The sequence below is a fragment of the Alnus glutinosa genome, chromosome 13, assembly GCF_958979055.1.
Source record: "Alnus glutinosa chromosome 13, dhAlnGlut1.1, whole genome shotgun sequence".
In the NCBI taxonomy this organism is placed as follows: Eukaryota; Viridiplantae; Streptophyta; class Magnoliopsida; order Fagales; family Betulaceae; genus Alnus; species Alnus glutinosa.
In genome coordinates, this window is record NC_084898.1 from 4,389,119 (window position 1) to 4,440,325 (window position 51,207).

General features: G+C 35.2%; 5 protein-coding genes across 5 annotated transcripts; 4 read left to right on the plus strand and 1 right to left on the minus strand.

Moving 5' to 3' along the window:
- Nucleotides 1–4,412: 4,412 nt before the first annotated feature.
- Nucleotides 4,413–9,190, plus strand: LOC133854155 (uncharacterized). The gene is made up of 6 exons (XM_062290215.1): nt 4,413–4,691; nt 4,798–5,357; nt 7,134–7,326; nt 7,554–7,618; nt 7,720–7,930; nt 8,653–9,190. The coding sequence occupies exons 1-6, from the start codon at nt 4,578–4,580 to the stop codon at nt 9,022–9,024; spliced, it is 1,515 nt and encodes a 504-aa protein (XP_062146199.1). The 5' UTR covers nt 4,413–4,577; the 3' UTR covers nt 9,025–9,190.
- A 2,398-nt stretch (nt 9,191–11,588) lies between these two features.
- LOC133854623 (F-box/kelch-repeat protein At3g06240-like) lies at nt 11,589–12,742 on the plus strand. The gene is made up of 2 exons (XM_062290861.1): nt 11,589–12,369; nt 12,597–12,742. Exons 1-2 carry the CDS (start codon nt 11,589–11,591, stop codon nt 12,740–12,742), a joined length of 927 nt encoding a protein of 308 aa, XP_062146845.1.
- Nucleotides 12,743–14,623: 1,881 nt separating this feature from the next.
- On the plus strand, nt 14,624–21,749 carry LOC133854154 (probable dolichyl pyrophosphate Glc1Man9GlcNAc2 alpha-1,3-glucosyltransferase). The gene is made up of 4 exons (XM_062290214.1): nt 14,624–15,514; nt 19,312–19,518; nt 19,930–20,167; nt 21,252–21,749. The coding sequence occupies exons 1-4, from the start codon at nt 14,774–14,776 to the stop codon at nt 21,650–21,652; spliced, it is 1,587 nt and encodes a 528-aa protein (XP_062146198.1). The 5' UTR covers nt 14,624–14,773; the 3' UTR covers nt 21,653–21,749.
- Nucleotides 21,750–36,283: 14,534 nt separating this feature from the next.
- Nucleotides 36,284–42,095, plus strand: LOC133854427 (probable LRR receptor-like serine/threonine-protein kinase At1g63430). Its single transcript, XM_062290631.1, has 13 exons — nt 36,284–36,858; nt 37,316–37,454; nt 37,598–37,669; nt 37,750–37,893; nt 37,985–38,134; nt 39,015–39,131; nt 39,207–39,271; nt 39,645–39,896; nt 39,998–40,203; nt 40,331–40,463; nt 40,576–40,733; nt 40,972–41,187; nt 41,622–42,095. The coding sequence occupies exons 1-13, from the start codon at nt 36,774–36,776 to the stop codon at nt 41,865–41,867; spliced, it is 1,983 nt and encodes a 660-aa protein (XP_062146615.1). The 5' UTR covers nt 36,284–36,773; the 3' UTR covers nt 41,868–42,095.
- A 1,319-nt stretch (nt 42,096–43,414) lies between these two features.
- LOC133854387 (RNA-binding NOB1-like protein) lies at nt 43,415–48,552 on the minus strand. Its single transcript, XM_062290571.1, has 5 exons — nt 48,153–48,552; nt 46,822–47,875; nt 46,370–46,538; nt 43,853–43,972; nt 43,415–43,761 (listed from the first exon to the last, which is right to left on the minus strand). Exons 1-5 carry the CDS (start codon nt 48,475–48,477, stop codon nt 43,612–43,614), a joined length of 1,818 nt encoding a protein of 605 aa, XP_062146555.1. The 5' UTR covers nt 48,478–48,552; the 3' UTR covers nt 43,415–43,611.
- Nucleotides 48,553–51,207: the final 2,655 nt, after the last annotated feature.

A 51,207-nucleotide genomic window follows, 5' to 3' on the forward strand; every position in this document is an offset into this window, starting at 1 on the left:
ACCTATTATAAATATGTATTTTTAGGCTTAGAGGTAGCAGCAAACCTGGCTAGTTGACCTAATATCTTTTAAGGCTTTAACTATGGGCTGATCATAGGCCTGGTGGCCCACAACCTTTCTGAGTTGATAATTTCCTTAACACTATCTATTATTTTTTATATCTGGCCCTAATGAAAGCTTAATACTATGTTTAATATACAAAGTTTTATTTAAAATTGAGTTTTAAGAAAAAAAAATTAATTTAGTATATTAAATTAGCATGTGTTTCTAGAGCATGTAATTCTCACATATATACCTTATTAAAAATGCATGTGAAAATTATATACTCTAAAGCCCATATCGATTTCATAGGCTAAATTAGATGAATTTTTCTACAAATTCAATTTAGAATAAAACTTTATTGTGATTTGGTGGTGGACTGGGGCATGATTTGGAGATTACCGGTTTGGTAAAGAGTTTTATTGTACGCGGGTTTTTAGTTTGAATTGTAATAAAAGGTTATTGATGTAATATAAATGTGGAAGAATGATTTTTTTTTTCTTTTTATTTTTAAGAAAGTTGTTTGGTAATAGAAAAAAGAAAAAAAAAATGACTTCTCTTTAAAAAATAAAAAAATAATAATAATAAATAAATAAATTAGGGGAGTGTATTGCCAAACACACCCAACATCAAACAGTATAATTTTTTATTATTATTTTTAAGTACAATGAGAGAACAAAACTCAAGGAACAAAGAACGAACAGGTGAAATCTTTTCATCACATGGAGGAAAAGAACTAGATAAGGGAGAATGAATGAGAATGCAATCAGAAAACATTCTGGTTGTGGTACAAATTGCAATATAATAGACACAAAAATTTACACTTTAATTAACTTTACTAGCTGTGCAGCTAGTAGTTGATGAAATGATAGAGTAAATAGCGAAAATGATGGTCGCATGCAATTCTCAAGTCTTGAGTAATGACGGGTAATTGAAAAGCTGTAATAACTATAAGTGAATCACCTTTCAAAATAAAAGTGGATAAACCCAAAGAGATAGCCAGCCGAATTAGCAAGAGAGCAACGAGAGCTCCAGCCACCGTACGTAAATGAGAGACAAAGTCTATTTAGGTTCTTTCCCAAGAGACAGAAAACGAGAGCACAAAGAAAGAGCGGACCACAGTTTCGTTTCTTATTATATGTTCAGTTAAAGTAAAATTAATGGAGTCAAACAGTGTGATTAGTATCTATTATATTTAATTAACCTTGGCTGGTTAGTGGCTGCTGTTAATGGATCGTCTAGAAGTGGATTAAGATATTGAGAAAAGAAAAAGAGACTGGTGAATTATTAATTCTACTAAGTTGGTGGCCGGGGCCAATGGTAGTGCTAAATTTCAGGGTCATTAAACTATTATTAATGAGGTTATCCAAAAGCTGCTTTACTTTGTAATATAGACATTACAAATGTTAATGGTGTGAACTGAATTCATTCCTGCTTAATTAGTCGTATAGTGCTGGCCAAAAAGAAAAAAAAAATCATCTACTAATAATAACAATTCATGGGATACATTTTGAGAAATATTTGTGATACTACACCCTTTTCCTCCACTGCCGGCAGCCTGTTTTGGGGGGTCTCTGCTTCAGTGTAGTATGTTTTTTTCTTTTCTTGGGTCACAGTTTGCTTGTGTTGGGTTCAATTTTTACGGGAATATTTGGTGGCTAATTGCTAGATCTAGGGGTGTGCATGGGGCGGGGTGGGGTGGGTTTTCGTCTTTTTTGGCCCCGCCCCGCACCTTTGCGGGTTGGAAATTTTCAACCCGCAAACCGCACTTGATAGAGACTAACCGTGCGGGGCGGATCACTGCGGGGTGGGTTCGCGCGGGGCGGGGATTGCGGGGCGGGGCGGGTATTTTGAGTGGTATTTACGTAATTTTGATTTTATTTTGTAAAAAAATAAAAATTCAAAAAAATACTGGTTTTGTAAATAAAAAATTAAATTCATATTTCCATTCAAGAACATTTTCTATGGAATTAGTCTTTTAAACTAAAAGCCCTATTAATTATAAGATAAAATTCTAAGAAACATGATTTCTATTTTCTCTCATTAACAAAGCATAATTGAATAAATGTAAAGAATAAAAAGTTATAATATTTCATTATTCCATTTATTCAATTTTCTTGTCTTTTTCAGAAGTAATGAAAAGATTATTTCAAATAACAATACAATAAAAAAGTGTACACTTTAACATCCCATGAAATTGAACCATAAAAATTGTATTTCTCACACAATGAAATGAGCTAGTGGACTCCTTTTTTATTTATTTTTTCTTTTTTTCTCCTTTGTGCGGTGTGGGGCGGGGCGGGGCGGGGACCCGCATTTTTTAAAAGGCTAAACCCGCAACCCGCCCCGCAAAAATTTCTCAAATTAAGACCCTAACCCGCCAAAAAACTTGAAAACCCGGTCATCTGCGGGGCGGGGTGGGGCGGGTACTGCGGGGCGGGGCGGGAATTGCGGGTTTTGCACACCCCTAGCTAGATCTAGTCTCTTTTATTTAGAAAGTGAGCGTTAATGTAAAAGAGGCTCAAATGACTTTCTTGTAAAAGTTATGTTTCTGCTTAGGCAGCTGTTTTTTAAGCCAGATCTTTCTGGTTTAGAGAATGGGGGATTTGTCCCTTATTTTCAAGTTGTAAGCCTTGGGCTATTCATCAATGATAGATTCCGTTTCTATTCAAAAAAAAAAAAATTAAACCAATGTGATTTATTAAGGTGTAATGCTAGTCTGTCATGAGTTCAATCGAACCGGCCTGACTCCATCAATTTACTCTTTATTTAATTAAAATATTTTACGTGTTAGGTCTCACTAATTAAAAAGAAATTTAAGCTCACACATGAGGAGAGTATTAAAGTATTGACATTTTCCTATTAACTTAAGCTTTTGAAACAAATCGTAATTTAACATTTTTATCATATAATTATTTCAACAATGTTGACGTGCCAATCTAAATTACTCATTTAATTTTTTTTATTAAATAGAAATTAATTGTTAGTTGAAAGTACCACATCAATTTTATTGGATGAACATTATATAAAATTATAATGTCCAGTATTTCTCTTTAATAAATTATCAAATCACGTGTATTACCCTCATCTAATTTGGCATGCTCCAACTGATATGATTTTACTAAATTAATTGTGCTTTAAGTCATGTAATGCAGACATCTCACAATTGTATGTTTGGAAAATAAAGAAACACATACATTTTATACACAAAATTGTTTCCATTTCTGGGATTTGAACCTGGATTCTTGTCAATAGAATTGCCATAGTGCTACAGAGGATGTGGTGATATTTCTTCCCCTATGTATTTACTTATATAATTGTATCCTGATAAAAAATTAAAAAATTAAAAAACAAAAAATTAGAAAATTAGAAAATTAAATTTTTGCATGAGTAGAATTGCCATATTGCTACAATGGATTTTGTGTTATTAATTCCTTGTTTTTTAATTATAAATTTGTAGCTTGATAAGAAAAGTTTTTTTTTTTTTTTTTGTAGATAGAAAAGAAATATTTAGATTACAAATTTTTTATGTTGCCCAGATCCGAAGATTCTTTAAAGAATCCTGATTTTGAGGATTTGGAAACTCTAAATTTAGAGTTTCCAAATCCTCAAAATCAGGAATGGAATTGAATTAGATTTTTTTTATTTTTTTTATGAGGAGGAGCCAAAACATAAATAAAAGGGTTAATTTTAATTTTAACAAGGGCCAAGCTTTCTTTTTAAGTCAAAAACATATATATTCAAAATCCTGGCTATGGGAGGCAGCTGCTCCTCTAGTTTAGTCCCTGCTTAAAATCTCCCAACTTATAGTCATATTTATAGCAATCTTAGATCTAATTAAATCAAAGATGGAATCAAGATTTTTCATCTGAAAAGGCCGCCAAAATATAATAACCAAGTCATCCAAATCGGTTAGAATTAGCCCATACGTTTTTAAAATATATATTCTTTTATTTTAATTAGTATTCACAGTATTTTCTATTTTTTTTAAATATATTTTTTATTGTGAAAATTGAAGGAGAAAGGAGACAAAAGAAAAAAAAAATAAAATAAAAAAGACGAAAAAGACATGCTAGATATGCTCTTAAAAAACATTTTTAGTACATAAAAAGTTATTGAAAGTAAAAATGAGTCTGTTTCATAAAAATCAAAAAATTAAAAATATAAACTTAAAAATACCACTTCATTGACTTTAATACTCAAAAAATAATAAAATAGAAAAAAAATATTCTTTTTGGATAAGCTTAAAAATGAAGTTTTTTTACTTTCAAACTTTATTTTGAATGACGAAAGCTATGTTTGCCAATGAGTGAACGTCATGTGGAGAACCTGGATCCTTCTCCCTCACTAAACTCCACTAGTGTAGGTGCTCCACTACTCCGTGCTTTTCAACCAGATTTCAATACCTCACCTCAGCTAAATATTTTACTTCCCCCTATACGAAACGAATTCCAAAGCTGATTTACTTTGGCTTCCTCCCATTCACAAACTTCTTCTAAACAACTCCGGCATCCCAAATATTCCGGCAGTTATTGATCATGCTGCAGGCCCGGTTGAAGAAGGGACCGGCAGCCAAAACTACCACCATCCTCTTCTTTGTTATTGTCATCACCCTGGTCACCTTTATTTCTTCTGTTCGCTTTAACAGTACTGTAAGTGCATATATACTTGTGTTCCTGCTTTACTCCTGTACTTGTTTCAGAAAATTTGTACACCCAGTTTGACTTTTTTTTTTTTTTTTTTTTTCCGATCTTGTAGTCCAAGTTTTCCGGTGATAATTCAAGAAGCTTAGCTATAATAGTCTCTGCAAAGCCTCGAACACCCACCAAGAAAGCTAAAGCTCATGAGTTCCCGCTGAACTGTTCCATTAATCAAAACCAAACAGAAACATGCCCGACGAATTACCCGACAACCTTCGACCCCTTCAACCTGGACCCGGCGCCTGTATGTCCAGACTATTTCCGGTGGATCCAGGAGGATCTACGGCCGTGGAGAGCGGCAGGAATCAGCAGGGAGATGGTGGAGAAAGCGAATAGGACAGCACATTTTCGGCTTGTGATAGTTAAGGGCAAGGCTTATATTGAGAAGTACAAGAAGTCTATACAAACGAGGGACGTGTTTACCATATGGGGGATTTTGCAGCTTCTGAGAAGGTACCCCGGTAGGGTTCCGGACTTGGAGCTGATGTTTGACTGCGACGACTTGCCGGTCATCCGATCTCGCGGCCGGAACACGACTGCTCCTCCGCCGTTGTTTCGGTACTGTGGTGATAGGTCGACGATGGATATTGTTTTCCCTGATTGGTCCTTCTGGGGTTGGTAAGTTAATGTTAACTTGTTTTTATTTTATTTTTATTTTATTTTATTTTTTTTATTTTTATAGATAGTTAATGTTAACTTGTTAATGACTTATCTTTTGTGTTAGAGAATATTAACTTTGCTTAACTCCGTGTCATCACATTTTTAATTATTTTCTTAAACTTTTAAAAAATTTAATTTAATATATTTATCTTTTATTTTTATTTTTATTTTTTTAATTTTACTTGTGTCTTAGGATTGTTTTTTATTAAGAGAAATGATCCCTACACTCATTTCTCACAACAGCCCCACAACAAGCTGATGTGGCTGATAATATTTTATTATTTTTTTACAAAAAGAAATGAAAAGAAAACAAAAAAATAATAAAATATTACAAGCCACATCAGCTTGTTGTGGGGCTGTTGTGAGAAATGAGTGTAGGGATCATCTCTCTTTTATTAAATCTTAACGGATGTGTGTCATAATTTTTAAAATATTTAATTTTTTAAAAAAAAAATATATATATAAATTTAAGCATTGATCGGGATTTAATAAAATTTGTAAGAATACGCACAACTGAATGTTTGAATTTTTATATATATAATAAAAATATGGATATTTTTAAAATTTTAATAAAATTTAACGAAAAATCTTAATGAATTGATGAAATTAAAAGATAAATACACTAAATTAAGAGCTTTTAAAATTTAAGGAGATAATTATAAAAAGGGCTATAATTAAAAAAAAAAAAAAAAAAAAAAAATTAAGTGAGGTTTATTTTGTGTTATTTTTCATGGTTTTGATGTAGGGATGGTAGGTATAGTAAATACTAAGTAGTAAGTAAGGTCCATGCATGCTAGAATGCACTGCTATGTACCTGGAATTAGCCTAATGCTTGTCGGTTTTACTCTAGGGTTGGTCCCATGTTACAGCTAGGTCTAAAACGTGGGGGCATGTACCATTGATGTTGGTGTCCTAATGTCACAATCGATTGATTAGCTGGTCTCTCTTGTTTCTTCTTTACACGTGACCTATACCGCCGCCTACAGGGGAGACAAAGGTGGCCCCTTAAGGTCGAATTTCCAACAATTTACTGTTTAATAATTTGGCATATACTGTAAAATAACTTTTATAAAATTTATTTATTCAAATAAATTTTAAACTGATCGATTTTTTATTTTGATAATTGAGTTTTATATAAACTCTTTTACGTATTCAGCCTAAATTGCTAACAATAAAGTTGTGGATATATCTACGGTATAAAGTATGTGAATCATTTGTTTAGGATAAGTTGGCCCTCGACCACTCTTGTTAAAGGATATCCTTGTTTAGGATCAGGATCTTCTCCAGTTAAGAGGAATTAGAGAAGAGTCGGTTCCTTATGTTGAGGGGCAGTTTTATCATGTGAAATTATAAAACTGCTTCTCAACATAAGGGACCAATTCCTCTCCGATTGAAATCTAACTGGAGAGGAATCTGATGCATCATTGAAAAGGCAAGGATTTTGATTCCTTGAAATTTGGGAAGGGAAGAAGAGAGGAAATGTTGGGCTTGGGTGTTTGGAAAAGTGGACTTCATACCCCAAGCTGCTAGAGACCTGTACAAATACTTCGAGCCCCGAACACCCTCACTTATTCTTTGCCCAAATTTGAGAAATGGAATTCGTTTTTTAAACTTAAGAAAATGGATGCTAGTCAAAAGGCTTAGATCATTCAATTACAGTGATAAATTACATTTGCTTCTTCAATAATGGAAATAAAAAGACTATTTCACAAGTGCTATATGTTGTTTATATAGGGCTGAGATAAATATAAAGCCATGGGAAGGTTTGCTGAAGGAACTTAAACAAGGCAACAACAGGAGCAAATGGATCAAAAGGGAACCATATGCCTACTGGAAGGGAAACCCTTTTGTAGCTGAAACCAGGAGAGACCTCCTTAAATGCAATCTCTCCGATACACACGATTGGAATGCTCGCTTATATATTCAGGTAATTTCAAACAAGCTAGGATCCTCTACAATTATAGCGTCTAAATTTCACACAATTCGAATACTCCAGAGAGAGAGGAGGGCTGAGGAGCTTACTGCTCTGAACAAGTAAACCCCACAAGCCCCCTCTTTATGGAATGTCCGAATTGCGTGCAACCCTAATTATAGACAATTTCAATCTTGATTTCAAAAATATATATACATTAACAAAATGGGTATAATTTTCAGGACTGGATACTTGAATCTCAAAAAGGATTTAAGAGATCAGGTCTGGCAAGCCAATGCACACACAGGTATATATATATATATATATATAGAGGCTGTAATATTCACTTGTTTTTAATTATTAAATATAATCTTATATTTTTATTATATTATTTCATGACCCATATAGATACAAGATCTACATTGAAGGATATGCATGGTCTGTGAGCCAGAAATACATTCTAGCCTGTGATTCTGTCACACTGCTTGTAAAACCAAAGCATTATGATTTCTTCACAAGAAGTCTACAGCCTTTGCATCACTACTGGCCAGTAAGGGAGGACGACAAGTGCAAATCCATCAAATTTGCTGTAGATTGGGGAAACAATCACAAACAAAAAGTGAGCCTCTCTACCCAACACAATTTTTTATTTGGAAACAACTACACTTAGCCCTTTCAATCTACCATAAATTTTGTAAGAAGAGTACTACTACATATACGACCCCGAGTGCTCACTTTCTGCAGTGAAAATCACAATTGAATTAAATAATAAGTGCAAATACATGTAACTTCAAACGATGATTAATTTTCACTGTTATGTCTGGAAGTAAGCACTTGAAAGTTTATGTGTAGCATTTCTCAGTTTTTAATGCCCTTCCAATCTTTCAATTTGGTTAATATATCCTACTTATCTACTGTTTAGGGTTACAATGTTCTCGTTCTACTCCCAAAATAATAAAAATACCTTGCATGATTTAAAAAAAATAAAAAAATAAAAAGACAAAAGGACAAAAAATTCAGCACTATACTCATTCAAAATAGAAGGGAATGAACCCTTTTTTTGTTGTTGAATTTTTTGTCGGTTTTTTTTAAAAAAACTAAAAAATAATTAAATATCTTATGTAGGGCTATTTTGCCATTTTGGGTCGTAGAAGGGGGACATTGTAACCCTAATATAATGATGAATTACATTAACCAAATTAAAATTTTGAGAAAACATTACAAACTGCATGGTAGAGATTGAAAAGAGTAATTGTAGTTTGCCCTTTTTTGCTCTTCTGCATTTCTTAGCCAATAGATCTATAAATCTCAATGACTATATATATATATATATATATGTAGGCACAATCTATTGGAAAAGCAGCGAGTGACTTCATTCAACAAGAGCTAAAGATGGATTATGTGTATGACTATATGTTCCATATGTTAAATGAATACGCTAGCCTCTTGAATTTTGAACCACAAGTTCCCCAAGGAGCAGCGGAGCTGTGCTCTGAGACCATGGCATGTTCTGCAAATGGGGCAGAGAAGAAGTTCATGATGGAGTCCTTAGTGAAGAGACCTTCTGTGACAAGCCCATGCACCATGCCTCCTCCTTATGAACCCCGTGTTCTTGCCAATTTCTATAGGAGGAATATCAATATAATAAGGCAAGTGGAGAAGTGGGAAAATAAGTATTGGGAAAGTACACAAGTTCCTCATAATAGTTCTTAGTCTTTTTTCAGTAATTCATCTGAGAATTTTTTTTTTTTTTCCCTCCAGTGGGAATTGGTGATATGAATTGAAGTATAATCCTGACTGTCAAAATATGATGTAAAGGTTCGCTTGAGTTTTTGAGACAAATAATTATTTAATATAGCATTGCTATGTTGATTCAGCATCCTTCATTCCGAATCGAAAGTGTGTTTAACTTTGTGATTTTGTAGGCCAAACATGTTTTTTAAAATGTGAAAAAAAAAATAAAAATAAAAACTTTATTAGCATGCAAAGGAATTTGTCTTTAAAAATACAGAATTTTAAATGGACGTTTTACAGATTTTACCAAATGTTACACCGTAATTTTTTTTTTTTTTTTAAAAAAAAAAAAAAAAAAAAAAAGAGAGAGAGAGAAAGAAAGAAGGGGATTAAAATTTTTTTGTTAAATCTTGCCAAAATTCTCAAAATACTCCTCATTTTTTTAGGAAAAAAAAATTATAGGATTCAAGTGTTGGTTAGAATTTAACGGAATTTGTAAAAATACTCATACCTGAATCTTTAAAAAAAATTTGATAGGATCGGATTTAACGGAAAATTCTAAAAACGGAGAACTGAAATTGAAACTTTTTGAAAAATAAATATCCTAAATTGAAACATTTTAAATTTTAAGTACTTTCTTTTAAAAATGATGAAAGTTTAAAACTTATAAGAAATTCTCAAAAAAAAAAAAAAAAATTGTAGTTACATCATAGCAGTTTGCAATTCACAATCAACCCTAACGGTCCATAACAAGTAGCAGCCCATGGACTCAGATGTATGAGTCTCCGAGCCCAAGTGGTCGTAAGACTCACCCAAGTCACCGACTTAACCTCTCTTCCCACACAGTCGGTGTCCGGATGTATTAAGTCCTCCTTCTTGGCCTATTGATTCCCTCAACCTAATATCCTGCGAAACCCACAAGGAATTTGCTGAGGAGATCGAAGATGTCGATACGTACCGCAAGATCTAATCGATCCCCGAAATACTTTCCCACCTATCCCGACTACCCGTCAAGTCTCTGGTACGTTTACAGTGCGTTTCCAATTCATGGTTTGCCCTAATCAACGAGCCACGTTTCATCAAGATGCATCTCCAGACCAACAGCGAACGCACTCTCCTTGTTCAGACATGGGACTGTAAGGCTGATCGGCCGCTAAACTACTACTTGGTCAACCTTTCCGACGAGAGTCGGCCCGTGAAGATATTCCCGCCATTCTACAATCCAGACAGATTCTCCAAGATCGTAGGCTGGTTGCAATGGCTTGGTTTGCATACGCACCTATGATGATGAAACTGTGATTTGGAACCCATCAATCAGAAAGTACAAGAAATTGCCCTCTCTACCAACGGTAAGCGCTGGTCTCCGGCCCAATTTTGAATGCACGTACAGATTCAATTTTGCATTCGGGTATGACCCGGTCAACGACGATTACAAGGTTTTGAGGATTGTGGAACGCTTTGAAAGCAGGAAAGAACAGCTTGCATGGGCCTTTGAAGTTAAGGTCTACAGTCTGAAAGCGCATTGTTGGACAAGTAGCAGCAGTTGATGTCAATATGTCTTGCTTGCATCTTTTCGTTATTTTTACTGGAATATCTCAACAAGACTATATTATAGATTTCTGTTTTGGTATGTCTCATTGTTTTTGCTTCTGATTTATTGTTATTAGATTACTTAATAAAAATAGAATGTTTTTACTGAAATAGAAGCATAGGAAAATTACTAACACACCCAAAGTTTCTGTTTTTTTTTTTTTTTTTTTTTTTTTGGTATAAATTTGAACTTCTGTTAAAAGTTATGGAGTTATACAATTTGATTTAAAATGTCAAATTTTGGTAATAGAGTTGGGCAGGGGTGGAGCAACCAGCTCTATCGAAGATCTATCACTTTTTGGCCTTTTTCAGGCACAAAATCAAACCTGTTTACATGACTTCACATTGTGGAAGCCATAAAAATTCTATTGGAATCATTATTTATTTTGGGCTTTGCTTATTCCTATGCTTTTCTTTTTAAAAGCATAACATTATGATAAAAATTAGTTCCATAATAAACTTCATCTACAATTAAGTAACTGTGACTAAGTGATAGACTTTAATTGTAGCTATGTCATAGTCTTTAACTGTGACTAGGTAATAGTCTTCAATTGTAATTAGATCACAGCCTTCTACTGTAGCTAGGTGATAGTCTTCAACTATATCTTGAATTTTTAATCACCTAATATACTCTAACAATTTTAAGGGCTGCATTGACATTTTCTGAAGGGCTATTTTTCTTCTTTTTTTTGACAATTATTTTTCCATTTAACCTTAAAAAAAAACAGTAGATTTATTGAAATTAGGATTCTAATTTCTAACTATTGGTGCTAATTAGCACGTGGGTATCGGTTGATTCAGCCTTCTTTTCAATATAAATAATAAATATATATATATATATATATATACACGTTCGTCTCCATTTAAACCTACGGGGCCGACAGCAAAACCCATCGACTGAATTCAAAACTCTGGAGAAAGAGACGAAGAAGGAATTTACTCAGCGCCGAAAGATGTGGATGTGGATACTTCCGGAGGAGCTAATCGCCGGAATACTTTCCCGACTGCCGGTCAAGTCTCTGTTACGTTTCCGGTGCATTTCCAAAGCATGGTTCGCTCTAATCAAAGACCCAACTTTCATCAACATGCATCTCCACAGCAACACAGAACGCACTCTCATTATGCAGACAACGATGACAAGGAACCTTGAGGATGATCGGCGGCTAAATTTATATTACTTCTTGGTAAACTTATCGGACGAGGATCAGCCCGTGGAGGTCTTCCCGCCGTTCTATGATCGACATATATCCTCCTTCCCTGAAATCATCGGCTGTTGCAATGGCTTGGTTTGCATCCGCAGTTATGAACATAAAAGGACTGTGATTTGGAACCCATCAATCAGAAAATACAAGAAATTACCCTCTGAGCCGACCTTGCTCGCTCCTCGTTGCCGTTCCTATTTTGCATTCCGCGGGAAAGATTTTGCATTTGGGTATGATCCAGTCAACAACGATTACAAGGTTTTAAAGATTGCGCAATACTTTGAAAGTCATGAAAGCAACGAATTTGAAGTTAACGTATATAGTTTGAAAGCACATTCGTGGAGAAGAGTAGAAGACGAATGGCCTTACAAGCACTTGGATGTAATTTCTTCGGGGCCGGTTTATTTGAACGGTGCTTTCCGATGGTTGGTTAAGACTCAGGCTGAGGAATCCGCCTTGTCGCATTCAATATCACCGCCGAGAAATTCCAAGAGCAAACGCTTCCGGTTGAAGTCGAACCAAATTAAAATCGGTTAGAACTTTGGAGGTTTTGAGAGGATCACTCTGTGTTTCTGCATATGGACCGGGGGAACGAGCCATTGAGCTTTGGATGATGAAGGAGAGTAGTTGTTGGAGTCGGCTTTGTGCTTTGCCTTTGACTTTCCGGCAAGTAGTGCTCTCAACGGACGGCCAAAAGGTTCTGATGAAGATGGATCATGGTTTCTTTTATTGGTATAATATAAAAAATAATACACGCAGTCATGCCTTCATGGTTATTGGGCCTCATCCTCATGGCTGCAACAAGGTCTGGACAGGGACTTGTGTGGAAAGCCTCTTCCTCCTTGATGGTGATAATGTCGATCTTGGAATTGCTTAAGAAGGGCTTAATCAGTGAAGAATCGTAGACGTTTTCAATTGAGTCATAGCTTGACACAGTCCGTAATCAGATCGAAGGTACTACAAATTGAGTGTTACTTTGAGAGAGTATGTGTATTTTTTCGAGTATTCTAACAACAAATATATGGTTATGTCTTTAGTAATATAAATTATGAAAATTGGGTTTTGTTTGGAAAATGTAATTTGCCTTGTGCTTAATTTATTCATTGCTTGATTGTGGCAAAGATTCTACTGACATGGTTCTCTGTTATATTAATTTCAGTGAGGGTTAATGGCTTGAATTACTTATTTATTCTACATAATAGTTAATTTTGAAATGAACTTTTTGTTAAGGATATCTCTGCAATATCCTCTGCTGCTCATACAGAGAAGATCACCCAATGCAGCAAACCAGTTCAGCAATCTAGTCAGCATCCTCTACATCAGTTGATGACTTGATTCAGTAATCCAGCCATTAAGTGACTCTTTGTAGGGATATACATTTGCTTTCTGTAACTATCATGAGTGTAACCGGAAATATACAGTTTATGTTATGGGAATGATTTATCTAACGCGGAACGGAATAGATTTTAGGTTTTGATGGAATTTAGATCTTAAATTCTAAGAGAACCTAGATCTTTATATTCTGAGAAAACCTATACCTTTTCAAACACAATATTTGAAGCTAATTTTTGATACATTTTATTAATGAGCTTATCTCTTTAAATAGATGAACATAACCTACATAAGGTTAAGTCTACATCTTGGAACAATTCCTATCAAAACTCTACCGAGTGAAAGCTTTAACATAGATATGAAAATAACTCTTAAATAAAAATAGACTTCCACATTGATAACCCATGCACCATAGTGCAAGACTCCCAATTAAATACAATTAATTACTAGTAGATAAGCTAATGCAAGTCATGCCAACGTCTTCTATTTCTTATAAAATTCTACTTTGATAACAATTTATAAATAGAAACTATGGTCAGAAGTGAAAATACTCTGCCATCTCCAAACTCAGTATGCTTTCTTACACTTCTTAGGCTAAGTCCTACCAATTAGTCATTTTTTTCATTTTCCCTTTTCAACCTATGGAGGAGGAAAGAAAATAAAAGAGGATGCTATGGCGGGGTACTGAGGGACCCCAAATTTTAATTAAAAATCCAACAAAATAGTCCAATTTTAAGAAATTTTTTTAATCCAGTTTATTAATTTAGCATTTATTTTTAGAATATGTAATTCCTATATGTATTTTTACAAAAATGTCTATTGCACAACAGTTGTTGTGTAAGAGACAAGAGACATGGAATGAGTCTCACGTAGTGGGTCCTACTAATTACACAACTGTTGTGTAAGAATCATGTCTCATATTTTTAACATGATTAATTGAACATGTAATTGACATTTTGTCCTTGTACTTGTAATAGGTAGTTTTCACATACAATTTTCAAAATATATGTAAAAATTATATGATTTAAAGACAAATATTAATTTATAATTGTTTTGTTGTACAAATAGAATTGTAACATTTTTGTTAGGGATAATTGCACTACTAGTCCTTAGAGTTAGCCCAAAATTACAAATCACTCCATGTGGTATAAAAAGTTCATAGAGGGTTATTCTGATAAACTATAATTACAAATCACTCCCTAAACCCTTTTTTCGTCCACCAAGTTTACCGAGTCCGTTAGTCAATTATGATACAAATAATATTTAGAGGTTGTCTCATTATTTATATGACGTGACAAACTAACGAATTCTATTAATTTAGTAGATGAAAAATTAGTTTTCAAAGTGACTCATAATTATAATTTACCATAAAAACTCACTGTAAATTCTTTTACCACATAAAGTGTGACTCATAATTTACGCCAAGACTATCCAATTTTTTTTTTCATGCTCGTTCTATTTTGACATAATTCCTGAGACAACTTTCTTTCGGAAAAAACCATCTTCAAATGCTCTATTTGCAGAGGACCTAGAATTTGAGCAAGAAATGGTTGCAACTTTTACACACGCTCTCAAGGTGTTTGATGGATGGGATGCTTGAATGAATGAAACTTGGCTACTTGGGTTTTCGCAAACCTGCATCCATGTCAGAGATTTTATGGTTCTTCGGGGTAGCCGCCTGCGTGAAGCTCCTCCTCATCCCCTCCTACCATAGCACTGACTTCGAGGTCCACCGCCACTGGCTTGCTCTCACCCACTCCCTCCCACTCGCCCAATGGTACTCCGACGAGACCAGCCCCTGGACCCTCGACTACCCTCCCTTCTTCGCCTACTTCGAGCGAGCTCTCTCCATTTTCGCCAACCTAGTCGACACCCAAATCGTTCACCTCCAAGAGGGACTCAGCTATAGCTCCGACACTGTGGTTTTGTTCCAAAGAATCACTGTGATCTTGTCTGATTTGTGCCTGTTATATGGGGTTTATAGATTGACTAAGGATTTGGATTCAAGGAGGCGAATTTCGATCTGGGTATTGATCATTTGGTCGCCAATGCTTGTGATTGTGGACCATATGCATTTCCAGTACAATGGGTTTTTGTTGGGGTTCTTGTTGATATCGCTTTCGTATTTGGAGGAAGGGAGAGACTTGATGGGCGGGTTTGTTTTTGCGGTTCTGTTGTGCTTCAAGCACTTGTTTGCGGTGGCGGCGCCTGTTTATTTTGTGTACTTGTTGCGGCATTACTGTTGGGGCGGATTTGTGAGGGGCTTCAGGCGGCTATCGGTTTTGGGTGCGGTGGTTGTGGCTGTTTTTGCAGCGGCGTATGCACCGTTTGTCTATCATGGGCAGGTGAATAAACTCCCATTTTTTATGCTGTTTTGTTTTAGGTGGTAATGTTGCTCTTATGTGTTACTCTCTTATCCTTTGCCATTGTAGCAAAAACTTATATCATTGCAGCCCTTGCTTGTTGTGGCTAATTATTCAATCCTTGGACTTGAGTTTATATTTGTGAAGCCTCTGCAAAATGATGTCTTGGTGTGTCGTTTTGTTTAATGTGCTGTGTTAATCTGTTAATTTTGTCTTTCTTAGAGGAAAAACAAGTTCTTTTTTCCTTCTGTTAATGTGAATCCAAGGAGTTGGCTTGGAAGTTCTCAGTTAAGAAAATATCTTAAGGAAAGAGTTGAAGTCATGATTATTGAACAAAAACATTGCCCATAAGGTGACTGTAGGTCTAAATGCAGCGTGGTTATGTAAGCTCAAGTAACAGTTTATATCTTTTTTGATAAGTAAGACAGTTTATATCTTAACTACATTTTGAAGTGAACCCGAAGGTGCAAGTAGAATTAGTTCAAGATTCATTAATTAATGCGTTTATGGAGAATTTTTGGAACAAAATGTTCCATCTCTTTCATGGTTTTTTAATATTTTAAAGTATTTTGTTCAAAATAGTCAACATTGATCTTGAACCTCTATGATAGAAATACAGGTTTCTTGTCTTATATTTGTTTATTTATTATGTTCTTAATTTTAGATTGAAGTTAACTGAAGCTTCTCTTTATTATTGTTCAAGTAAAGTTTTTCTTTTCTTTTTTTTTCCTTTTTTTTTATAGGCAAGCAAAAGAAAAAACACTTGTTAGTAGTGTTAAAGTGTATATGAAGTTTTGAGTTTTTGACCAATCATTGTTTGCGCTAATAATTACACATGGATATATGTTTTATACAAGTCTAACATGTTTGATTGGATTTGGGAAGGCTTATTCCACAACATAAGAAACCTAACTGATGCAGTTGGAAAACTATTTAGAATGAATGTCTCTATTTTAATGGGTTTCTTTTTTTTCACTTTCAAGGATCTTTATGCGTACTAATCACATCTAGTTTAAAGTAGTATCGGGTAGTGGGTACTTGTGATAGGAACCGATCCCTTAGGGTTTGGTAGATTATGTTTATCTTTATCTTTCTAGGCTATGTTTATATTTCAATAATGATTAGAGGGGTGAGAGACCTGTTAGGAGTAGTAGACGTAGCTGGTTTAGAGGTGGAGTTGGAATGGAATTCCAACTCATTAGGATTAGAGTTTATTTGAATTTGAATATTAGAATTTAGGTATTATCACTTTCGGCTTTATCTTATGGTATTTCTATTTAAAGACCATTGGGTCATTAATGAAAAAGGGAGAAAAGAAAAGAATTGATATAGACTTTTATCTTGTGGTTTGATTCCAGCCTTAATTGGATTCACTTGGGGTCTGTCTTCAGCCATTAATTGGAGTTCACTATCATCTTTCCATTTCATTTCTACATTCATCCCTATTTTTCATACATCCAATCAGAAATCACGCATCAATTGGTATCAGAGCCAGGTTGACTCAAAAGGACCGAATCGAAAAGCTGGAAACTGACGTTCAGAAACTTGTGGAAGAAAATACCAAAAGGTTTGCAGATGTGGACAAAGCATTGGAGAGTATTGCAAGTTCAATTAAGGAGTTATCAATTGGTTTTTCGGGGGGCCTAAACAAGAATATTGGGGAAAATTCCCAGAATTCCAGCAAGGAATCCAGGGATACTCACCATTCTTCAGGGCATGGTCATCATCGGGATCGTAAGGGAGATGGGTCCTACGTCCGCCCATTGAAGATGGATTTTCCTCGATTTTTTGGGGAAGAACCCCTTATTTGGCTGGATCGTGTGGCTCAATACTTTGAGCTTCAACAAACGTCGGAGGAGCAGAAAGTTACATTGGCGGCCTTTTATCTTGAAGGTGAGGCAAACCAGTGGTGGCAATGGCTGAAAAAGATTTATGCTCAAGACGCCAAACCTCTCGTTTGGGAGACCTTTGAGCAAGATTTGTTAGCACACTTTGGACCTACGGATTATGAGGACTTTGATGAAGCTCTATCACACATTGAACAAAAAGGAACGGTGCGAGAATATCAGCGGGAGTTTGAATGTCTTGCAAACCGCGTGGTGGACTGGCCAGAAAAGGCTTTGGTGGGCACTTTTTTGGGTGGATTGCAACTTGACATAGCTAATCCCGTCAAGATGTTCAAGCCTCGGACTCTACGAGAAACTATCCAGTTTGCTCGGATGCAAGAGGATCAAATGAAGCGGGCCAAACCATTCTTATTAGAGCAAACAAAGGAAGCACCAAGGGACGACAGCGTGCAACCCACTTCAATTCAAAGGTCTAATGTATCCCTACCTCCAACGAAGAAGCTATCATGGGAAGCAATGCAAAAGCGGAGGGAGAAGGGTCTTTGTTTCAATTGCGATGAACGATTCACACCAGGCCATCGATGTGATGTGAAACATCTGGTCATTATTGAAGCAGAATCTGGAGAAGGACAAAGGGCGAATTGGGGAGAATTTTGAAAACGAGCAGCTCGACGAAATTTAAAAAAAAAAAAAAAATCTCGACCTTGAGGACAAGGATCGTGCTCAAGGAGGGGCGATTGATAGGAACCGATCCCTTAGGGTTTGGTAGATTATGTTTATCTTTATCTTTCTAGGCTATGTTTATATTTCAATAATGATTAGAGGGGTGAGAGACCTGTTAGGAGTAGTAGACGTAGCTGGTTTAGAGGTGGAGTTGGAATGGAATTCCAACTAATTAGGATTAGAGTTTATTTGAATTTGAATATTAGAATTTAGGTATTATCACTTTCGGCTTTATCTTATTGTATTTCTATTTAAAGACCATTGGGTCATTAATGAAAAAGGGAGAAAAGAAAAGAATTGATATAGACTTTTGTCTTGTGGTTTGATTCCATCCTTAATTGGATTCACTTGGGGTCTGTCTCCAGCCATTAATTGGAGTTCACTATCATCTTTCCATTTCATTTCTACATTCATCCCTATTTTTCATACATCCAATCAGAAATCACGCATCAACTTGCCACGTCATATATATTTTATGAGCCAATCTTATTCTTAACTATGCACGTCCTATTTTTGACACATTATATGTGTACTTACCACATGAAATGGTTTTCTATAGGTTCTTGAATTACCCTTGATTTATGTGAATATGAATTGGATTTGAACAATCATTAGTATTGAATGCCTCTTTTCTTCAAAACTTTGTATCTATAAACAACTACGTATGTGTCTTCTTTAACGACTAGTTATAGTGATTTTCTTGTTCTTTTTGCTAATTCTAGTTAAGTGTTTATTTCTGTATACTTCTTCTGTACTTAAGGGTGTCTTACGCTTTCAAATATTTGTCAATTATTTATTAAAAAAATAATAATAAATAAAGGTGGACTATGAAAGGAAATGCACTAGCTCACAAAATTTAGGGCAGTCTGCACTGAAGGATAGCTTGATGCACTTCTAAGTTCCTGTTGAACATTGCATCAGTTTCTCATGTTTACCCACATCTTAATCATACAATGCGGAACTCATCAAGCCTATGACATGACATCTGTAGTCGAGTTATGAGAAACAAATGAAGTTTGTTGAAAGAGTTACTATGGGATCTATGTAACGCAAGTATGCTGCCTTTTGGACAATTAATGATAATGGCATTTGGAACAATTTTCTTAAAGCTTATGTTTTAGCAGATTAGCCTAACAACTAACAGCTGAAATCCATCACTCCTTGTATTATTCTTAAATATGCATTGATAATTTAATTCTTTCCTTGCAGATACAACAAGTCCTTCGCCGTATGTTTCCTTTCGGCAGAGGACTTTGCCACGCATACTGGGCTCCAAATTTTTGGGTATTCTATATTATTTTAGATAAAGGACTTGCTTTTTTCCTTAGAAAGCTTGGGTTTGCCATTCAGACACCAGCAGCTTCATTCACTGGTGGGCTAGTGGGGGATTCCTCGCCTTTTGCTATACTTCCTCAGGTAATTCTATAAGGCAAGCTTGACTAAGATACACATAATTGGGCGGTAATCAGACTGAACCTGATGATGTAAACCTACCAAATTGATCAAAGATTGTTCAATTCATTGACACTGGTTATTTGGTGTTTAGAAAAATTTGCCTCTGTTCTACTGCTAGGTGTTACTCATTCTAGTTTATTGACAAAATAAGCTAAGCCATAGGAGGGAAGCCCATTAATTCATTCTTAACCATCTCCATTTAATGAACCGGTTGCTTTGTAAGAGATTATTGATTGATGATTTGACGTTTTGTTCTTTCCACATGGAGGGTTGGATTATTCGGTTGATGAAATTTGGTTTTGCTTTTTACCTAAATTCATTTCTAAATGTCAGCGAGACTTCATTTCTATATCTGAATGAATGAAATGGCAGATCACCCCCTTGACAACCTTTACAATGGTCCTGCTTGCCTTATCTCCTTGTCTTGTTAAGGCTTGGAGAGATCCCCGGCCAGGGATGATTACTAGATGGGTAGCCTATGCTTACACATGTGGTTTCTTATTTGGATGGCATGTTCATGAGAAGGCATCTCTCCACTTTGTGATTCCCCTTGCCACTGTTGCGGTGCAAAATTTGGACGATGCAAGGCATTATTTTTTGCTATCAATAGGTAAGCTTCTTCCTGCTTGTGCCATCTCTTTACAAGCTACTAGGGGTTACTTGTGGGTCCTTTTGTTTCTGTTTAGGTTATTATGCTTTAAAATGCATATGCTATGACCTGGGATTTTGCTAGATGCTGCAGTTTATTTCGGTGTTTGCTTTCTGGTGTCCCTTTTCTCTTTCTGATTTTAGAAATCTTCTTTAGTTTGAAATTTGGTTGTGCACCGCTCTTGGGATTTACGTAATTCTCTGAACAAGCATAATCTCTTAGCATGATTCTTGTGTGTATCAAAAAAGGTAGAACTAGCATCATATATGAGTTCTGTTTTTGGGCTTTTGTCTCCTTAACCCCAGACTACCTTCATAGGCACATTAAGTTATGTTTAGCTCTCAGCATGTGGCCTTGTCCGTAAACTCCATTTCTGTTTGCTGTTATGGATAAATTTCCCACTGCATAGTTTCTCATCACTTGTTATTCATATTACCCTACTTGATAGTTTTTCCCCTCGTGATTATTATGTGAAGCCATTTTATTTGTTATAGCTTATCCTAAGTTAAAAGTAGGTACTTGCATTGTTTTTGCAGCCATCGCAAAACCTTATTTAAACATCAATTCTGAAAAGTTCAGTCATGTATTGAGGTCTTGAAAAATTAAGACACTAAATTGAGTGGGAATCATGAACAAGTAATGGTGTTGTTCTTTTCTCAGGCTTTGTTGAGTTGAGCTTAATTACCAAATAGATTTGGCAAGAAAACGACAGTATTTTGAATCCTATATTAGGCCAAAGCAAACTCCTGAAAATTCCTCCCTTTTTTTTGTGGTTATTGTATAAGTTTTATAAATGGAAGTGTCTAAATAATACAAATGTTGAAGCGATGAAGCTTTTCTGAATGACTTAATTAGAACCTTGGAAACAATTAAATAGATGCACTATTCATAATTTAGGACATTGTATGGCATGGGTTAATATACTTGTCCTCCCTAAATAGCTTTTCCTGCATTCACTTTTTCCATTCCTTCAGCATTTGTTTGTGGGGGGCGGGGTTTCAAACTTGTGCACTAATTTGTGTAATGTGTTTATGCTTTTTTGCAGTATCCTGCTACTCCTTGTTCCCTCTCCTGTTTGAAGCCCAAGAATACCCAATAAAAGTCCTCTTGCTGCTGCTACACTCCATTATAATGTGGCTTGCATTTTCTGCACAATTCACTGAGGAAGAAACTGCGCCTATAAAGAAAAAAGATGATCAATTGGACTTAAAGAGAAGTTCCAATGTGACTGCCAAGAGAGGAGAGTTTGTTATTGGAAGGGTTGAGAAGAGTTATTTGGTAGGTCTTTTGGCGGTTGAGATATGGGGCCAGCTTTTGCATCCTTTTCTTTTTCGTGATAAGCTTTCTTTTGTACCCCTTATGTTGATCTCTATATATTCTGGATTAGGGATAATGTACTCTTGGATTTGGCAATTAAGATGGATCATAAGATCCCCCAATATATAATTTCTTATGTTTGGATTGCATGTAATATGACATTCAAAAAGGTGCATTTTCCATGTTGAATGGATTGATGGTGATACTTAAAAGTCACATTTGATAAGGTGTGTATTCTGTTCATCTTTCTTTTGTCAACTAATGATTGACAACATGCAGTTACATTATTTAATGGATTTTTCTGCAGGAGCCATTGATATCTTTGGTTGCATTTTTTCACCACATTGAAGTATCCTTGTGTTGGCACATGGTTCTTATGTTTTAATGGGTGGTTGTTGTCATTAATTTTTTAATATATTTTTTTCATGTGGTTGGTGTTTCTTTCTCCTGCTAATTTCTCCATTCATACTTCTATAGCAGGTTGGATACCACTTTGGTTCTGAGTATTCTACTTGAGGAATGTGAATGGCAGTCAATTAGTGGTCGAAAGTATGTCATGTATCTAGAATGGTCGATACTTCTACAGTCTTTGTCAGGATGGTGAGGACTGAGAGAGTGGTTTTCAGTATGTAGCTGTTATGGTAAAGAAAAGGATTTGATTTAGGCTGGAAAAGAATTTGACATTGTGGGAGTGGAAGCGAGCTGACGTTGCTGATTGTTTTGCTGTTGATGTGTAGTCTAGTTTGCTGCTTGAGGATAGGGACTTATTTTAAATACTTTTTGTCTCTAATTATATTGAGGGATAGAGGAAACAGAGGAGTTATTGTGGTTTAGAATTGTCTGCTGTTAGTTCTTTCAGCAGGATGGTGGTTTCTGCAGAAGTTGAAAGCTGCTGCTGTTTTTGGTTATTGAGTTTTGTTTGTGGTTTCTGTAGGAGGAGGGGTAGGCATATAGGGTTCTTTGGTTGCTAGTTTTTTGTATGTAGGAGTTTGCTGATTTGTAGTTTGTTTCTGTAGTATCATTGTGTTTCAGCTTATTTGTTCGGAATCGGTTTTTCTGAACAGTGCTTTCCATTGGTTGGTTAAGATTGCGACGAGAGGGATCCGCCATCTCGCATTCCATCTTACCACCGAGAAATTCCAGGAGCAAGTGCTTCCAGTTGATCCGCAATCGGTTAAAACTTTGGAGATTTTGGGAGGATTACTGAGTATTTCCGCATATCAACCGGAGGCACGTGGCATTGAATTTTGGGTGATGAAGGAGGAGACTAGTTGGAGTCGGCTTTGTACTGTGCCGACGAGTTTCCAGCTAGTAGTGTTCTCAACGGACGGCCAAAAGGATAGTTATGTAATTGTGTTATTTAAATTTAACTATTCTGCAACAGTTGTGGGCATGGTTTGCTGGTTGCAGGATAGTAATGAATTTACTCTTCCTAGTTTCTTAAGCTTTGTTTGGATAAATGCTTTCATATCATAGTTTTTTTTGTTTTTGTTTTTTTCAGCATTAATTAAAAGCGGTGCAGTTTGGTTAAAAGATCATTGTTTTCACGGCAGATGTGCTGTTGTGTTTTCTTTACTGCATTTAAACCAAATCCATTAATATATGGCATTATCCCATTAGGCAGCATGACCATTGTATGATCGTTGTAATAGAAGAAACTTAAAATATCAATATAAATTTTCATGTCTCATGGCCAATAATAATGACGTTAAAAAATAAATATATATTTAAGGTTGTGTAATTCAGCCTTAAAAATAAAGGAGATAAAACTTAATTTGTAGCCCCTCATCTTTCATCACTTTTAAAATAAGGTACTCAAATTTTAAAGTGTTAATTTGGGGTATTCATCTTTTAATTTCAACCATATGTTAAAATTTTTCATTAAATCCTATTAAAATTCTTAAAATACTCGTGTTTTGTTTTTTTTTTAAAAAAAAAAAAATTAGAAATTTTTTTTCAAACATTTAGGCATGAATATTTTTGTAAATTCTGTTAAATTTTGACCAACACTTCAGAAAAAAAAAATAAAAAAAAAAAAAAAAAGAAGATGGATATTCTAAATTTACAATTTTTAAAGTTTGAGTACCTTATTTCAAAAGTGAAGAAAGATCAGGAGTTATAAATCAAGTTCTTCCAATAAAGAATGAAGTTTTAGGAAAAAAAATTCAATTTTTCAATTCAATCTATACAATATTTTAGGTACATTTCAATTTAATAGAATAGATTGGATAAAACTCTTTCAATTCAGTCTATTAACCTAACATGTATTGTTATATGCATTTTCATATAATTTACTTTTATTTATGGATAAACTAACGTTGTAAGTCTATAAAAAAAAAACAAGTGGATTAGAACCTAATTAAGCAGATTTAATTTCTCTTGCCTGGCAATTTGGGAAGATTATGATGTGGGTGGTTCATCACTTCATTGGTTCAAAAGTAATCACATTTCTTGAAATGTCAAAAAAAGGATTTTAGGGTGCGTTTGAGGTTGTGATTTCGTAGAAAAAAAATGTAATTTTAAACTAAATCGCAAAAAATGAACCGTTTGGGAACTACATTTTTAAAAAATTTTGATATGAGGCAATGTGATGATTTTTTGAAAACGCAGAATTTTAAAAGGTCAAACTGTGATTTTGTCAAATGCTTAACTGCGTTTTTAAAAATCAATTTTTTAGACCATTTAATGTAATATAAAGATTAAAAAAAAAATCCAAAATACAGTAGGTTTATTTAAATTAGGATTCTATTTATCGACAAATTTTTATCATTTACCTTTTATTTTAGTCCCAAAATACAGTAGGTTTATTTAAATTAGGATTCTTAACTATTGGTGCTTAGCATGCGGGTATCTGTTGAATGATTCAACCCTTAGCTTTAAAAAATAATAATAACAATAAATAAAAAAAAAATTATTTAAAATAAAATAAAAAAATAGGGTGGGCAAGAGTTAATTAATTAAATAGGTTCACCATGCCAATACGTACGATGAAATTATGATAACCCTGCATGCCGGGCGGTCAGAAAAATTAAGAGGATTTGAGAGTTAATGCTTGAGTGGTTGGAGCCCTTTATGTTGTTGGCAAATAATAAATTGATGGGATTCTAGGTTGTGTCACAACATTAATTTATGGCACCCCTTTGAGACCATAATTCTTGCAATTACTCGCCGAAATTGTAATTACGCAAATTGGACAGGCAATTGCGAGAGAGTTTTGATAAGCTATTTCGTGCCTAAACAAGTTAGGGGGTTGTCGAAACACGTGTTGCCGATGTCGGGTAGGTAAGCTTTATCAAAACTCTCTCTTATACGGATTAGGATTCATCACGAAATTGTACGTTCTAAAATTATATGAATTAATTATAAGGTTGTTTCTTGCATCGAATGACTTATAGAATATTGCTACGTATTGAAATGTGGCATGTTTCCGATGTAGTCTGTAAATAATATGAAAGAGAAGAGAGAGAGAGAGCGGAAGGAAAGAGACGTATGGGCTACGATCTACATCTTGCCTGACTTGTATTATTTTTCACTACATTAAAGTGGACAGAAATTTCTAACAAACCGCTAAGGGACATATGTCAATCTTATATGTGGGTTATAAGATTGACATGTGTCCCTTAGCATGTGAGAAGCACATATTATTTAAATAACATGTGCTTCTTACATATTTTTTTAATAACATTAATAAAAAAACATATACTTCTCACATGTTTAAAGGACACATGTCCTTTTTATATGTGGATTGTAGGAAATTTCTATCCGATTGAAGTGTTTTATAATGCTCTCAATTTATAAAGAGACTATGAGTAATGAACAAGTAAACCTAAAATAATTAAACAAGTGAATAAACCCTACAAGAAAATAAAATAATTGAAAATATAAAGTAATAATCGAATCTAGATGAGAAATATTCTTATAAGAAAATAAATCAACGTAATATGTACATAATATAACCAACCTAATATGAAATATATTTTAACATAGTAAAAAAAATCATTCAATTTTTTTTTTTTTTTTTTTCACTTTTGAAGAGATGCTTTTTCTTCGGTAAACTAAAAAAAAAAAAAAACAATTTTTGTCTTAAATTTTTTTTACAACATAAAGCACAAGAACCTGATAAAAATATTGTTACGAGAATATAATTTTATGCGGAGCAAATATTAATATTAGAATATATGATATAGTAGCATTTTCTATTTAAGTGTGAGAGAATAATAAAAAGATATGCAGAAAATTAATCTTAAATGTTGTGTTTGAAATGATTTAGGTTCTCTTTAACGAATTTAAAGGGTTTAGGTTATCTCAAAACTTAACAAATTACCTCGTTACACGTTTGTGAAATCATGCACGTAACAAATATACTCAGTTCTTATTGGTAACGTGTCACATTTTTTATAGGCAATATTTTGTTATCATGCTTGGTGTAAGAAACGGCCTAAATTTACATAATTAAAGAATTCACAATTTTATTTGAAATTGTAGGGATCCACCTTAGTCACATTAACAGGCTACTGGGTTCCATGGAACAACTTAAAAATTTCCGGCCAGTTCAAGTTCTGATTCTTTTTGTTTTCCTTTTTCTTTCAAAGAAGTATTAATGGGAGCTGACATGTTCTTGACTCTGCACAGACTCAAATGAGTCAAATCGACATAAATAGCCATTACCAACTTGTTCTCACATTTATGAAGAGCTCCTGCACAACAAAACACACGATCTACAATCATGTTCTTGTTCTTTGTTGAATGTTTGTCTGGTTTTTCTTCTTATCTATAAACAAATAAATAAATAATAATAATAATAAAGACTAAATGTCCAACAACCATGCAGGGTGGCCTTCACCCTCAAGTTGCTAGTAATATTTTCATTCGAATCGAGTCGAGCCGAACTAAATCCTAAAAATATCCAGAATTGATATTAGTAATGTTTAACTTTGGTTCAATGAAATAGGAGTAAACGGAAACAACGGCCTTCGGTATATTTGTTTCGATACTATAAATAATGAAGATGATGTTCAAATTCAAAATATTTGTTTCAATATTACATTAAATTACTATTTATCCTAAAAGTTGAAGTCAATAAAAAATAAAAAATAATTATTTGATTAATATTGTAACCATTGCTATACTTGGTTGAGTAATTTTGTTGCAAAACTGAGGTTGCAAGTGCAAGGAGCTAGGTTAATATGCCATATGAGCAGATTGTTTGGCGTGCAAGGCCTGTTTTAGCTTTAATTTTATGTCTTTTAACATTTATGGGCATGAGTTAGGTGGCTGATTATAAGAAGATTCAAATGTGTTGGTAAGATCCATTTTGGACACTCAAAATTAGTTGAAAAGTTACCATTGTCGATAGTCAGCATCAGCAACAAATGCTGATAGTTTTTTTGTTGTGATCTATGAGTAATTAATGATTTTAGCAAATACTTTGTAAATACCCTTGTCCTTCGTTGTTATTTCAAAATGATTAATTAAGTTATAATTAGAGTTATAGAATCACATATATCGTTTAGTCTTATTTGAATTTGCGTTCATATGTCAAGTTCGGATCATGTCGAGGCATGAGTATAAGATTATATAAGTTAACCCTAACCCGATTAATTTAATTAAACGGGTCAGATCCCTCAACTCTAACTCAATTTCGTGTTGGGTTTGCGTGTAATACAAAAAATTGTTAGCCCTAAATGTTGCGTGTCAGGTTCAGGTCGTGTCGAGTAGGGTTGGCAATTTGGGTCAGCGGGTCGGGTTCGTGTCGACCCGGCTGACCCGATTACATAATCGGGTCAGACACGAACCCGATCCGATTATTAATCGGGTCAGACACTATAACCCGAACACGACCCAGTTGTGAACCGGGTTACACGACACGAACCCGTTGAACCCGGTAACGCGTGCCCACTGCCCACCCCACAACCCACAGGACACGCCGTCGACGAGCCCAGTGCCCACCCCACAGCCCACAGGACACGACGTCGACGAGGTGGAGCAGCCGAGCAGGGCTGGCAAGCCCAGGCCTCCGGATCTGATGAGTCGATGACTAGAACCGAGCACTTCCGCCTTTAGGAGGTTCGACTGGCTTGGACCTTGAAAGATCCGGTGGGGACGACGCCAGTGGAAATTGAAGGGAAAGAGCCGGTGGGGACGACGCCGGTGGAGATCGAAGGGAAAGCCCGGACAGAACCGGTGGAGATGTCGCCGTTTTGGAGGGTTGCGTGGTGGAGCTCGGCTTTGAGAACTCTGCTTTTGCGGCTCTGAGAGCTTGGGCCCCTGGACCTCGTGGGGAGGATCCGAGTCTCCGAGAGGTGTCTCGGCCGTTTAGGAGGGTTGCGGTGTGAACTGTGAGTCTGTGAAGTGTGAACTTCATGAAGATTGAAGATGGTGAACTGGCGGCACTAGCCCAACTGGGTGATGGCGTGAAGCGAAAAGAAAACAAGAAATGGGTGAATCAGGGTGATGCGTGATCCACTGATCCGGGTAGGGTTTCACAGTTTCGGTCCTTTTGGTTTTGGACCTGACTTTAAAAAAAAAAAAAAAAAAAAAAAAAAAAAAAAAAAAAAAAAAAAGGGAGCTAATCGTGTCTGGCGGGTCAACCCGCGGGTTGACCCGCCAGACACGATTATAAACGGGTCATAATCGGGTTGACCCGATTATGACCCGAACCCGATAATATTAAACCCTAACCCTGAATTTTCGTGTCGTGTTCGTGTCGGGTTCGCGGGTCGTGTCAAAAATTGCCAACCCTAGTGTCGAGGCATGACTATACAATTATATAGGTAAACCCTAAACTCATCAACCCTAATCAGCTAATTTCATGTTGGGTTCAAAAGTCATTTAAAAAATTGTCAACTTTAATCTCATTTCATAAGAAGCCAATATGAAACTTAATATCTCATAAACACCCTTATATTAGAGGTGTACATGCAGGCGGCAGATACTAAATGCCCGCATCCGCTATCCACTATCCGCACATGTGGATGTGGTTAGCAAAAAACACTATCCTCATATGCGGATGGGGCTAGCAGTTTTAGAATATGCAAAGGCAGTTAATAATTGCATCTACATACCCTTTATATATATATATAATAAACTCACCAAAACAACGTAGTTTTGGTGTTTAATACCAAAATTACGTTATTTTAGATTAGATATAAGTTATTTTTACATTAGTTTGGTTAACTGTATTGCTTTTTCGTATAACACTTGGGCAACAAAAGCAAAATTAATGTGAAATCAATATATTTTCAAAAGATTATGACTTAAAAAAAAATTAAACAAGCCCAAAACACAAAAAATGACCTAAATTCTTTTTAAAATCGTTTAAAATATGTCATAATAGAGACTCAAAGAAAGCCCAAAAGACTAAAATAGACACAAAAGGCTTATTACATAATATGCGGATAATAGACAATAACAACATTAATAGGCCACAATAACTGCGCAGATGCGGTTAGTCGTAAAGACACGACGTGGATGCGGATGCAGGTGCGAATGTTTAAAAATAATATCTATATTTTACGAATGCAGTTACAAATATTACAAATAACCACATCTACATCCGCATGTGAACCATGAAATAATTCACCCTATCAATATAAAGAATCCGCCGACTCAATGTGAAATATCTTTGTAAGGTGAGAAAAATCAAGCTATACATGGGAAGGTAATCTATTAATTAAAGTAAGTTTTGCCTCTACTTCAAGAGACTTCCAACAATAAAATTTCCACTCAACACTCATCACTCATCAACCTTTTTGGACGTGATAAGAGATATTTTAGATTGGAACCAGAAAATGAGTTCAGCTGTGACATCTGCTTGCTTTCAAAATGCTTAACCAAAAATTCTGAACACTTGAGAATTTCTTTGTGGCCCTTTGCTGAGCAATGATGTTGAAGGGGACAGATTATCTGACTTTCCCACTTGAACATGGAAAAATTAGGCAATTAGCACACATAATAATAGTTTATGGTCGGAGTGTACAAGATGGTAGACGGCAAAAATTCTCATGACATGGTTGTCTATTATATCAATTTCACTAATATTCTATTGGGAAAAAGAATTCTTTAAGTTCGGTCTATTAAATCGATATGCGTTTGTGTCCTTAAAACATGTGATTTTCACGTGTATTTTAAAAATGTATATGAGAATTAGAACTGACAAACTTTGACACGACCCATGAACCCAACACGAAATTAAAAGGGTTAGGATTGAAGAGTCTGACTCATTTAATTAAATAAGTCGGGATAGGGTTAACCTATATATTTTTATATCTATTGTTCGACACGATCTAAACCCAATACGCGACATAATGGCTCGCAAACCTGATAACAACCCAATACAAAATTAGAAGGTTAGGGTTGAAGGGTTCGACCCGTTTAATTAAATATGTCGAATTAGGATTGACATATATAGTATTATACTCATGTCTCGACACACGAATAAGAATTGCTTTTCATAATGAGAACCATACGTTTTATTAAAAATGCACGTGAAGATCACGTGACAACCCAATTCCCTTTATTAAAAAATTCATTAATTACAAGAACGGGAGGGGTCTTTATCAAAACAAAAAGAAGCACATGTGGAGCGTCCATATTCATAGCTAGTGAAGAGGAAGAAGGGGGACCTCCTTGCTCACTTTTCAACATGGACATGGTCACAGAAATGAGGCTTTATAAAAAGGTACAGATAACCATTTCAAGCTTGGAAAGCCATAGCCATGGAGGGCCCAACTTTGTCTCCTGCTTCTTTTGAAAGGTCAGGGGGGACAATCAGATAGGGCCGGCCAGGGGGGTGTCAGAACTACATATTGGCAGAGTGATGCTTTGCTGGGTGTATTTGATAATCCTTTTTTTAAGATGGTATTTTTTTTTACAATAAAAAATAAAATAAATAAATAAAAAATGGTGTAACATAAGATAAAAAGAAATTTTAAATTTTTTGTGAGTGTTTTGCGATGAAAGTTATTTGTTAATGTTTTGACTTTTTCTTTTTATAAAAATGAAAAAGAAAAAAAAATGAAAGAGGTTAGTTAGCAAACGAGCTGCTATTCTTCATACCTATTTATCATACTAATGTCATATTGGTTAACATTTTTTTTTTTTTTTAAAAGTCAATAACATAAAAAGTCATTTAAAATACATCATGCCATTCGTGTGACAGAATTGTAATAAACAAGCTTGAAGAGTAGCATAAATTACTCATATTGGCAAAATGGTCCAACATGGTCCTATAGCTCAGATAGGCTCTCCTATAATTCTTTGCTCTATTGTAGTGCAATCAGGTAGGTAATTGAGAGAGGTTTTCAATAGAGCCCACGTGCTCGAACAAATTTCGAACTGCCATTACTTCTGCTCAAGCAAATGGGCCCATCGAGAGCCTTTCACAATTTGCTCTATTGTAGTGCAATCGGACAGGCAATTGCGAAATGCCTCGAATGGAGTCCACATGCTCGAACACCTGCTCAGGCAAGTGAGCCCCATCAAGAGCCTCACGCAATTGCAGTCGAGCAAACTACAATTGCAACCAATCCCGATCCAACCAACTCTTGAAATATGTCCAAAGTTCAGCTGGTTTGGGAGAGTATATGATAATTGCAGTCTTAATTGAAAATCATGAGACTCCTCAGTCCTCCTCCTTCCTTTAAATATACTACAACTTTTATGGTGTCTTGCTTGGAAGCATTGTCAGTCAGGACCCTTCATTCTTAATCAACTCATGTATTCTGTCACCCTGAAATTATATGACACAGATTCACTCCTGCCCAAGCAGAAAAGGCAAACCAAAAAATGTTATATATATAAATGTATACATATTAAATTACTTGCCTCTTTAATAATGCCCTGTTATTTTTTAATTATTGTTGTACCTAATCCTATAAAATAGCTCTTATATTATATCCATAATTAATACAATAAAATTTACCAAGATGGTTGCCATCTCTTTTAGGTATAAGTCTTTTCATAATACCCAAAAGCACAAGCCAGAAAAAGAAATGCAAGACAGCTGTAAAATGTGGAACTTGAGAAGGAAGAAGTCCAGATTTGAAGCCTTTTTTTTCAAACATTAATTAAACAAAACAAAAAGAATTCAAAGGGAATGGTCTTATCCTAAATCAAATGACTTCATTTTTACTACTTTGCCCCATACTAAGAAATGAGATGACTTCAACATAGAAAAATCTTTAAGCAAAAGCAAGAGGAGAAAGGAAGGTATCCAAGAAGAAATCAGTGCATTTCAGCATCTGGGTGTTGCTTGTTCATGGTGCATCATCTAGTTTGGCAATTCAACCTAGAAAAGCAATGGTCAAATACCATAGAATCTTGGCATTGACTATCAAAAGTTTTTTTTGTTTTTGTGTTTTTTTTTTTTATGAATAAGGCTTACCAGCAATTTGGGTAGCACGTGTGACAGAGTTCATGTGTGACCCGCATGCCCGAGTAAGTAACGGGACAATCCAAAATTTATTTGGTCAAGTATATTTTACATGGGCTCTTTTACAATGTCTTACCCAAATTGCTGGAAATTTGAATAGTAAATTACTGGAGATCCCAATATGTTTTGGATAACCATAAGAAATATTATGTTAATGCACAGGTAAATCTCGAGCACTTAAGTTGTTCTTCACTCCAAGAGTAAATTCGTCAAGAAATTTGAACCTCATGCAAAACAATGTTGAGAACATTCTCACTTGTAAGTAAGACCAAAAAGTTTCATATGGCTAATTTAAGATACTCAGTCATTGTTACAAATTTTATTGTAATTTCTTACGAACGTGGAACTGTCACGTTAACAATAATTTTAAATTTAATTATTTAGTAACTTACATGATCAATGCTATTTAGATTGACAAATTAACGTGGTAGTCCACGTAGCACTGTCACGTTAACCACAATCAAATTTAATTGTTTAATAACCGATGTAGTATGTGTCAGATAAACTGCCACGTCAATTAATAAGAAATTTATAATCAAAAATTTTCCTCTAAAATATATATATATATATATATATATATATATATATATAATAAAAATTTTAGTAATCCTAATTAATAATTACACTCATTAACTCGTGGTATTTTTGCGAGTGATACACATAATAATCTTAATCTCGTGCGTTTAGTAATGAGTAGCGGTGATCCAAACGTGCTCTGAGAATGCGCGCACATGATTACTAGCATGGATTTCGGAGGGGGCACTCCTTGAGAGCAGAGTAATCATGCTAAAACGACGACGTATAGATAGATGCCTTTCCCAAATACATTGTTGGGTGTATTTTTAATTTGAATGTATTTTTGAACGTGATTCACAATAATTAATTACTAATTATAACCTTTTTTTAATTTCATAAAGTTTAAGTTTTTAAGGTAATTAGTGATTTAAAATATTATTAAAGTAAATATCATGAGTTTAAACATTGTCCCCGACTCCTTATTTAGTTAAATATTTTACGTGTGGAGCCTCACTTATTAATTGTAAATTTGAACTCACACGTGAGAGAGGGTGTTAAAAGATAGTTGTAATTTAATAAATATTACGTAAATAAGGAATTTTATTTTTCTCTAAACTGGGTTGGAGGAAATTCTTACAGCCCAGTATTTTAAACTGGCATATATTTTGAGGGTTTAATTATCGCATGCATTTTTAATGAAACACGTGATTTTCATGTAATAGATTGTGCTAAATTAATTTTCTCAAACTCAATTTAGATGAAAACTTTATCATATGAATAATTCAAAAGGCTTGAATTAGATATGCATGTGAGAAAACAAAAATGCATGTATTTTGTAAGTTGCTGTGTTGATGAACTAAAATGCTAAAATTTACTTAGAAATTTATAGCATGATTGAAATATCTTAAGTGTATTACATAATATTTATGAATTATCGGGAGCAACTTGGATGGGATATGCTTGTGAAAAAAAAAAGAAAAAAAAAAAAGAGACTTTTTTAAGACATTAAGAATCACAAAGAAAATAATTGCATGATTGGAATTTCCCAAGTTAATTTGAAATTTTTGGGAGCAATTTGAAGCAACTTGAATTGATATGCATGTAGGGTAATGACGGCGTAATAATACTCTTTACATTTATTTCATATCGGTTATATGGTATATTTTTATTAATTTCTTATATCAGTAACTTAAAACACGTCACGTTAGGCAATGTGAAATGGTTTTAAGTTGTTGCATTAGATGAAATCAAATTTTAAAATTTAAAAGGAATGGGCTTCTCCGATGAGTAGACTTGAGGAAAAAAAAAGGAAGGAAAACTTCACTTATAATCTACGATCTTTCGTCACTTTTAAAATAAGTATTTAAACTTTAAAACGTGTCAATTTAGGGTATCAATCTTTCAATTTTTTTTCAATTTCAATCATTTGTTAAAAATTTCTATTAAATCTTATCAAAATTCTCAAAATGCCCTTATGTTTTGTTTTTTTTTTTTAAAAAAATTATAAAAATTCAAGCATGAATATTTTTGCAAATTTCATTAAATTCTGACAAATACCTAAATCCTTACAATTTTTTTAAGCGGTATTTTGAGAATTTTGACAGGATTTAACGAAAAATTCTAACGGATGGTTGAAATTGAAAAAAATTGAAAGATTGATATCCTAAATTGACAAATTTTAAAGTTTTGGTATCTTATTTTAGAAGTGATGAAAGATCAGAGATTATAAGTGAAATTTTTTATAAAAAAATAAATAATAAAATTAGCATTCTTTTAATCTCATTAAAAATACACAAATTTGAAAATGTTTGCCGCTATATATATATATGCATCCATGGACGGATGGAAGTAGTTAAAGACTAAAATGGTGTGCCTCCTTTCTTGAATTGAGATAATAAAAAATTATTTAATTTTTTTGTCTTGCTCAGACTGCTTTAGTGGTAGTTTTCTATTCACCTGTTTCTTTCTGCTTAAAGAATCAAATATAAAACTTCATTTATTTAAAAAAACAGGATGAAAATAGAATTTTATTTTTGAGGTCCTATAGATGGGGATGAACAATTGCTCTAAGATCCATTAATTCTATAAATATCACATGCAACCATTGGTTTACCATTAGGTCCATTACAAACTGAACATGATCTAAAATATATGGCCAAAAAGAATAAAGCTAAAATTCAAATATTGGATGTATTATTAATATTTTCTTCATTTCTTTTGCAAAATTATAATTTGTAGATTATTTGGGCTTAAAAATTTAAGATTGTTTTTCTGAAAGTAGATCTGCATTCATTATAAAATTAGTAAGTATAACGTTCTACAAGGAAAATACCATTAAAACATAGAGGGAATTTCTCAATAAAAAATCCGTTCCTCACTAAGAATAAGTGCTTCATTTGCAAGGCTGTGGACAGCCCCATTTGCAATTCATCAGATATGAGAAACCCTCCACTGACTGAAACCATTTAATACCGCACGAGCCTCCTCAATAATATAGCCATAATTACTCAAGTTACAATCTTCCTTCCTCAGGGCCTGCATTACTTGGAGAGCATCTTCTTCCAGCTCTATCTTTCGATAGCCCAACTCCCTATAGAATAAAGCTGCCCGCCAAGCTGCAGTGACTTCTGCAATAACATGTGAGTAATATAAACCCTAGAGAGAGAGAGAGATAACCCAAACCCTAATGGAATTTGAATTTTAAATTTGAAACAGAGAAGTTGAAAACTTTTGAAGAAATGAAGCTCAAAATTGAGAGGTTTTATGCTATTCGGATTTCCACTCTTAGCCCACAGATCGAAAGCTCTAGAAGATCAAGAAAAGAGAGAAAAATATGATGATGCCAAGAGCAAGGTAAATGAATTACATCTTTTTACTATAATCCTTTTACAAATTCACATCCCAGTTATATAAGTGCCACGTGGCATAAGGTAGGTAAATAAATTAACAAAATTTGATTAGATAATGTATGGATTGTTACGTTAGTTTATAAGATAATTATAATAAAAATTTTAATTTTATTAGGAAACTTTGATAAACCTTTTTTTTTTTTTTTTTTTTGAGAAATAGAGAACTTTCATTTATCAAGAAACTTCTGCTTGCTTCACAAGTATAATATGCTAGATAACAGAGAGACAAGCCTCTGTCCAAGCTTTATCTAACAATTGAAAAAGAGCAAATTTTGCCATATAATGAACCACCTTATTGGCATCCCTTTTAACATGTTGAAAGCCAAAAATGAACTAAACAACGAGAGAGAGAATAATCTTAGTATCAAAAATTAGTTGTCCGCAACCACTCCCGCAAGGTCTTGCCTTCTTCGAGTATGAAATTACACTTAGGGAATCACTTTCTAGAATCACGTGTTGAAAGCCTAGGTCACAAACGAACTGAGCAGCAAACCATACAGTCATTGTTTTGGTTATAAGAAGATCGACCGAAATGTTATCTTTTAAAATTGGACTTAAAAAGAAAAAAAAAAAAAATCATTTGTAATTTTTTACACGTCTCAAGCATAAATCCAACACAAAATTAGCCGATTAGAATTATAAATTCCCACCCATTTAATTATTTGAATCGAATTAAAACTGACATATATAATTTTATAATTATACATTGAGTTGACCAAATTCAAACACAAATAGGGTTTGTAAACCCCTGATAAAATGCTCCAGCCCACATAATACCAGAGCAGCCGAGATTTTAACTTCTCATCTCACGAGAAGCAATCAAACCCCTCTGCTAATGCAATCATTAGCAGACTACTAATCACAAAATTTATTCTTCAAAAGGAGGAATCCAAAACTCTCTCTGGCATTTTTGTTATGCAATTCTTTTGCTTTACAAACTCAGCTTTCTTTCTTTCTTTTTTTCATTCTTTTTTTTAGGACTTTTTTCTTGTAGCAAACCTCCCTTTGAATCCAAGTTTCATCCACATCTTGGGTTCGTTCAAATTCAATCTTCCTACACTCATCCACTGATTTGATTTTGTGGGGTAGTCGTCAAATCTTGGATTTAGAGTCCTTAAAATTGCTTCTTTGATTTTTATGTCTCTTTCTTGTAGTTAGCATTTCTTTTCCAGTTTCCAGCTTCACTATACCCAAACCTAAGAATTCCATTTATCATTTAGTAGATTAGAGTATTAATGTCTTGAACTTTGGGTAGTTTTATTCTCTCATAAAAATCCCACATCTCCAACCAAGTGGGTTTTTTTTCTTCTCCTCTTTCTTGTTTCTTGGTTTAGGGGTGGCATTTGATGAGTTCTTCTGGGGTCTTGTTTTCTTGAGGAAAACTAAGGTTAAAATGAGATCATATACTTCATTTCTGCTTCTGTGTCTGACATCTGGGCTTCTTTTTGTGAAATGCGACTCCTTTGGATCATATGAAGGTACGCGCTCTTTTGTATAGTAACTTTGTTTCTCAGATCTTCATTGTTTTGTTAAGATCCGCTTGGTTGCTGAGAAAACGTGGGAAAGATGAGAAACTCAAAGTTGCCAATGTATGTTCTGAACTTCATTTACAAAAGAAACTTAGCTCGATAAGCGCGTGAAACTTTGAAAGTTAGTTTTAAGTTTCAGAGTTTGAGTTCTTTTTTCCCCTTTTCCTACATTTTTCTTGCTTACCAAACGGAGCTTTAGTGTTCTTGAAGTAGTGTGATCTTACTTGTGGTATTCAAAAATCAATGTACAATATGGGTTACTATTTTGGAGTAAGTCTTGGATTTTGTTGTTGATATATTACTAGATTTGCTTAACAAAGAATTAAAGAGACCAAAAATAGTGCATTCATTACTTAATTTCTGCTTCAAATAAATTCTCTTACTGGGAACTCTGGGTTTTGCACAGTTGGAGCCCTTACAACCTTTAAGGAAGCTATATATGAAGACCCACTTCTGGTTTTGTCCACATGGAGTGCCTTAGATCCAGATCCTTGTGACTGGAATGGCGTTTCTTGTACTGAGCAGCGGGACCATGTTATAAAGCTGTAAGATTTCATCTGCCTATATTAGCGCACAGTCGCATAATATTCTTTTCACAATTTAATCCATCTGATGGTAGATATGAACTGTGTTTCTATCTTTAGGCTAATTCGTCCTAACCATTTCATATTGGAAATCTGTTTTGCAGGAACATTTCTGGCTCATCCTTAAAGGGCTTTCTGGCCCAAGAATTGGGGCAACTCACCTTCTTGCAAGAATTGTATGCTTTTGCTTTTCCTTCGTCTCTTTTTCTGACAATATGAGGGCTGAAGCTTAATTTGATGTACTGATGTTTTGTAGGATACTGCATGGGAACAAATTGATTGGCATAATACCTAAAGAACTTGGCATGTTGAAATTCCTCCGGGTTTTGGATTTGGGGATGAATCAACTGACGGGTCCAATTCCTCCAGAGATCGGAGATTTGACTAATCTTGAGACATTGTAAAAGAATTTTGGCCTTTTATTTTGGGTAATTGACTTTAGCGTTAAGCTCTTCTTGCTTCTCTGACTTAATTATCTTTTGTTGTTGCAGAAACCTCGAGTCAAATGGGTTGACTGGTAGGATACCTTCTGAGCTTGGCAATTTGAAAAGTCTCCAGAAAATTTGGTTGGATAGGAATAGGCTTCAAGGATATCTTCCTGTTGCGGGCAATCCAGATTTTTCACCTAACAAGACTGGAAAGTAAGTAGTAGATTCTTGCAGCGTAAATGTTTGATTAAGTTCTGCAGATGATACCCCTTTTAATATGCAGTTTTGGATACGGGTGTGTGGATTTGTGCAAACTTTTGAAAGGTGTGTGAAGATGGTTACAAACAAGTATTAATGTCCCAATTAGATGAATGATAAACTGATCATACAATCATACAATGTATGCATTGTATAATCTGCTTCCTTAAAAATGGTTAAAACTTCAATGTGCACATGTACCATGGATAGCTCATAGTCAGGCAGGATAGCCCCACCAAATCTGTCTATTCAATCATTTCAGTATATGGCAAGTTTCACCTGTTAGACAGGATTGATGGTTAAAAGCGTAAGTTAAGTAGAGAAGAAGTGTACTCAATTCATAGCCATTGGTGTCATGAAAAAGGTTATACCATTCAACTAGATTCTCTTATCATTTTTGTAAATTTAGCCTATTTGTTTCATGGTGAATTAACTTGTATATTGGATGCTGGGATAAAAATAATGTCAAGCGTGTGTAGAAAAGGCTTCTGAGTCCATAATTTTGTAGCCATTATTAGCACAGGGTCAATTAAGCTATTCAAAAAGATTCTTTCTAACATTTCATGTTCATCTTTGGCACTTGATATGGCAAACCGTTCTTGTGGCTTTTGAATGTGAATTTGGAAATTTATATACTATTATGGTGTTCTAATATGGAGAGAAGTCAATTGGGGGTAAACTGTCGGGACCTTCATTTAGATTTGGCATTTAATGAGATAATTTGGAGATATTGAGTTGCTTACAATGAAAGTGTATATATATATATATATCAAGTTAAACATGTTGAAGGTTTTGATTTTATTAAGCGAATATCTTGTATTAATTTCTGCTTCAGGTACGCCTCAAACCCAAACTCAACTGGCTTCTGTCGCTCAACTCGGTTTATGGTTGCAGATTTCTCTTACAACTTCTTGGTTGGGAGCATACCTAAGTGCTTGGAATATCTCCCAAGGTTTCTTTTGCTGAGCCTTTCTCATAGTTGCTTCTTGCTTGGTAAATCTTCCTTTACTTGATATCTTTCATGCAGGTCAAGCTTTCAAGGGAACTGCCTCCAAAACAAAGATCCCGAACAGCGTTCAACGACGCAATGTGGTATGTACAACGAGATTTTCCTTTCGGGATACTATCTAGTGGTGCAAGTATAGATGCACATAAGTTGCAAACAGTAAATGCAAAATGAGGAACTAAACCTCGGAGTTTTAAAATTGATGACGAGTATATTATGCAATTAAAGCTCAGTCTGGGGTTGCAAAAGGGCTTATATAAGTTTCCGCTCCAGAACTGACCTCATTCTTACAGTTACATTTGTAATTTGAAATTCATCCACCTATAATTCAATTGATTTTTCTAATACTATATGTTGCCGTTGGCCATTTAAAATTTATTCCTAATTATGTATGGCTTGTGACCATTAAAAATTCATTTCTAATTACTATCTTTGGTAGTAACAGTAATTCTTTTGTAGGTGCCACCCCACCTGCCAGAAGCCATCCTGGAGCCAACTCGAAGCACCAGCCAGATGAATCTGTATCCAAGCATCAGGGGTCATCAAAACCTACCTGGCTTTTAGCTCTAGAAATAGCGACAGGAACCATGGCGGGTTCAATCTTTCTAGTTGCTATTCTTACTGCTTTTCAGAAGTACAATAGCAAATCTTCTATCATAATCCCCTGGAAGAAATCATCAAGTGGAAAGGACCATGTGACCGTATCCATAGGTTGGGTTCGTTAACTTATATTACCTCTGCCTCAAGCATTCGAAGTTTTAGAAGTGTACTGTTAAAAATATAATGGTTAATTTGACTGGTTTATCTTACAGATTCTGAAATGTTGAAAGATGTAGTAAGATACAGCAGACAAGATCTAGAAGTTGCCTGTGAAGACTTCAGCAATATTATCGGCTCCTCTCCAGACAGTGTGGTCTACAAAGGTATAATGAAAGGTGGGCCTGAAATTGCTTTGATATCCCTCTGCATCAAAGAAGAGCATTGGACAGGCTATCTTGAGCTCTATTTTCAGAGAGAGGTACAAATTACTACGGCAAAACACTGGAGTCTAAATCATTTAATGAAATATACTAATCACAGCATGCAAGAGTTGGCAAATTGAAAACAACCAAGTTCAAGAATCTTTCATTTGTAATGTCATTCAGGTGGTTGATTTGGCAAGATTAAATCACGAGAATACAGGAAAATTACTTGGCTATTGTAGGGAGAGCACTCCATTTACAAGGATGCTGGTTTTTGAATATGCATCAAATGGAACATTGTATGAACACCTGCATTGTAAGTCAATTTTCTTTATTGGGACATTTTTCTACTCCGACCCACTTCACTTGAAAATTAATCTATTACATGCTTCCTCAGATAAAATCTGAGCATTTTTCTTCTATTGCAGATGGAGAAGGATGCCAATTTTCTTGGACTAGGCGTATGAAAATATGTGTTGGCATTGCACGTGGACTCAAGTATCTTCACACAGAACTTGAGCCACCATTTACCATATCAGAGTTGAATTCTGGTGCCATATATCTTACAGAAGATTTTTCCCCCAAGGTATGTTTGAAGCCTTTTTCTTAAAAAAGAAAATCTATTGGAAAAATTAACGAGTACTTACACCCCCTTCTTAGTCTAATAAGACCTATCTCTCTTTTTATCAGAATGAATGTTATTATGGCTGTTTCCCGTATTTTTAGGTAGTGTGGTTTTTTAATACCGGTGAAAATATCATGATAAAGCTTCAAAACCTCATGGAAAATTCTGATTTCTGAGAACATCTTCATTTCAACTGCAGCTGGTTGATTTTGAATGTTGGAAGACAATTCTTGCAAGGTCAGAAAAGAACTCTGGTGCTATTGGCAATCAAGGTGCTATCTGTGTTCTTCCAAATTCTCTAGAGGCACGCAATCTGGATCTCCAAGGCAATGTGTATGCTTTTGGTGTGCTACTACTGGAGATTATGAGTGGGAGACCTCCATATTGTAAGGAGAAAGGGTGCTTGGTAGAATGGGTAAGAAACTTTCTGAAATATGAATGTATGTCAAACTTAATTTGAAAGCTGATCTTAAAGGGTTAGCGAAAAATCTTTATAGTTTATGTAGGACTAATAATTTTTAAACGACCCGCAAATCCAATACGAAATTAGTGGGTTAAGGTTTTGGAGCTGACTTGTTTGATTAAATGGGTCGGGTTATAGTTGGCCTATATAATTTTATATTCATGATTCGACACGACCAGAACCCTACGTGTGACATTTAGGGCTGACAATTTTTTATACAACCTGTGAACCCAACATGAACCAAATATGAAATTAACGGGTTAGAGTTGAAGGATTTGAGATACCCATGCATCAACACAACCCAAACTCAACACGCGAACACAAATTCCCACCCCTAAGTTTATGGAAGTCGATGCACACAAACTCAAAGCTTTTCTCTGATGCAGGCTAAGGACTATCTTGATCTACCAGAAGTTATGTCTTATGTGGTGGATCCAGAGTTGAAACATTTCAAATTTGATGACCTCAAAGTCATATGTGAAGTAGTAAATCTTTGCATCCATTCAGACCCCAGCAAGCGGCCGTCCATGAAGGAAGTGTGTGCCATGTTAGAGAGCAGAATTGACTTATCGATATTGGTCGACTTCAAGGCATCTTCATTGGCTTGGGCTGAGCTTGCACTTTCATCCTAAATGAGTTGAAGCAAACACACTGTAAATCAAGAAGTATACAATTGTAGTACTCTTTTCTTCCTCTTTTTTTTTTTTTTTTTTAATTTTTCCCACTAAGATTTTCTGTTTTCCTTGTAAATGCTTGCTTGCAAGAAAAGTAAAGCTTCATGTCTGACAAACGTCTCTTGTATAGGAATAGGTGACTAGTAAAGTGCTGAGATTAATTGAATCACAATCTTGTTGAGGGAATTTGCATTCCATACCTTTGTTTAATTGGTAATGTTTCTTTACAAATTGTTGTTTAGGGTACAAATTCACAAGTGAATTTATTTTGTTATTTTGTAGTAAGCCTTGTTGGGTCTTTGAACCCAAAGATCTTACACAAAGGCAGACCGTATGTATTTTGAATGAAGAGAATATAGGCTACATTTGTTAACGTATTAATGTTTTTTATTTTTTATTTTGTAGAAAAAAAAAAAATTGTTCTGGTATGACTTAAAGGTGAAATCAATTTTAAGTATTTTCTTAAATTTTGTATTTAAAATTTTTTTGTTTTTAAAATTAAAAAATATATATATTTTAATATGACAAAAATGAGAATAATGTTGAATATTTGTGTTTTAAGTTGTTAATATTTTTTGTTTTAAAAATAGAAAATAAGAGCGTGAAAAACAATGAAAACAAAAATATTCTGACATTTTTATTGAATTAGAAGGCTATTATGCTGCTATTGTACGGACTCAATGGGGTCCAACAGAGTATTTTTAGTAGCCTTACCAAAATAATTTTTAATTATTTTAGTGATTTAATTTGGTGAAAATACCTAAAAACTACCCTCAATAACTTTAAAAGTTTTAAAAAAAAAAAAATTGGTAAGTGAACAGTTTAGTGAATACTATTCACTAACCAAATCATTAAAAAATTATAAAAATTATTTTTTTTTTCTTTTTTTTTTTTTCTCATGTAAATCTGTCTCGACACAACCCTGATAGGAAAAGACAAATCTCTCTTTGAGACACGTGCAATGACCATTTGCTACCGAGGATTGATTGTTGCACTACACCTCCACAACATAGGCACAACATCCCCTCACATGGGGCATTGGGTCCTACTCCCATGTGAGGAAGTATTGTGCCCATGTTGTGTTGGTGTTATAAAAATAGCATTTCCCTTTGCTACCAAGTTCCAGTGAAGCCCATTGAGCAAAGGAATCAAAGTGGAGCTTGAGCAACAACAGTTGCCATGCAATCCCTTTCTGCATAGCATTGAATAAAAAATGTTTGATTTTGCGATTTTAAAAAAAGTACAATTTAAAAATATAAATTTTTTAAAAGAGAAAAACATTTGACAAAATTATAATTTGGTCTTTAAAATTATGCGTTTTCAAAAATATACTCATTTGACTGCTATTTGAAAACACAAATTTTTTACATTTCAAAATCTCAATTTTTTTAAAACGCAATCCCAAATAAGCAATTTTTAACGATTTAATTTAAAATTGCACTTTTTGTATGCGAAATCGCAATGCCAAAGGCACCAAAGAAAACAAAGAATGTACCAATAAAAACCAGACCAAAATTGTGCTCACTATTAATCATTTGGTGACACAGAATCACAGACCATTAGGTCTCAGTCAACTCAACTCAACTCAACACAACAATTGGCCTTCACCACTTGTTGGCAGTACGACTGTTAAATATCAAAATCAGCTTAAATACTAATTCCAAAACAACATAAATAACAAATTTGTAGCTAAGCAACCCCCTTATTTGCGCTTAGAACGAGTATAATGATTGTCATTGGGATTCCTCTTTCCACTGAAAGCTGCTAATGCCTTCCTTACAGGAGGCTGCAGGGGGGATCTTTTATCAGAATGTTGGCCGAAGTCATCCATACTGAAGAAGAAGTCGTCTCCCTGAAAAGTCAACAAATATACAATAGCCTCAGTTATGATGATTAAGAGAAGATATCCGGACAAATCTAGTAAACATAAACAGAAAACTAACCTGCTTATTCGCTTTCTTCTTTGTCTTGGGATAAAGGAACTTTTGTGGGAGTTGATCTTCACGTAAAATTAGGTTCTTGGCAATGGCATCCCTTCCACCTTGGGGTAAAGGCAGTGAAAACTGCACAAGGGCAAATGTCAAGAGATACACATGCAAATAGCCAGCCAAGCTCCAAAAAACAAAACAGAAAGAAAAAATAGGACAAAGCAAACATCCGAACACGGACCCGTGCACACAGAGAGAGAGAGAGAGAGAGTAATAATGAATGTATCTCAGGATGATTTCTATTTATGCTTCATACGCTCACATGAATATGTGAATAAAAAAACAAGGGGCATTTACCAATTGGATTTCTTAAAGGGATTGAAAGTGAAATATCCACCATAGAGCACCATAAAATACTTATTCTCACCATACAGTTTTTTCAGCAGCTCTCGGTGCTAGTTAATGGCTCACCATACGGCTTTTTCAGCAGCTCTCGAGGCCTAAGGCAAGGAGACCCTTTGTCTCCCCTTTTGTTTGTGTTTGTTATGGAGGCGCTGAGTCGTATGATTACTGCGGCAGTGAGTGGGGGTGTGTTGGATGGTTTCAGAGTGGGCGATGCTTCTTTTTCCCACCTTTTGTTCGCCGATGACACATTGATTTTCTGTGATGCTAGATCCTCCAAGATTCGGTCTTTGCGAAGTCTCTTGCTCTTATTTGAGGCTGTATCGGGTCTTAAGGTTAACTTGGCCAAATCCAGCATTATTCCAGTGGGGAATGTCGCTAATGTGGGAAGGTTAGCCGACATTTTAGAGTGTGAAGTTGCTTATTTGCCTGTGATGTATCTGGGATGGAGTTATTGACAAGGTTGAAACACGGTTGGCTAGTTGGAAAAGGTTATACCTCTCTAAGGGAGGGAGAGTGACCCTTATCAAGAGTACGCTCTCTAACTTACCTACGTACTACATGTCTCTGTTCCCTATACCGGTAAGTGTTGCTTCTCGCATTGAGAAGTTGCAACGCGATTTTCTTTGGGGTGGAATGGATGAAGATTTTAAATACCATTTGGTGAGTTGGGAAAAGGTTTGTACTCCAATTTCGAATGGGGGGCTTGGCATTAGGAAGTTGGTTCAGTTCAATCGCGCATTGCTAGGTAAATGGTTATGGCGATTTGGCATGGATAGAGATACTTGGTAGAGAGTCGCAGTGGACTCCAAGTATGGAAGTTTGTGGGGTGGGTGGTGCTCCCGAGAGGTTGCTGGGGCGTTTGGAGTACGGTTGTGGAAGTTTATAAGGAAAGGTTGGGAGAATTTCTCCAAATTCCTTAGATTGGAGGTGGGGGATGGGAGCAGGATTAGATTTTGGCATGACTTGTGGTGTGGAGATTCGATTCTGAAAGAAGTGTTTCCTGATCTCTTTGGCATTGCTCGGGTGAAGGATGCGTCAGTGGCTGATAATTTGGAGAGTTTGGGCGGGTCCATTCAATGGAACGTGAGCTTTATTAGAGAGGCTCATGATTGGGAAGTCGATGTTTTTGCCTCTTTCTTCCAGGTGCTGGGCTCTACCAAGGTGAATTTTGAGAGGGCAGATTGTCTTAAATGGGTCCCGTCCAAGAAAGGTGTGTTCAGGGTGAAGTCATATTTTGGTTCTATGATGTGTGCTGGAGGTACTCGGTTCCCATGGAAGTGTGTGTGGCGGTCTCAGGCTCCCCCGAGGGCAGCTTTCTTCACTTGGTCTGCAGCTCTAGGCAGAATTCTTACCTTGGACAATCTTAGGAAGAGGAACATAATTATTGTGGATAGATGCTGTCTTTGCAAGCAGGATGGGGAATCAGTGGACCATATTCTTCTGCATTGCGATCTGGCCTCAGCTCTATGGAACAACATTTTCTCCCGCTTTGGTATTTCGTGGGTCATGCTTAGGAGTGTGCTTGACTTAGTTGCTTGTTGGTGGAAGTCTAGGAGATCTGGGAGCGCTACTTCTTGGAAGATGGTGCCTATTTGCCTTTTTTGGTGTATTTGGAGAGAAAGAAATCTTAGGTGTTTTGAGAATCTAGAGAGCTCCCTAGAGGAGGTGCTAGAGTTGTTTCTCCATACCTTATATGTCTGGTCGATGGCTTATTTGTACCCTTTATCTATCAGCTTTGCTGAATTTCTTGCTTCTTTTTCGCTTTCTAGTTAGGTGTTTCCTGTTGTATACTTCTAGTGTACGTAGGGGCGCCTTACGCTTTCAATAAAACTATCATTACTTATCAAAAAAAAAAAATACTTATTCTCAAGAACGTAGTGTTTTCAGATTGAGATTGGACAGACAGGAACCAGTAAAGGCAAAATTTGCTCTAACCAAAAGGTAGTAAGAGACCAAAAGAGGGCAGAGAATGCAATAATCAAATGTATGTAGGAACCATAATTAGAGTAGAATATGCAAGAGCATCCACATATACTTGTTAAGAATGTGTTTCTCAAGAAACCAACAGAAAGCTACAAAACAAGAACCAGGATAAATCCTGCAAGTCGCACATACAGATATACTTACTTTTGTACCACGCAATGTAAACCGTGGTCGACGGGCTGCTAAAACAATTCCATTCTCACCAACTGTAACAGCTACCTTGCGTAAAGTGCCACCATTTCCACACTTTGGGCAGAAAATCCTCCCAACCTCAGCAGTCACTGTATAGCAGGCATGGCATTTCAGAATCCACCTGGAAGGATACACATCTCAAAGATAAGCAACATACATTATCTAATTGTTTCATTGTGAAAAAATAAATTCCCTAATCAAGCAAATGGGGAAAACGAAAACAAAAACAAAATAAAACAAAAAAACAAAACAAAACAAAATACACCAATCAGAACAACAATCCAGACGAAGCATATTAAGACATTCTCATCATTGTGGCATTTATGATTTCTGTATTTCTTTTAACAAAGCAAAAGATGACAGCAATCAGTAATCACCCAATGACGCATCCACCAAACATGTACCTGTGTAGCTGGTGTATCTGCATTCCTCCAGGCGCCAGTAAGCGTAGACCCATCTGCAAAAGCACATTTTGCATTGCAAAGTCGCTAGTTACACAGGCCACACTAGACTCGGACAATGATCTCAGCATCCAGCTCTGCTCACTACTTCCATCATCAGCATACAATGTATCAACACTTTCATTAGCCTGGCTCGACATCTCCATGTGATCCAATCCTTCATTACCCATATCAACATTAGATCCACCAACTCCCACAGCTTCATTGCTCTCCACCAATTCGGTATCATCAGACTCAAGCTCCTTTCCTTCTCGAAGACCCTCCATCAAATCTTCTTCTTCCAGCCTCAATCGCTCTAAGATCACAGAAAGATTCTCCTCACCATCCTTGTTTCCCTCCTTTATCTCACTCTCTTCTGGAACCCCATTTTCCAATCCGTTTGTATCCTCAACAACAACATTGTCATTGTCATCCTTCTCAGCATCCTTTTCAGCCAATGCCTCATAATATTCACGCTTAGATTTCCTCCTAAGATACCGTCTATGAGCACTCCGACCAACAGCCGGCCTCCAATCACCGGCATCATCATCAAATTCCCCTTGCGACGCATCAATTCCATCCGCTACCATCTTCTTCCCTTCAATCTTCACCTCCCTTTTCTTCGGCAGATACCTCCTCCTATTGCCTTCTACAACATCCTCGTGAATCTCCGAACTTGCTTTCGAACCATCTTCCGACTTTTCATCATTACCATCGCCCACAATGTTCATATTCAAGTCCTGCAAAGGTAGGATTCTCGAATTGGAAGGATCCGATCCATCCCCAACTGCGTGTTCTATCGCTTCCCACTCCTTCAAATTGGGAACATTGGAGCCCCAACCAGGCATGTCCTTCTCATGTAAGGTCTTCGCATTGACCACATGAACAGGGGGAGGACAGTCCCTGATATGTTTATTCCCATGAATCTGAGCCTCCAATGTATATGTCAACGCAATCAGTTTTAGATCAACATCCGATAGTGTCTGCAAGTCACCGGTCGCCCTCGCAAACTTTATCACTGCCAAATTATTTAAAATAAAAATCTCAAAATCCTAAGTCTTAGAATAATAGTCAATTGATTCAATTCTTCTTTTCCTATAAGCTTAAACTTTTTGGATAGATGATTATTTCTCGTGATTTCAATAGAGATGTAAGATAGGTCACATTCGTTCACGGACTCTAGACATTACGTAAGGGAGAGTGTTAAAATTGGACTTACTTTCATCGTCAGCTTGTTTGTTTCCTAAGAAAACAGTTTACGGGAATTTGAAAGAGAAGAAAGGAAAAGAGTGTACCTTTGTTGAGGGAATCGGGGGAGGGGTCCATGGAATGCAGGGACAAGGGGAGGAAGCAGAGGCGGTGACGGGAGGAGGGATCACGGACCTCGGCCAAGACCTCGGGGACGGTGACGAACCTGTCAGCGCAGCGGGAGAGGCCATCGCCGCCGTCTATGATGGCGTTGGCGTCGACCACGGCCACGGCTATGCCTTTGGCGGACTTGCAGCTATCCACGAAGACTTGATTCGCTTGCGCTGGCTCTTGCTGGCTCGGCTTTGGGACCGGTTGGCTCTTCAGTATGTTGCTCCAGGTCGGAGCTGTTGGCGTTGGGGAGTCCTCCATGGTTACGATGGAAAGAGTTTGAGAGAGACGCTAAACAGTAAACCCTAGAAAAAGCGAGGGGAAGGGAATTATGTACTCGGCGGAGAGGAGTAGGACGACGTCGGTTGGAAAGAAAAAGAAAATTAGTTAAAAAGATGGGATAATTGTACTATTGGTCCATGTGGTATGCTATAATTATTTTTCACTCCTTATGATTTAAAAAGTTCATGAAAAGTTTTTGTGGTAAGCAACAATTACAAATCGATCCCTAGCGTCAAATTCCGTTAAAATTTTGAGAAATGCTTGATTGTACACTCTCATCCCACTCCTATCCCACCTTTGCCTACTTGGACCAATAATATTGTTAAAAAAAATGGGCTCCACTACACTCTCTCCACTATCTCTTACATTATTGGTCCAAGTAGACAAGAGTAGGATAGAAGTGGGATGAGAGTGTACAACCAAGCATTTCTCTAAAATTTTTTACAAATTCTATTAAATGCCACGTCAGCGTCATGGCAAACCAATAAAAATACGACACATGTCCATCTTAATAAAAAAAATAAAAAATAAACTTATTTTTTTAAAAAAAATTAAATTTCAAATTCAAATTCAAAAAAAAAAAGAAAAAAGTAAGGGGTGGTGCACAGCTTCTCCCAATGGCCTGGGGGCCACCCCTAGAAGGCCTAGCCACCCCTTGTTTCTTTTTTTTTTCTTTTTTTTTTGAATTTTAATTTTAATTTTTTTTTAAAAAAAATAAGTTTATTTTTTTATTTATTAATATATATATATATATATATATATATTTATTAAGATGGACACGTGTCGCATTTTTATTAGTTTAACGTGGCGCTGACGTGACATTTATACAGAATCTGTTAAAAATTTTAACGGAATTTGACGCTAGTGATCGATTTGTAATTATTGCTTACCACAATGACCTCCTATGAACTTTTTGAACCATAGGGAGTGAAAAATAATTATGACATACCGCAACGACTAATAGTACAATTATTCCTAAAAAGTTTGTTTTATCGGTCTTTTCTTTTCTTTTCTTTTCTTTTTCTTTCAATTTAGAGGAGAACCAATTTTCACAATTTTCACAAATTTTATAAGAAGGGATTGATGTGATATAAAGTAGAAAGAAGTTAGGATTTAAAAAATAAAAAATAAAAATAATTTTTGATTTTTTTATGAAAAAATGAAAAATTTTGTTTTCGTAGTGAATTTTTTTTTTTGTTTGAATAGTAATTATATAATATAAAAAATGAAAAAAAAAATCAGAATGTTTTTAGTTTTGCTTTTTAGCAAAAAAAGTAAAGCATCGACAAATAATTTAAAACAAAAAATATTGATAAAACATTCAAAATTATTTTTATCATTATATCGCATTACAACTAAAAAGCCAAAAACACCATTTAAAATTTTGGTTGGAGATTGATAACTTAGACAAACTTAAGAAGTTCAAGTAATTGTTGAATCAATCCTTTTGAGGTTCAATGTAATTTTCCAAAATTCATATTGTTTTAAAATCATATTGCAAAGTATTTGTTGACTTTTATATGGGATTATATTTATAGAGGATAAGGTATTGGATTTAATATTTTCATTTATTTTTTGAAGATTATAGTTTATTGCTTTCCATTATAAGCTTGAGTTATGGAGCTGAATGATTTTTGGAGAAAGGCTTGGCACCCGGAACAAAAAAAAAAAAAAGAAAAAAAAAAAGAGGGTTAAAAATGCCTTTGACCCTTTGTAGTAAGGCCTTATATCAAAAGGACCTTCGGATTCAAAAAGAATTGTAAGTGGTATTTGTATTGAGCTTAAATACTGATATGATATTTTTGTTCATGAATTTAAATATTTAATAGAAATACACGTCAAATCAATCAGAAACTGTCACGTGGTTCATATGTCTCAATAAAGGTTTTTTAAAAAAAATAAAAAAATAAAAATAAAGAACACTATCGCACATTAAAAAACATTAAAAAGGAATATATATATATATAAACCACCCACAAGGCCCTTGGAGGTGGCTCAATCATCCCTATTTGTCTTGGGGTGGTTTCAACCGCCCCCTATAACTAGTCTAGGAGTAGCCGAACCATCCCAATGGTCATAGAGAGGCCAATTTTATTTTATTTTTTTTAATGGTTTGGCCGGCCAACTCCAAGGCCCTTGAGCCACCTCCATTTGGCTATTTGGGGTGGCTCAATATCTCACATTATAATTAACTAATGTTGGACTTAGCACTAATAAGAACATTTACAATCCATCTACTTAAAGTGGGTAACCCACCCATCTAATGTGAGACTAAAAAAAGAAAGGACCAAGGGCCTAACTTTTTTTTTTTTCTAGGTAGGGCCAAGCTTAATTATTTTGGCCAAAATATATGAAATTAGCTATTTATATACTATAATTAAAAAAAAATCAAAAAAAAAAATCAAAAGAGGGAGGAAAGCCAGGACCAATACCAACCCTCCATTACCTTCGTCTTTGCAAATCATTTACGTCCTTGTCAGGGCTCACCTCATGTAGTGCCTTAACGCTACATATTGTTTCTAGGTTGCCTTGATATCATTTTGTAACAACTCAAAAAATGCTAGTCATATATGCTTTATTACTCTAAAAAGACTAGTCAAATTACAATTAAAGCTTTTTATAAGCATTTATAGAATCCAGTTGTACATAATATAAAACCAATGTAAAACTTGACACTCATTAATATATTTATAATCTATTCACTCAATT

Excerpts from the sequence above, each read along its gene's own strand:
- LOC133854155 (XM_062290215.1), top strand. The coding sequence starts at position 4,578 with ATGCTGCAGGCCCGGTTGAAGAAGGGACCGGCAGCCAAAACTACCACC. Across the intron at positions 4,692-4,797 it reads CTGTTCGCTTTAACAGTACT|TCCAAGTTTTCCGGTGATAA; the intron begins GTAAGTGCATAT and ends CCGATCTTGTAG. Across the intron at positions 7,619-7,719 it reads GCAAGCCAATGCACACACAG|ATACAAGATCTACATTGAAG; the intron begins GTATATATATAT and ends TGACCCATATAG.
- LOC133854623 (XM_062290861.1), top strand. The coding sequence starts at position 11,589 with ATGTGGATGTGGATACTTCCGGAGGAGCTAATCGCCGGAATACTTTCC. Across the intron at positions 12,370-12,596 it reads GTCGAACCAAATTAAAATCG|TCATGCCTTCATGGTTATTG; the intron begins GTTAGAACTTTG and ends TAATACACGCAG.
- LOC133854154 (XM_062290214.1), top strand. The coding sequence starts at position 14,774 with ATGAAACTTGGCTACTTGGGTTTTCGCAAACCTGCATCCATGTCAGAG. Across the intron at positions 19,519-19,929 it reads CTTTTGCTATACTTCCTCAG|ATCACCCCCTTGACAACCTT; the intron begins GTAATTCTATAA and ends ATGAAATGGCAG. Across the intron at positions 20,168-21,251 it reads TTATTTTTTGCTATCAATAG|TATCCTGCTACTCCTTGTTC; the intron begins GTAAGCTTCTTC and ends GCTTTTTTGCAG.
- LOC133854427 (XM_062290631.1), top strand. The coding sequence starts at position 36,774 with ATGAGATCATATACTTCATTTCTGCTTCTGTGTCTGACATCTGGGCTT. Across the intron at positions 36,859-37,315 it reads CTCCTTTGGATCATATGAAG|TTGGAGCCCTTACAACCTTT; the intron begins GTACGCGCTCTT and ends GGTTTTGCACAG. Across the intron at positions 37,894-37,984 it reads TTGACTAATCTTGAGACATT|AAACCTCGAGTCAAATGGGT; the intron begins GTAAAAGAATTT and ends TTGTTGTTGCAG.
- LOC133854387 (XM_062290571.1), bottom strand. The coding sequence starts at position 48,477 with ATGGAGGACTCCCCAACGCCAACAGCTCCGACCTGGAGCAACATACTG. Across the intron at positions 47,876-48,152 it reads CCCCGATTCCCTCAACAAAG|TGATAAAGTTTGCGAGGGCG; the intron begins GTACACTCTTTT and ends ATAATTTGGCAG. Across the intron at positions 43,973-46,369 it reads TTACATTGCGTGGTACAAAA|TTTTCACTGCCTTTACCCCA; the intron begins GTAAGTATATCT and ends GCCCTTGTGCAG.